The sequence below is a fragment of the Vigna unguiculata genome, chromosome 6 (assembly GCF_037176805.1).
Source record: "Vigna unguiculata cultivar grain cowpea cultivar isolate G323 ecotype 2 chromosome 6, ASM3717680v1, whole genome shotgun sequence".
Classification (NCBI taxonomy): domain Eukaryota; kingdom Viridiplantae; phylum Streptophyta; class Magnoliopsida; order Fabales; family Fabaceae; genus Vigna; species Vigna unguiculata.
In genome coordinates, this window is record NC_140797.1 from 30,005,496 (window position 1) to 30,077,584 (window position 72,089).

Genomic DNA, 72,089 nt, shown 5'->3' on the forward strand with positions numbered 1-72,089 from the left:
TTTAAACTCTATAAATAATAATAATGTTTATTCTTTATTCTTAGGGTATATTTCATTTAAAATATTAATTTATATACAAGTATTAACGTTTTAAATAGAATAGTTAAGAAAATTATAACATTCTAATACAGAATATTACAAATAATTATATATAAAATATCAACATTTTAAGGTTGTAGAATATTTAAGAATATTATAACATTCTAATGTAAAATATTACAAATAATATGAAAGATTATCAATAATAATTACGTATTCTGTCACATCCACTAAAACATCATCATAAAGAAAATTATCCCTCATTGTATTTCATTCAAATGTTTAACAACCTTGATAAATAACCGCAAAATGAAAAACTTAAAAGAAAATGATAAAGAATCAACACAAATTTTTTTTATACTATTTCAATTCTACTTGAATGTATATCTAATTAATCAAACAACTTTACTTGGATTTTCTACTATAATCTTGAATTATTCAATTACAAGAAACACATGTAACTAGAACAAGATATGCAAATCACTCCTTAAAACACCCTCAAGAAGATTTACAAAGGAACACTTAATTACCTACATTAACACATCACACACGTGCACGAAATTCAAATCAAATTAGAAGAAAAAACAAAAGAAAGATATAATATCTTGAAACTGGTTATACAATGAAAAACCTATAGCATTGTCACCTCCTCTTTGATGAATCTTAAACAATATTTCTTTCAAAAAAAGGAAATATGTAAAAATGTTCTTCAAAAATATTTAAATCATAATAAAGTTCTCTAAATTTGAAAGATATAAAAATTGTATTTTTGAAATAGTAAAATCTTTCCTTTTAAAGAGGTTTTGAAGTAATTAGCTGATATAATTGATTATGTTTAAATACAATTGATTAATACATTCTTCGTGTTATTCAAAAATTAATTTAAATCAACATAACTAGTTATCACTAGACTTAATCAATTGTTTACAAATTGAGATCTTTTTTATAAATATCTAACATAATCAATTATTATATGAAATAATCGATTATTTGATACATAATGGCATGCATAAGTTAAAGATTAGAGGCAACCAAATCAGTATCTAAAAAGTTACCCATTATATGTTGAACTTTTCGTTCTATGATGAAGAGTTTGAAATTGTTAGAACATATAATGTTCTTTGGCTTGAATTCTAATTTAGTCTCTATTTTTGTTGAGCTTTTTTAATTTAGTTTTAATTTTTTCTTGTTTAATTAAGTCTACTTTTTTCGTCAATTTAATTATTTGTTGTAACGATGTTTAAATAGTAGATGCTTAAATAGTTATACAGTGAACAACATGGCACAATTCGTCTAACATGGTCTGTTTTATCTAACATGAATGGGAGCTTCATTTGCTTCAACTTCCATATCCTCAAAAAAGCTTCCACTATTTTTCCAACTATCAAAATCATATAACCAAAACACAAACTAAAATTAGAATTAAGGAAACAAACCGGTATTTTCATTTATCTGGTTGTTATATTCACTTCCTTCTTCATTTTCTTTTGCACCTAAAAATCAAAATTCCCCTTTTCCAACCCAATTTTCTCCATAAACCCTAGATTCAATGAACCCATCAACAAAAGGAACCCAACGACTCAAAACATAGTTTTCCTGAGCCTAATCATATAAGGCACTGACACCACTCTCAACTCAAAACCTCTTCCCCTCCAGCGGAAGCATTCCCAACCACGAGTACCCCTTCTCGTATCGCCGTTCATCTTAACGGGACACGCTTACCTGACCCACACTGTCAAGAAGACTTTCGATACTAGGACCATACTGCACCCGTCTGAGCCGGTTTTAACCATCAGCTCTAATACCACTTGTTAGGTTTTTACAAGGAGGGAATTTCACTGGGGAGAACAACACCAATGAGATCTGAGCCTAACCATATAAGACACTGACACCACTCTCAACCCAAAACCTTAAGGCAATGGGTTTATGGGTCTTTATTCTTATATAGTGCTCCACTTTCTCATTTCTAGCCAATGTGGGACTTAGAATCACACTTGGATTCCTAACACCATGTGTTTCCTTTGAGGAAATTGATGATTTTGCATAACATGGGGTCTTGTTTCGTTTATGGGAGCGTGAAAGAGGGAAAGTAACAAGTTTTTGTGGTTGAATCATTGTGGGTGTGTCGAGTATGCAAAACATCACCTTTCTATTCCACTATCACAAACAACCTATGTCCTCTTCTCCCCTCCACGCCCTCCATCAAGCAACCTTTTCCAAAACCCATCACTGACTTCCATACTCATTCTTTTAACTATCAAAAATACAAAAACCATTTTTATAGACAGATAGAAAAATCAAAGAACCACTGAAATTGATCTCTATGTTTTTCTATCGCCATACATTCACAATTACATCTGAAAACAAAGTGGGAGGAGGGATGTGCGTGGGTAACAACACCAGTGATTCGTCTGCAACCTTAGTGACTCACCAGTGAAGTCGGTAGTATTTCCAGTTGAAGATGCCTATAAGACTCAAGGAATTTAAATAATTAAATAAATCATTATTTAATAAATGCGGGTCGTGGAGCCTTTATGGCATTAAATGTTAACTTTTATGATGTGAAAAAGTACTAGTTTAAGTGGGTAAGAGTACTTAGTTGTGTCGAAAGGACTTGGGTTCAAGTCCTATGCATGCCAAATTGTGTGAAGGTTTTAATTGTATTATTTTTAGGATATGCTTGAGCGTGATAAGAGATTATAAATTTTTAGATTTATAGAAATTATCACAAAACACGAATTGGTTGTGCATTTACTTTGTAATTGGAGGGTTGTGTGTTTGAACCTTGATTTGTGCAAAATAACTTTTTTTTTGCTAAAATCATTTTTTGCATGAATGTGAAGAGCCAAAAACCCTAAATATTTGGGAGGCAAATAGGAGGGCTGGAAAATCATGATTGAATGGTCATTGAATATTCCTAAACTCTCTTTAATGGAATTTTCGTTTTGCTACCATTAAGCCAAATTAAAGCATAGTTAAAGGCTCCATTAAGGGTGAGAGAAAGTGTTAGTGAGGCTGCCATTGATGCATAGAGTGAGGAGAGAACTTTCAAAATATTCACGGGCTGTAGAGACTGAGAGGAAGTGTTAAAAGGTGGAAGAACAAAGGAGGCTTTGGGAATCAAAAAGGCTAGCTAAGTTTTGCAAGTGGAAGCAAGGAATACCAGGTTAGGGGAGTTCCACTTCGTGTTTTGATTTTAATCGTACGAATATATATTCTATGGAATGCTTGAAGTGTATGTCCTTTCCATTCTCGAGTTCTTTTCGTGTTTCTGGATTTTTCCAGAAATCGTCTAGCGGCACATGAACTGCCGCCAGGCGATGCATGTGTCTGAACCCAATTTTTTGGTTTTTGGTGATTTCTGCTACATTTGAGATGCTCAAGTTGAATTATTACATATGCGTGTGTGAATTTGACTACGGATAATTGACTACAAGTAAAGTTCTCATTGATATGATATGTATTTTTGTATGAGTGGGAATTAGGGTTCACGTTGGGATTGAGGATGATGTGATATGTATCTGATATATATGATTGGTGTTATGTGGTACGCAAAGAATACGAATTTTTATTAAAATGGAACTGAATAAGTTGATTGTTGTTAAAAATATGTTAAAACGTCTGCCTATTATTGGGAAGTGGGGGATTCAGAGTGATCGTGAATGCTAAAAAATTTGGGAAGAACCCAAAATCTATATGAACCGCTTGGCGGTATGTTATCTGCCGCTAGGCGACACATCAGAGCTGAGAGGCTCTCAGTTTTTGTTCGAGTGGAGTGTTTCAGGGGTTTTATGTAATCTTACATGATTAAAATTACGATTTAACTAAGTAAATGAGCATAATGTATGAAAAGGTAAGATAATCGAGGAGAGGGGTGGGGTGTTAGAAACTGGAATTATATGCATGTAAAAGTCATGTTTTGCCTTAGTTGTGAGGTGGTTTATTGCTTGTTTTTTATTGTTATGTAGTGCCTGTTGTGGATGTTGGTAGCAAATTTTAGTGAAGTATGCTTTATTTTGGTAAGAGAACAAGTTTATGGTGAATACATAATGAATTGAGAAAATGCACTTTTCTAATGGTGAAATGTTGGTAATTTAATGTATGAATTGTGATTCAACCATATGATTATGACTGGATGAGTTGTTTGATAATAGGAATTGTGTGATGCATGTTTGAGGTTCATTATAACCAGTTCCAAAGTGCCCAAATCCAGTAGCATTGTGCTACTGGTATGGCACCTAGCAATGTGGGGCAAGTCGCCAAGTGGTAGGGACTTAAAACAATGGCAGAAGCCATTGGACTTACGTGGCGGCTGGCGGCAAGGGTGGTTCCTTCAGGCATAAAATATTGACAAAAGCACTGTAAGGCGCTTGGCGCCTGATGGCGTGGGATGGTCGCCAGGCGGCCTGGAGCGTGAGTGCGCCTGACAACGTGGTGCGTGGCGCCAAGCGGTTTTGGATGTAGAGTTGCAATGCGAGAAGGATTTCTACACAGCTTTGGATGGAGGTCATGATGTGAAGCTTGGCTAGGGGCCTAGTTACGAGTGTAACTTGTATTGGGGAAACACGTGGCCACTCGAGGTTGTAGCATGGTGGTTTTGGAAGTCCAGTGGAGTGTGCGAGATCGTGGCTCGTACAGATGGGTCCGGGAGATTACCCTCTTTAGTGTAATTGATTGAGTTTGGTAGTCTTGGGACAAATACGGACTGTGGTTCGTATTGGGGAACTTCACTTGGTGTCGCGGATCGTGGTCGTGGTAATTTATTCCTGCATGCAGAATATTAGGTGGTGACCTGTAATTGGAGGGGCAAGTAGACACTCGAGGCAGCAAAGATCGATCCGTGTACTCATCAAAGGGTGTAGAATCAAGAGGTGTCCAATAGAAGGTTTGGAAGTTGAGGATTTAGGATTGGGGTGTTAACACGGGTCATGGTTTTGAAATGTTTATTATTTCATGTTGTAATTGTTATTTGTATTTGAGCTTACCCTATTTGTGTGTGTTTGGCGATGATCATGTAACTTGTTACATGAGAGCAGAGGTTGATGCAAGTGAGCGTGTGGATGCTCAGACACAGAGTGGGGTTAGCTATGGGAGTTTTTATGCTAATTTCCTTCACGAATTTTATAGATTATTTTGTAATGGATATTATGAACAGTTTATGATTGTAATATTTGAATACCACTTAGGATTTGGATTTTATATTTTGGCGCGTTGAAATAAAGTTTTAAATTTTTCCGCGTTTTGGGAAAAGGATTTCCCCAATAAATGCAGTTATTGATGTTTTATATTATTTTAAATTTTAAATATGTAATTTTCATCTAGGACGTTATAATGCCCTTGGTCGAAAGCGCAACAATAATGGGGAGTGATTTGAGCCTGACATAGGAAGTAGAGGAAAGTATTGGAGAAGAGAAAGTCATTGATGGATATGCCAGTCGAAGCTACAGAGGTGAGAGGAAGAAGATGGAGCGAGGATGCCGGCAAGACCACCAATGGTGATTAGTGTTGTCGTCGACGACCTCAACTAAGCAAAGAAGGGGCAACTATGGGTGTAGGATGTTCTATCATGGCCTCAGGAAACCTTATTTCCCTCTATTTTGATTTAAAACTAAAAATTCATATCACATATTAAATAAATGAAACATGTTATGGATGGGTTAGGCTAAACACAAAATTACTAGTTTTCCAAGAGATACATTTTTGGTAATATACATTGTTGGAGGGTTTATTTAAAAAAAAAATATTTAATATACTATTGTATATGATAAGTTGGAGTATTTATAGGAAGATGAATCGATGTGTATTTAGAGAATATATATATATATATATATATATATATATATATATATATATTGGATATTAAGGACGCAGTACAACAAGTTAAAATCTTGTTAGACTTGTATTAAAAAAATAAATGCCCTAAATTCCCACTCATTTATATAACGATGCTATTGTCCAAAGTTATGCATGTCATGAACAAACTCAACACCATATATGTGAATGGAACTTAAGAATTACTAAAAGAAATATATATTTTTTACTAATCAAGGGTTTTGTTTAATGATAGAAGAGGGAATGGTGCACAAGAATAGAATTGTTAGCATTGTATTATTTTGGTTGGAGAACAATGTTAAAAGGGAAAAACATACAACAAAAAAAAAGTTATTGATTGTAATGACAAAGATTTGAATAGTGCCAACAAAGGTCAAATATATATAACAACATAAAAGGAAAGTAACAATAAATATAGTTACCAAAAATAACATATACTAAGAGTTATATAGTAGTTGTTCTATTATCTTAAGGATTGTTATCTAATACTTATGTATTAAGTACACTAATACAACATAATCAATGTATGTGTTTGTTATATTATTGATAAAAAATGATATTATAAAGACCTAAAATTTGCCCACAAGTGATGTGACATCCTATTTAATAGAATAATTATAATAAATAAAACATCACATATCATAATAAAATAGAGCAAATAGTAGAAAGTATATCAGAATTTAACCATTATAGTCATCTCAAAATATACTTAAAACAGAAGTACCATGGACACAGAATAATGCCATAAACATGTCTTCAAACATAAAACAGATTGGCAAAAGATTGTTCAACAGAGCATGGAATTACATAAGACCAATTTTTCAAAAAACGCTCAAAAGAGCAATAACCAACATGCCTAAACTACACAACAACATTTTCATCGTCTGTATGATCACTAGGGGTCTTCACATCTGCTCACAGCAACATTTGGTGATCATTGCAAAAAGGAAAACAAAACAAGAAAACAAAAACAGAAAGAAAGAAGGGTAAGCTAGTGTATTTAAGCATTCATACGTAAATATAGTTACATAAGTACATCACCCAAGAAACACATACATGGAGAAAAAAAACATTAACTCACAAATTTTTCACTCAATTAAACACCCAATTGACCCTTCACTCGATATTCGGATTATACGCTTGATATAGAATTCTAAGGAAGTATGCACATGCGTTGATTTCTAAACTCTACAGAGTCTAGCCACAAAGGGTTATTATCCAATCAATCACAAGATAAATCACAATATGTCTCAGGCTCAAACACCTCCCAAGACTAGGATCTCCTGTCACTATCATCACATAATCACTCTACTCTACGTGAGTGTAAGTGGTTATTAGAGTTCATAATACCTTCCTTATCTATACATCTCATATATCAAGGCATACACTAACCACACCATCACCAAGAATTTTCCTTGAAACTCTTTTATCATCAGCATTCCACATGTTATCTCAAAATAATTATCATCCCAAGCTAAACACATCAAGTACAGGTAAAAAAACATGACACATCATTCATGCATAGCTTCATACATCATATTTTTAACATTAACTCAGTCAATCACAAATTAAAATAAGGAATTAAAATTCTGTAGCAATTCCTCGCTTAAGCTAAACTGATCTCGCTTAAGCTAAAAAATTTTGCTTAAGCTAGAATAATAGGTTTTCACTGATTTCAGCATGCAAAAACCAAAAATCCCAAACAACAACAAAAAAACACAACCACAAACATCAAACCAGTATTTTAAGCACGATTCAAGACCTAAAACATGCAAGACACTAAAAAAAGTTTTAAAGCCCTGACTTCCCTTATTTCGAAACTGAAGCGAACCTGTAGGGAGAGAGCCCTAATGGAAGGAGCATCACAACTCCAAAAATAAACTAAAGAGTTGAAAACATGATTCACATGGACGAAAATGAGGCTCTAAAGAAAGAACTCAAGACATAACCAACATAATCGAATTGGAAAAGAAGGAAAAGACGAAGGTTTAATGTTCAACTTACTTGGAGGAATGAACTGTTCAGTTTAATATGTGGAGTACGAAGCAGGGACTCCATATTCAACCTCTATTTCACGAAAGGTTTTCAACTGAGTTAAAAGGAAAGGAACAATGACTGTGAATGGAGGAGAGAGTTGAGAGAAAACAGAAGAGTAGGAAACAAGTGGCTGACTTAGACCATTTACTAAAGTTGGGCCCAAAATTTTAAAATAGAGAGTGGACTTTACAAGTGCATCACTTTAGTCTAAATATAATAAATATAAATGTTTTAATTAATTCAATTAATTAGAGCTCAATGGGTAGTACAATTTATGAAACCAAAATAAAAATAATCCCTTTTGGCGTACAATTCTACATGTATTGCATGATCGGGTGTGGCTTAGGGAAAATTAAACCAAGTATACGATAAAATGTTCAATACAAACTAAATTTCAATTTAAGTTTAATTTAATAGAACATTTTACCATCAAATAGTGTAAAATATATGATATCTAATATTTTAGCAATGCTTCAAAATAATTCTTCTTAGCTTAATTAATGTGTTTATTAAAGAATTGTTTCAAAAGCTTTAAAAAGAAAAGAAAAATCACAACTTTAGTGTAGGATATCTAATTTACAAACGAAACAAATTAAAAACTTAATTTAGTAAAGATTAAGCTATTCAACTCCATCTCCAAACAAAAACTTACATACAACCAAAACAATAAAAAAAGAACTTGAAATTTGAAAAAAGAAGTAGTAAAAAATTTACTTTAAATAAAATTGTGATTCATTAAAACCAATTTTCCCTCTCTTGTCGTTTCACTAACACTATCTCTAGCAAAAAAAAAAAAAAAGAACTTATCATAAGAAATTAGAAAAAAAAAGTGAAAATGTTTAAAAAATGATAAAAATTATGAATAAATAAATAGTTAATATTCTAAATTATATATTCAATATAACCAACTATTGTTATGTTTATTATTTAAAAAAAAAAAATCTTCCAAACGTATTATCGGGTCTTTTAAGAAATAAAGCCTAAAACGTGTACTTGGGGACAATTAATTTATGTTCATCCATCATCACTAGATACATAGTTGTAGAATTTCTCGTGATCACGTGAAGAAATTTCCATCTCACGAACTTCAATAAAATTAAACTTCCAATCTATAAAGGGTTCGGATTATTGAGAATCAAAATATATATATATATATATATATATATATATATATATATATATATATATATATATATATATATATATATATAAAGGTTGACTTGAATTCTAATAAGTTGCGTAGTCTTATAGAAGTTTGCAAATTGATAATGAAGGCTCACCTATTTTTGTGTTGAATTTGAATTTACTAATTTTGATTTTGCTAGAGTATTGAGATAACAATTTGTTGGTCCCATATCTAGAGTTGGTCATTAATAATTTTTCAACTCATTTTCAAAACGAGGAAAATAATAATAATAATAATAATAATAATAATAATAATAATAATAATAATAATAATAATAATAATAATGTTTTAAGAAGAATGTATGGAATATGACGTAAATAGTACGTGTATATTTTGTTTCTATCTTATTCAAAAATTTAATTGGATAATTTATTTAAATTTAAGCTCCATCTATTTAAAATTGAAATAAATGAATTAATGGGTCATATGGAATTTATAATACAATATATCATTCATTAAAATTTATTAAAAAACACTAATTTTAATTTCTTAACTCTTAAATTACGAGAGAGAATATAATTAAATTTGAAGTGAAAATTATTATTTTTAATAAATTTTAATTAATAATAACAAATTTGAGATCTTGTGCGAAGAATAAATTGAAGTGTAAATAAAGTTAATCTTTTTTGTAAATTGTAACACCCTACTTATGGTGGTGTGACATTACTTCTATTACACACATAGCTAAACGTCTATTAAACAACATTCAACATATCATCTAAAGATACGTAATTAAGTATTTTTAAAATGATTATTGAAACAAATGTTAAAGATAAGAGTAAGTTCATGAATATTTCTTGATATTTTTGTATTGATCTTTTGTTTTAAGTATTATTCGTTGCATATTTTAATATGATTTTGCATTTATTTGAATATATTTTGATTTAAAGTTTTGAATGGTATGATTTGAGTTTTTGATTTGATTAATATGGGTGTAGTAAAATAAAACACATTCCTTCAAAATATAATTTAAATATACACTAATTGTAAATATTTAAATATAAATATTTTGCAAAAATAAAATCATAAATTAAATTATAATCTTCTTTACATATTACTTTTAAATCTCTTTAAAATAAAAATTTTCACAAGAGAAAAATAAATAAAATAACACTTTTATATTACGTAAAAATATTATTTTCTTTTAATTGAAAACTAATTCTCTTGAGAAAAATGTTCTTTGAGAAAAATGTTCTTCGCTTAAGTGAAAATATTACTGTACCATAAGTTTTGTTACAATACTATTTTCGTTTGAGTGCAAAAATAAAAAAAAAAATCATTTGAGAAAAAATAGAATTGAAATACAAGTTGGGTTTTGAATTCTATTTTTACTTGAATGAAAATAAGATTGATAGTAAGGTATGAACTTATGTCTTATTTTCATTTGAATGAAACTATCAAAAAATCAAACTCATGTATCATACCACATTAGTTTTCAAATGATTTATCCAAATTCACTTTATCAAATATGACTTCCAAACATTTCAAAATGATTCACTCATTTCAATTAAATTGTAGTCATTCAAACTTTACATATGTTTCTTTTCATATAATGCTCATAATCTAATAATAAATATTTTGCTTCAAATAACAACAATGTGAATTAATTTATATAAATGAAATAATCTAATTAAAAAATGATAACATGTAACATATTTCATTTATTCAAACTATATAAATTCAAACATTAAAAATAAGTTTAAACAACACATAATCTTGTATGAAATTCAAAATAATATGAAAACGACATCTTCATATTCATATTATCCATCCTAAGAATCTATAAAAAAATATAAACAACTTTACTTGCCTATTATTTTTTTTCTTCTTCAAATCAATTTTATTCGAAATTTAGGTATATAAAGTAAAGTATCAAAATATAATAAAATTTTGGCTATTTTTAGTATTTTTTATCAATAAGATTCAAATTAAAAATATTATTTAAATTTAGGTTCATTTTGATCCCAAGAGCTATGTTGATATTATTTGATACATTAAAATTGTTTATACATGCACATTAATGTACTATGTTTTAAAATAAATTTATGAGAAATGAGTATTGAAAAGAATTTAATGTTATAACAAACCTAATTCATTTCAACAACTAAAGATGACTATCTTTTTTCAATGAAATCAAATGCAAAAACTTTAGAAACATCTTTAAATCTTCAAAATTATTTGACTGTATTTTAATTTAAATAAGAAAATGTTACTCCATTTTTAAAATATTATTTATTAGATATCTCTCTTCTCTCTCTTCTCTTCTATCTCGGATTCCACATTTGGTCGTGTCATGGGACAGCAACACATTAGGTTCACAAACTCTGACCAACGACCACACACTCTTCCTAACTTCCAACATTGCTCACAAAATTCCATTTTTCCACTTTGACTTTTGTACTTCCAGTCCATGTGGATAAGACATGTACATATCTAATAAGATTTTTGTTATTAAAAATATTATTCTAATTCAAATATTTCTCTTAAGAACATGTTCTATAAATTATTATCAGAGAATCATAGTCCAATTCATGTGTGAAAGATGTTATATATTCTAACACATTTTATATGATTTTAATACTTTTCATTCTTGACTCAATGTGATTCAAAAGTGGTCTTAATCTGAAGAAGGGTTGATTTTTGTAAAAGTATCCTTAAAACAGGGTGCCATCAACTTTTGTAATAAAGTAATATTTTGTAAATTTATTTGAAATATATTACAATATAACAATTAACTGAAATGTATTCCAAATTTATTTTTGTTAGTTTCTTCAAATTTTTTTTTAAAATAAGACATTTTAAATTCTTATAAACGTATAACTGTTTGGTTTTATTTTATTTCTTTAATTTTTTTTTTAAAAATCTTACATTGTTAATCTTTATTATTAAATACAGTTAGTTTAATAATAAAGTAAAATCTTTAATTAAGATAATCAAAATATTTACATTAAATTTAATAAATAATTTAACATAATTTCATATATTTTTCTCAGTTTTCTATTCACTAAGTAAACAATCATTTAATATCAAATTTTGTTTGATAACCAGTCCCCACATAATTTAAAGTTATTAACTTTTGTTTCTCTATTATTTGTTGCATTATTTATGTGGAGTCTGTGAAAGATAAAATTTTCTTCGTAACATGTTCCATACGTAAAGTATTAAATATGTGACATGGGTCTGCACCATCGCACCATACAATTAATGAAAAAACATACCCATGAAGTAGGAAACTGAGAGGAAAATACCCTGCAAGAGGAACACCACCTATTATATATACTCTCATTTAAAATTCATTTTCGTTATGTGTACCTTGAAATTGATGACTTTATTTATCTATGCTATGCTAATCAAACCGCGTTTTTGGTGTTTCACACTTGTTCTTGACAGAGTCACCCCAATACAAGCCTAAATTGCCCTCTTCTTCTTTCCTTCTTCTCTTTTCTCTCTCACTCTTTTCGCCTTCAAAGCTTCCATCTTTTTGCCATTATCATTTCCCTTAGAATTTTATTCTTTCATTCTTCTCTTTTGTAAGCTCAGAGATTGTTGTAAAGTGTTGTTCTTTTTCTGGGTTTTGAAGTTTGTCACTTCCACTCTGAAATTCCACAAGGTGTTTGATGTTGGTACTACCATCATAGGACTTCACAAATATGGTTTTGAGGGTTTCTCTCATTCTGGTTCTCCTTGTGTTACACAGCTCCTGCACTGTGGAATCCATTTTTGAGCATCTCAATCAGAATGATCTCAATGGATCTTCTCTTGCAGCAGTGAAGTTTCCTGATCATGCACACTTCAATGCTGATTCTTCATCCTCGGAAACTGGGTGTAGTTTCTCCAAGTCAGAGAAATTTGAGTCTTCTGTGGGAACCATGACATCCAAAGAAGGCACTGATGGTGAAAACGGAGAAGCTTCTTTGGCAGCAGGACACCACAAGCAATCTGTGAAACTCAATTTGAGACACCACTCAGAGAGCAAAGATGCTGAGCCTAAAAAGTCTGTGGTTGATTCTACAGTCAGAGACTTGAAGAGAATTCAGACCCTTTGCAGAAGGGTCATAGAGAAGAAGAACCAAAACACAATTTCAAGGCTGGAGAAAGCACAGGAGCAGACAAAGAAGTTCTACAAGCCGGAGGCGGCTGCTCCAGCGGCGCCGCCGGAGTATTTCTCCGGTCAGCTTGTAGCAACCTTGGAGTCAGGGGTGAGTCTTGGCTCTGGTGAGTATTTCATGGATGTGTTTGTTGGCACACCTCCTAAGCATTTTTCTCTGATACTTGATACCGGTAGTGATCTTAATTGGATTCAATGTGTTCCTTGTTATGCTTGTTTTGAGCAAAATGGACCGTATTACGATCCTAAGGATTCTAGTTCTTTTAAGAATATAACTTGTCATGATCCAAGGTGCCAATTGGTGTCATCACCAGACCCTCCTCAGCCCTGCAAGGCTGAGACTCAAAGCTGTCCATACTTCTATTGGTATGGGGATAGTTCCAACACAACTGGGGATTTGGCAATTGAAACTTTCACTGTGAATCTCACCACCCCAAAGGGAAAGTCTGAACTGAAGCTTGTTGAGAATGTGATGTTTGGTTGTGGCCATTGGAATAGAGGACTTTTCCATGGTGCTGCAGGATTACTAGGGTTAGGGAGAGGGCCATTGTCATTTGCTACTCAGCTACAATCACTTTATGGCCATTCCTTTTCTTATTGCCTTGTGGATAGAAACAGCAATTCAAGTGTTAGTAGCAAGTTGATATTTGGTGAGGACAAGGAGCTTCTCAGCCACCCCAATTTGAATTTCACTTCTTTTGTTGGTGGCAAAGAGAACCCTGTTGACACCTTTTACTATGTCCAGATAAAGTCTATCATGGTTGGTAGTGAGGTGCTGAAGATTCCAGAGGACACTTGGCATCTGTCAGCACAAGGTGGTGGAGGTACAATTATTGATTCTGGCACCACTTTGACTTACTTTGCTGAACCTGCTTACGAAACAATCAAGGAGGCATTCATGAGGAAAATCAAGGGCTATCAACTCGTTGAAACGTTCCCCCCTCTAAAGCCATGCTACAATGTTTCTGGAGTTGAGAAAATTGAGCTGCCAGAATTTTCAATCTTGTTTGCTGATGGAGCTGTCTGGGATTTCCCTGTGGAGAATTACTTCATCCAGATTGAACCTGAAGATGTTGTTTGCTTGGCTATTTTGGGGACTCCCAGGTCTGCACTTTCCATAATCGGAAACTATCAGCAGCAGAATTTTCACATTCTGTATGATGTGCAGAAATCAAGACTCGGATATGCACCAATGAACTGTGCTGATGTTTGACATCTTTTTTTAGTGGTAAACAAAAATATGTATAGGATGAACATGGCAATTCTTGGGGTTGATTTTTTTTTTTACCTTGGGGTTTTCCCATTGATGAACACTAGAAAGTGATATACACAGAAGACAGAAAAGAAAATCAGGTTTTGTTTCTTCAGGTGGTATAAAAACTAGTCCTAGGTAATTTACAGGAACAAGGTCATTATTACAAACACCAAAGCTTCATTGTTTTGTACACATTTAACTGCATCAATTTTGAGTTCCTTGTCCCTTTCAATTCAATATGATATTGTATCTCTGACTGCCAAGTTTTGTTTACCCATTCTCTGAAGGAAAATTGCTCCTTAACTCAGTTTACAAGAAACATTGTCTCATAATATTAATTTCACTAACTGGCAATACCAACAATTTCTATTTTATGTCTAGATTCTACATTTCAAGCAATGATTTGCTGCAATATTTTCTAGTATTCTACTCTCTTTTCTCTATAATCTGTTTTTTTTTCTTCTTGAATAACTGGTCAAAGGGAATATGGTTGTTTCCAATATCAGCCAGCAATACCATATATTATTCAATGGCTACTCTGTTAGGTATGTGCCACAATTGTTTAACAAAAACAAAGAAAATGAGCATGCAAACAAAGACTTGGTCAGCTTTGTTGGTAGGTATCTCTTTATCACACATTGTGCCATCTTCCTTTATTTATTGCGTTTGGGAATTTCAGGGTACCCTAAAAAAATAACACATGCCTATCTATTTTAAATTTTATAAATGTAATTTTCTCTGCCTATCTATTTTAAAATTTATTAATGTAATTTTTTTCTCTTCCTATCCAATTTAAGTTTTAGTGATGTTACTTCTTCATAGAATACTAATATTGCATAGAAAAGTGCTCCATCTATATAAAGTTTGAATGGGAACCTCAATTTGTATGACTAGTAAAAAGCAAGTTCAATTTATATTTCAAACACCAAAAAAAAAAAAATTCAAATTTATAAAAAAATTATATATATAGTAGTTAGGTGGGTTAGTATCTTTTTTTTTTCCTCTTCTAATAGTTTTATCTACTTTCCTTTTGCTATTAAATTTCTACCCTCACAGCAAAGACTTGTATTATTTGTTCCAAGTTAGTGCAGAAAAGTATCCACACGAAAACCCTATTTTAAAAGGGTTGCGATAATGAGGTGTGAAAAGTGATTGTTCACTAGTGACCTAAATAATTGTGAGTGCATTCAATTGGTCGTGTATTATATGGAGAATAATAATCTTCTTTGACTAGGAAGCATAGTTTTCTCCTTCAAGCAACACTGTTAGAAGCATGTAAGCAAATAGTATAGTTATAGTATTTTTTATTTTATTTTTTTAACTTTTGAGACACGTTTATCAATGAGTTGAGTGAGTCATGAATCAAATCAATTCGTGAACCATGTTTAATGTAAATATGAATAATAGTTAGAATACCCTTTCATTGTGGGATACACGTGAATTGGGAACACACCAAGGACACATCACATGCATCAATAAAAAGGAAACCACCAATTTTAGGGATGAGAAAGGGTCTTTGCATAGTATAGTAGCTATCTACACATAAAATTATTAGTATTTTTTTTTATATTATGAATAACTGTTGAAATATTTATTAATACTGAAAAATAGTGAGCTTCAAATAAAATTATTTTTTTGAATATAAACTTGAGTTAAATTACAATATTAATATTTAAATCCAAATAAAATTTCGCTTTAAAATGTTGGAATAAGTAAAATCTGTCTTTCTAACATTTCGCTTTTTTTAACACGAAAAATACAAATAGGTAAAAAGTAGGGAAATTAAAAAAAATGTAAAAATAAAGAATAAAACACGAATGAATATTAAAAACATTGTCATATTCTTGTGTTTAACTTAAAGTACATATAATTAATTAAGAAACTATAATTATATGTATAAAATATTTATAGCCTAGTTTGTTGATATGTTATAAATATTTTATTATATATATAATCAATTATAATAAACTTTTCCATTATTTTTAAAATAATTTATTACTTTTGGTATTGTATTAATATTAAATTTTAAATATAATAGAATAAATAATTAAAAAAAATATTATAATAATAAGAAAATAAAGTAATTTAATGTTTCATATTTTGTAAGGTAATTTATTTTAATTTGTCTTTCTAAATGTAATTATTTATTTATTAAGATTTTATAATTATTTTTTATTTTAATTTGAAATTATTTAAAATCTAAGTTATATTTTAAAAAATCAATTTTTATATCAAATTTTGTTACAAAATTATGGACAACGAGAGATATCAAATAATTAATTATTATTTTATACGTAAATACTCGACTCACAATAATAATTTAAGACGAATGATATGTATTTAAATATTTTTTAATATTTTATTATATTTTATTTTTAATAGTTAATCTTTTTTCACGTACTCACTTCTCCATTATAGTATGTTTGTTTCAATAGTTTGACCATCTAAAATTCTTTTAACAATTATATTAACTACCAAATATCTTAACATCATCACATAAAACATAATATATATATATATATATATATATATATATATATATATATATATATATATATCTCGAGATTATTCTCCTAAATTATTTTTTTTTTCTCGTACAATGCATGATATCGATAAACAATACAATCACATAAAAACACGGTAAGTGAAAATTTTAAAAATTTGCATATATGCATATATTTACCATACACACTTATTACATTCATATCTCATTATATTTATTAGAAATCAAGGGTATATCTATAAGGAAAAAGAGTACATCTTAATTTTACTTTCGAAAAGCTCATACATTACATTATATCAAAAGATCTGTATTTGTCATACTAGTTTCATTGGTAAACAATAGAAACTCAATTCACTCATGTGACAAAGTAAATTCTTATGACCTACTAAACAATCCTTTTTCATACTACATACCAAGTTATAAAAATTTCCTTCAACTCTTCACCTAATTTGTTTTCATTACCTCCTTCAAAATTCCAAATTTAACACATTACCGAAATATCTCAACATAGTATTTCTTCCCTAGAACTATGTTCACGACACACCATATATTATATCACAACCATATTTCATTCACATATATGCATCTAACTCAATTTTTAAATGTCAATAAATTGCAATCAGTAGCGGATCTTGGCAAAAAATTTTGAGGGAGCCAAAATAATATACTCAAATTATATATTTAATATTTTTGTCACTAATTCAGTGAAAATTAATACATAATTTAATATAGCTATAATTATAACAGAAAATACATATATTTAAATGATATTGTCATTCGTTTTTTCATATTCTTGAACTTATCAAATAATTTAATCATAACTACATTTTTAGCTATTTTTTGTTCAATGTAAATAATCATATTATCTGCAAAATATTCATTTTTCATTTTACTAATATGCACATATCGATTCAAAAGTCATCACAAGCTTTCATTTCATCATTGTTATGTTTATGCGATGAGTAACCTTATTGTCTTGTTCTCATCTTCACTTTTTTTTATCAATTTTAAAAAATAATTTTATTTTTTTATTTTTTTATTATTAATATACCTATTTATAAAACAAGTTTAAGAGTAAAAAGTAATTTATTATAATATAATAAAAAATTGAGAGACATAATTACTAAAAAAAATTATGATAATCAAGTTACAATTAAAAATCCTCTATAAAAAATCACATAATACATTATTTGCTCTTCTATATTCATAAAAAATGAATATACAAAAGGGTAATGAGATAAAAAAAATAGGACTAAATATTAAACAAGTATTGCACTACCAAGTGAGACAAGAGAAATTTTTTTTCCTTTAAGAATAAGAGAAGATATGAAAAAGATGAGGACAAAAATAATGAGTTTCTGTTTAACTTTTTTTTTTCAATAACAAAAGAAATCAAGTAAGAGTAAGAGATAAGTACAACACGTGAAAAAACACAAAAAACAATGTGATGAAAAATAAAAATTATCTTAACAATTTTTTTCTTCATTATATTTAATTTTAGGGTTAAATATGTTTTTAGTCCCTCAAGTTTTAGTGAATTTTGGAATTAATATTTGAGTTAACATTGAAGTAAAAATGTTTCAAACGGTGTAAATAATTCAAATACTATCATGAAATGGGCTTAAAACGTCAGATAAACTTAATAAAATTTGGTTAAAAGGACTAAATTCACGCATTTTTAAAGATGAAGGACTAAATTGGTCAAAAGTTTTGATGAGGGACTAATTCCAAAATTCGCTAAAAATTGAGGGACCAAAAACATATTTAACCCTTAATTTTATCTTGTACTATTTATTAAAATTAAATGTTGTACTTTATAAAAGAAATAAAAAAATACCTAATTTGATTTTTTATTAATTTTCACTGTATTATTATCTAATTTAAAATGATACACATAATTTAAAAAATTTATAAATTAAAAAATTTTTAAAAATTTAAATGCATAAAACTTAAAAAAAAGTTAAAAAAGTTGAGGGGCCGTAGCCCCCGCCCGCTACTTCGTGGCTCCACCACTGATTGCAATTAATCATCAATTACATTAATATTCAAATACAATATATTAGTCAAGTATAATAATTAAAGCGCTTGAGTTTTCAATTAAATTATTTTTTCCAACTAGAGTTGGCTCGCCTAACAACCAATCCTTTACAGTTTTCAATTAATTAAATTTTGTCCAAATAAAGTATATCTCACCCAACAACTCTACATAATTCATAAATTTTGCAAAATATAGAAAGTGATCGAACAAGTTCAAACTAAATGTTTTTTTTTTTCATTTATTATGTTGATCATGGATTGTTTTGTTCTAAAATTACAATAACTTGAATTAATTTGACTCCATTGAAATATTCTAACTTTTCACTACTAAAAAAAACTCTCATTTTGAATTCATTTATTTAAATCAAACAAACTCATGTCAAAGCTCAAACATTTGAACTATATTCAAAAAATACACAATCTATGCATAAAATCAATTATTGTGATTACGTCACCTTTACATATGGATCATTTACCCTAGGGTACTATAAAACCTTAACAAGTTTTTTGTATGTGTTAAGGTTTGTTTACTCAAGCTTAAGCTCACAACTTCTCTATTTTCATAGGGACGTTAAACATTACTTAAAAGACTTTGATCAACATAAGACTTTTGCCTACCCTGAAAAGTCGACAGTCTCTCCTGCATTTGTCGAACCTTCTCTGTGGTTTACTGAAGCAACTCTAGTCCCACTATCAAAGTATCTCTATCCTTATATCAACATAAGGGATTCCTACACGTTGTCTCGTATAAAGTGTCGTAAGGCACCATCCTAATGTTGCCATGAAAACTAATTGAATGTGAATTTCATTAAAGGATGTATCTCATGCCAACTTTCCAAGTGATTCAATAAACATGTTCTCAAAATATCTTCTAAAGATTGAATTTTTCTCTATTGGTTGTTTGTTTGAGATGGTACACATAACTAATCCTTAACCTAGGCCCCAAGGCATCATGTAATGTTTTCCAAAAGTTGAATGAAAACCTTAGATGGTTATATAACACAATGCTAGAAGGTACTCCATGCAATCTCACTGCCTCTGTGATATACAACTAAGCTAGCTTTGACTTGTAGATCTTTAAACTCACTAGTAAGAGATCAACATTCTTCATTAGTTGATCAACAATCACCCAACAATATCATGACCTCTCACTTACTATGATAAATGGGTGTTGAGAATGCAAGGGTGAGTAAGTCCTACATTGGGTAGAAATGAGAAAGTTGAACACCTTATATAAGAAGGAAGACCCGTAACTCATTGCTTTAAGGTTTAGGGTTACAAGTGATGTCAATCCCTTATGTGAGTTGAACTCAGATCTCATTGGTATTGTCTTCCCAATGAATTCTCCCTTCGATAAACCTATCAACAGTATTAGAGACGATGATTAGTCTTGGTGATTAGCTCATACAACTACAATATGGTCAATGTATCGAAAGTATTATTGATAAAAAGTTTAGGTAAGAGTGTCCCATTAAGATGAACAATGATACGAAAAGGGTATTGTGGTTAGGAATGTTTCCACTCGAAGGGGACTGTACCAATGTGGAAGAGACTCACCCTTGAGGGGGGAGACTGCTGAGAATGCAAATGTGAATCTAAGTTCCACATTGGGTAAAGATGAGAAAGTTGAGAATCTTATAAGAAAGAGGACCCATAAACTTATTGCCTTAAGGTTTTGGGTTGGAAGTGATGTCAATCCCTTATGTGGGTTGGACTCGGGTCTCATTGGTGGTGTTGTCTCCTAATGAATTCTCTCTTCGATAGACCCATCAATGATATTAGAGACGATAATTATTCTTGGTGACCGACTCATACAAGTACAATATAGTCCTTGTATCGAAAGTTTTCCTAATAAAAGATTTAAGTGAGTGTGTCCTATCAAGATGAACGACGGTACGTAAGGGGTATTCATGGTTGAGAATGCTTCCGGTCGAGGGGAAATATACCAATGTAGAAGGGACTCATCCTTGATGGGAAGATTGTTGGAAATCCAAGTGTGAGTCTAAGTCCCACATTTGATAGAAATGAGAAAACTGAGCAACATATGAGTTACAATACCCATAAATCCATTGCCTTAATATTTTAGGGTTGAAATGATGTCAATTTGTTATGTCGATTGGACTCATATCTCATTGGTGTGGTGTCTCTCCCAATGAATTCTCCCCTCGAAAAACTCATCAATGGGTAACAAAACTGATAACAATATGTTATCTTTCTTCCCCTAAGACGAGCTTGTATATGGATAATTGTCTCACTTATATATTGTAAATGGGTCTTATCTTGTCTCTATTCAATGTGGGATCTACAACACATCCTCTCACGCTAAGACATGTACATCTAATGCACATAATTAAATATCAGTAGGTGGTTCAATAACGACTTAATAATGGATGACACGATAGGTCCAAAAGTTTGTTAAGATAACTCCTGATACCATATTAAGAAGTGAATTTTAAGTCCAATTCTACCCTGAAAGCATTTTCTTTGATAAAAATTATCCCACTTACATACTTTAAATTAATTTTATTAATAATTGATATGAAATTTTCAACACAGTTATGAACATCCAATAATATTTTTTTGCATATTGATATAACACTTACTTATCGTATCTCCTTTATAGATGCCACTTCTTTTTCTTATGTTTGTTTTTTTAGTTGTATTATTCCAATCTATAAAAGTTTGGTCTGACTTTTTAATGCAGTATGCATATTTTGTAAAGACTTGCACGTTATTTAATACATATTTTTTTTTCATTAAAAAAAAGAGTAAAAAAGAACATAAATTTCATACGCATATTATGATGTATCAAGGTAGAATGCAAATGTATCCATATAGAGGTTGTGACCATCGAAACCTTTTTAAATTCCAAGTTTTATAGTTTATTCTCAAATTCTTTTATAGAAAAAGCATACTTAAATTCCTTATAATATATTTCCCTGATCATGACCCTCCAATACAAAATTCTTCTATTTTATCCGTTACCTTATACAATCCAAATGAGGGTTGCATCATATTACATAATACAACAAACGGTTGGTGGAAACCCCAATTCTATTTAACAACTAAGGAGAGAAAGAGATTGAAGAACCATAAATATAAATATAATAAGTGATACATAATATTATAGAAAAAAGAGACATAGAAATAATAATAAGAAATTTATAATCAGCGTGTGTTTACAAATCATTGGCGTAGATAACCATATTGTCAAATTCCAGGCATATAGTTGACATTTTCCATTTATTTTTATTACCTTCTAAATCTTTGGTAATGTACGTGGTAATATTGTTATGACCAACACAACTTTGTGTAGTATTCTATATTTGTTATTCTCACACATTATATATATATATATATATATATATATATATATATATATATATATATATATAATATTTCACACATTAGAAAAAAAATTCTGAAAAATAATAATATTATGTTTTTTTTCACTATTAAAAATTATATATTTTCTGTCAATTTTCTTTTGAAATTCTTTTCTTAGAAAACATTTACATATTTTGTAATGAATAATGGTTTTCAAAAAATTTACTAATAACTTTTTTGCAAAATACTTTTTACAAAATGTTTTTTTAGAAAATTTTGTAAGAAATACTTACAAATTTTATAATTTTGTAGGAAATTATTATCCACGAAAGAATTAACTACCAATTAAAATTCGTAAGAAAAATAGTATAAAGAAATCTTTTCTTACAAAATTTTATAACAAATTTGCAAAAAAAAAAATATTACAAAATATGAAAAATTCTAGTAATGTTTCACTACTTATTTTACTTATTTTTGTGATGTCAAATTACTTTAAATAAATTTTTTACCAAAAATGGTATTTTTAGTTTTTTCCCAACATACAGTAATAGTAACAACATAATTTTAATATTTTATTTCTATCTTCCAAATGGAGTGAATAATTTATTTGAGATTTTAATCAGCAAATATTACGGGGCTTACATATTTTAGGTCAAGATAACAACTTATGCTAGTTGGGCCAAAAATCCAATGATATGTGTTCTTTTAACAAAAGCAAAATGTATTATTTTTCACATTTTTTAAATAACCAAATATAACAAAATTGGCATTATATTGTTCTATATCATTGTAATCAATCTACCAAACACCATAAACAATGTCTCACACCTTTAAAATATACTCTAATTTCAGTCGTTGTGATATATGTAAAAACACACCCCGAAATTAGTAAAAAGTATTCAATAACTTCAAGGGGTGCAGGAAGAAAAAACATGAAGAAACAGGGCCGTACAAAATTACTCACGAATTGGAGCCCAAAATGCACATCTTGGGTTTTTGTTTTCCTTTCACAACGTTGACCAAAAACGCAGCTAAACTCACCCTTCGGTTTAGGGTTTTGCAGTTTATGTTTATGCACAGAAAAAATACCTGCAACTGAGACAACACTAAGCAGTTGCAACCATGGTCACCTTCAGGGTAATCTTGTCATGGATTTTCCACCATTTTCCTATTTTCTAACTTTGCAACCGTTCTATATATTCTTTCAATTCCTTGCAAAATGGGACTTTTTCTGATTTTTTACTAAAAGAATTTATATTTTGAATTAGTTTTTGTTTTCTAGTTGATTTCGTTTTTCTGGTGCTTTGAAGAGTTTATAATGGGTGACACTTTATTTTGTTTTTCTTTGTTTGGGTTTTATTGAATCAGTTTCACCAGTACCAAGTTGTGGGGAGAGCTCTTCCCACTGAAACTGATGTGCATCCAAAGATCTACAGAATGAAACTCTGGGCCACCAATGAGGTCCGTGCCAAATCTAAGTTCTGGTATGTGACAACCTTAACTTCTGTATCTGTTTGATGATGGAATTGTGTGAAAATGCTGAAAAAACATGGGAATTTTCAACCTTAGACTTTATCTGTGTTTATGGCTGGAAGGGTTGCACCATTGATAGACACGGATAGTGCATTTTGGTTTGTTGAAAAGATATGCATAGATGCTTTTAATGAAGTTTTCTGATTGGCATAATTCACATGGAATGTTATTGTGGTGTGGACTTCATAGGTCTTGTAATTAATTCCTTTTAATTCCTCACCCTTCACATCAAAGAATAATTTTATTCCAAATTCCACCCACACAGTTGTAGCTTGTAATCGCTGTTTCATTTTCTGGATAGTAATCAATGCAGCATACATAAAAACTGTGAAACTGTTTGTGAAAGGCATGACCAGTGACCATATCTCTTTTTTCCTTTTAATTTTTGCAGGTATTTCTTGAGAAAGCTAAAGAAGGTCAAGAAAAGCAACGGGCAAATGCTAGCCATCAATGAGGTAATTCTGAATTGACCCAATATATTCCTTATCACATAACACTGGTTATGGCAGCAGGTTGCAAACAAGCTTTATTTCTACTTGAAGCTTGTACCTTCTTTCAGTGCTTTTGTTAATTTTTTCTCTATAAAAAAATCACTTGGTGCATATAACTTCAGCTTGGAAACCTGTCATCCCAAGGACAAATTAGGATGATACAAAGACTATACGTTGTAAGACTGGTAAAATTACTTTGGCTTAGGCAAAGTAATTTTTGCTTGACTATCTTCTTATGTTGAACGCATTGCACGACTCTTCTCTCTCATTCAATGAAGAACTCTAATGAATTGGAAGTTCTTAGAGTTCTTGGGGATCTGTTTACTTTGTTATTAAGTTACTAGGCATCTTTTAAGTCCTTATGTTTCTTTACCGATATTTAATTTTAGATACCAGTCTCTGTAGTGGTTGGAAAATCGTGTGAAATTATAAAAATTGTAAAACCTGTGTGAAGAGAGGATGTTTTTAAGCCTGAAACTTGTGAAATATTTGTTAAATCAAGATTGTAACTGACTTTTTTTTTTCATAGTCCCCCTGCCTCAGTTGTTTGATATACATATAGAGGATATGGTCAGATACTAGGAAATCTTGGTAGGGAAAAAATATTGAAGTTTGGACACAGGTTGATCACAGTATTGTGTGCTTCATGTAACATGTACTGTAGGATTTACCTTAACTTTGCTATGCAAAAGAGTACTTGTAGATGATTTGTTTTCCTGTTTTTAGCTTTTGTATTCTAGGCTCCAAAAGCAGACAGCGATGTATATTTTTCCTTATGCCAATTGCAGATTTTTGAGAAAAATCCTACCAAGATCAAGAACTATGGAATTTGGCTGCGATATCAGAGCCGAACCGGTTATCACAACATGTACAAGGAATACCGAGATACTACTCTGAACGGTGCTGTTGAACAAATGTACAACGAAATGGCATCTCGTCATAGAGTGAGGAGTCCATGCATCCAGATTATTAAGACTGCCACCATTCCAGCCAAACTTTGCAAAAGGGAGAGCACCAAGCAATTCCTCAACTCCAAAATCAAGTTCCCTTTGGTGTTCAAGAAGGTTAGGCCCCCAACTAGGAAGCTCAAAACAACGTACAAGGCATCCAAGCCGAACCTGTTCATGTAATTCTCAGTCTGTCACATTTTCTACTTTTCATCTTGAGGCTGCTTGATTCATTAGAAACATAAGAGAGCATAGAGAAGGTAATCACATAGCAACAACTTCATTTCCTGCTACCACAGATTGCTTGTGTTCTTATTTTTGAATATTTTTTCTGAGCCCTTGTTTTGCTCATCTCCATGAATCTGATCAGGATTGGTTCAAATCAAGTGTTTCAATTCTATTATGAATGCTGGTTTTTCATTTCTTATTTAATTTTTCCCTTCTAGTGACTGAGGAGTATTTTCGAACATATGATGAGCAAATTACAAGAGAAAAGTTTCACTCAAATCACAAGGAACTTCGGTTGTTCTCCAATAATAATGCCTATTTTTTTCCCCTTATTATCAAATAATATCCTTTAGATGATTTTTCAGAATGTTTAAAAATCATCCACAATGTGTAAAAGCTGTTTGATCTTTTTATAAGCTTTATCTTCTGTTTTTATACTACCTGATTTTCAAGCCACATGAGATATTGGTATAAAACATATAGTGAATAACTTACCTGTTGCGGCCATGAAATGAATAATTTTGGTTAACTCTTAATTGGAGTTGTCTAAATAAGCTTGAGTCGAGTTGGAGGCTAATAGGATGATGACTTCAATGTTAATTATAAGTTTTTAGAAAACTATTTGATTAAAAAACACTTTTGTATTATAATTTATATAATAACTTTATCAATATGACTTAAATTTTAAAAAGGAATGTTTTATTTTTAATTTTTTTAAGAGCGTGCAAAATGATTTGGTTTGGTGGTCTGTTAGTCTATCAGATAAAGTTAAAAAATTGTAAATTATTTACATTGAACTAAAACAAATTTATTACGTGATATATATAAGTCGACAAAAAGCAAAAATGTTTTATTTAAAATACGAATTGGGTTGGTTAGCAACATTTATTTGGCACACCCCACTGCAATCTAAATACAAAATTAATGATAGGGATTAGAATATAACATGGAAAATAAAATTCATCTTAACTAAACTTATCAATAAAGTATTATGTACAGGTGTATTTTCTTTTAACTTATTTCAATTGTATTAATTTACTGGTGAATACAATTTTAAAGGTTTAAATTTTTTGGACTTAGTTTGTTCATGGTTTCTTAGATTGAAAATCAATCTAACTGCAAATTTTTTAAAAATATTTTAGTTCCATAACGATGTTGCACAGATTGACCGGAATGTTTTACTTTTAAATTATAAGGACTGAAACATTAATTTAAAAATTAAAACTAGTTTGAGACCCGTGCGTACGCACGGGTCGGTCTTTTTTTTAATTACCATATTATATTTTTATTACTAAAAGTTTGTTATTAGAATAATGATTTGGTTTAAAAAAATTGTATCATAATTGTTAAAATAATAGTAATTATGTAAAAAACAGTAGTTAAAAAATAGTAAATATGTACAAAATTAATTTATGAATCCGTTAGTTATTTAAAATTTCGTTGATACATAATTATATGAATTGAGCAGGTTTTTTATTTCATAATTACATCTTGAATTCTCTTAGAAATGGAGTTACTATAAATAAAATTACGTATAATTTGTCTTAGACTATCGAGTATTATAATGTTTTGGGATTTAGATTGAATACTAAATGAAACTTACCGAAATAATAATCTTTTATATATAATTGATATTAAAAGATTCTAAGTTTTGTTGTGATTGTTTGTACTCTTTAAAGAAATAATAATAGTTAGATTATCCAGTTTTATATTTTGGATATAGTAGTTATACAAACCAAATACATTGTAATCAAAATGAATTCGTTTAAAACATAATATTCATATTAAAGGGTAGTGCATAAAAATTGGAGGGGTGAACTTATAAAAGTCTATACGGTTGTGTTGGATAGTAGGGTGCACATTAATGGTTTAACTTAAATGTTTCTTGGTTTCTATACATTCGTTAGGTTAGCCGCTGTTTGTGAAAACATGTGGATTCCATGACACAATTTGGCATACTCTGTGAAGAAGAGTTGTGGCAGGTAATTTTCATATTTACTTCAATAATTGATATGTTTAGTTTGTTTCACAACTCACAATTGCTGTTTTTGCTGTTTTTCAATAAATCTAATAATTGCTCATTCTGTTTTTTGTTTTTTTTTATTGTTGAGTAGATCTGCAGATGTTTATAACCATTTTCTAAATGATATTAGCAAAATTGTTGTATTACATATTAATTATAATTATTCTGAGCAAAGATAGTTATGTACTGGTTAAGATAAATAGTTATGATATGTAAGACATTATAAATTTCATTAATTTTAATCGAAGATTTATATTTAATAGATTTAAAAAAGTAATGATTAGTGTTTGAAGTTATCCTAAGTGTGTACAAAAAGATTTAATGTGTTGTTGGTTTGAGATGAAGCTAAGATGGATTTTCGGTGGCAATTGCATTCTGAAACAAAAGAAATATATATATATATATATATATATATATATATATATATATTAGTCATACTGAGAGAAAATATTGCAGATGAGGATGTGTGGAAATGTAAAACTGATGATGTAATTGGTGATTTACGAATATGTAGCAAGTACAAAATATTAATAACATTAACCAAATAAGGTTTCAAATGACATATTACAGTTTATAAGTAGTTAAGACCTTAGTTACTACAAATTCTGAAAAACCTCTTTAAAAACTACATTAGTTGTAAAATTGAGAGGTCTTTTCTCTTTGTCGTGAATTAGTATTTTCAACCCAGATTTGCTTTGAACTCTAGACACAGCCACATATAGTTGACCGTGGCTGAAAACTGGTGACGGTAGGTACAGTCCTACTGATGCTAGAGATTGACCTTGTGATTTGTTTATTGTCATGGCATAGGATAATATTACTGGAAATTGTCTTCTAATAAGCTTGAAAGGCCATGGTGATTGTGATGGTGACATAGACATTCGAGGAATATATACTTCATTACCTGATTTACTTCCTGTGATAATTTTTGCTCCAATAACATGATTTGCTAGTCTGGTTACAACCAATGTGCTTCCATTACACAAACCTTCAGATTGATCCAAATTCCTCAAAAGCATGATGGGTGCCCCAATCTTCAATTTGATACTATGGTTTGGCAAACCTGATGTATTCAATGAGTTCAGAAATTCTGGTGTAATATGCTCATATGCATCAAATTCTGTTTGGTCTGAGTTGTCAATGCTATCAGAGCTAACATATTCTTTTTCTTCACCTATAAAGGTTCATACAATTTACGTCATATAATAAAAGTGTTGATATATTTATATAAAGTATATGCAATACTTAATTAATGTACATATCATACCTGGAATCAAAGACAAAACATAATCATTAATTTCATTAACAGTCTCAATTCTACTGGCTAAGATAGCTCTCGATTGTAGAAACTTATCATTTGAGTAGTTTTGTGCTAGCAATGGGTATGTGCTCTTCACTATAGCTTCAATAGGGTCATTGAACTCTAATATCAAGAATTCTGATGGTATGTGTATCTCTACTACACCATCATTTGGTTCAGATAAATTGCCATCTCCTAGTTTTATTATCCAATCTGAAAACTCTTTAATTGTAGTATCATTCAGACTTTGTGATTCCCCTTGTGCTAAACACATGTTTTTTGTCAAAGTTAATATCTGACAATGATCCCATAGGTAAGAAGAATTAATTGTCGCATGAACAATATCAGATCTGCTCCCTCTTGGAATCACTGGGAGAATCTGCCTGAAGTCTCCTCCAAAAACAATTACTTTGCCACCAAAGATCGTGTTAGATTTATTTTCTGTCCTCATTATGTCGCACATAGTTTTGTCCAATGCTTCAAAACAATATTTGTGCGCCATTGGTGCTTCATCCCAAATTATCAAATCAGCTTTCTTTAACAATTGTGAGAGATCTGATCCTTGTAAAACATTACAAACTGAGTTCTCTAGTGTAGGGACTGGAATTTTAAATTTTGAATGTGCTGTTCTTCCTCCAAGAAGCAATAATGAAGCTATTCCACTTGATGCCACAGCTAAAACTATCTTGCGTTCAGCACGTAAGGCAGCTGATAATGTTTTCCACATGAAAGTTTTTCCTGTTCCTCCGTATCCATACAGAAAGAACATTCCGCCTTTATTATTCTTGACAACCAACATTATTGTATCAAATATTTTTCTTTGTTCATCTAGGAAAATAAAAATATAGTATATGAGCTACGATGAATTTAATATTCTGACCTTAAAGACGAAATTTGACATTTTTAAGATATAGAAGAAATTACCTGTCAAACATTTGTAGTTTGATTGAAACAATTGTTGTTGCTCAATTACATTATAATCAAGTTCTGCATATATCAATCTGTTTCCTGACAGAGTTTGAACAAAGTTATTTGGGTACGGCATACATGGGTAGTCCTTTAAGCTCTTTCTATTTGTTTGCAACAACTTCTCTATTTCCACCAAAGTTAAATTTTGTAACTGGTCACTGCTTAAATTCAGTTCTGAAAAAAAGAATGTATTTCAATAGTCATGCAATACTTTATAAGATGACTTATATGCTATATGAATATATTGTACCTGGTATTCCAGCCATTTTCCTTTCATTGTATAGAATTCCATCAGCAAGATATTCCCAGGTTTTGTTACACACATCTTCTGGTTTATTAACACTATTAGATAAAAGAATTGTCACAAACAACTTTCTTAAGAAATGTCCAGAACCCCAATCCTTGGCCTCCTTAATAGCTTGTATGTATTCTAAGTCATCTGCTAAAAATCCTGATGCAAAGCAGGCTTCCTTGAATGTTGGGTATATTACATTGTCGATCGTTCTTATGTCTGCGTAGCAGCAAGGGCCTTTTACAACTGTTAACATCCTCCTCAAATAAAAAAGCTCTCCTGTACTTGGTGGTACCCATATCAATCTCCCAATTGTGTTTCCTTGCTTCCTCGGTTTCCAACGTCTATCTTTCTTTACATAAACAAATTTAGAAACAAATTGAGCATATGTTAATTTTTTAGCCTCTGGAAATGTCTTGTTACATTCCATCCAACTTGTGAACATTGATTCTGTAATACTTGGTTGACCCACTATTTCTTCAATATCATCATCATCTTTGAAATATATGGACTGCTCTCCAAGTAGATGGAAAAATAACCTTTCTACAGCTGGGTTTCTTCCATGAATCGGAAATGAAAATATTCTCCAACATGCTTCACATGGGGAGATATATCTGCAGTCAAGATATTGTTTGACTTCATCTCTATCTTCAACTGTTTGAGACATATCATGATGATTAGGAACTATAGCCGCTGTTATCCTGTCATATCCTTTGTTGATGTATTTAAATAAGTACTTTATTGAAGTACTTCTGTTTCACCATTCAACATTGATATGTGCTTGATACTTTAATAATAACTTCGGATTGTAAGGAACGACATAACGATTATCCAATGAAATATCATTCTTAGTAACACTAACACCATTGTCCCTTCTTTTGTAATGTGCAAACCCATCTTCATCTATAACAGTCATGGGTTGAAATTTTTTTGGATAGAATCGTGAGCATACTCCGTTCTTCATGCATGGAGATGATTTTTTGGCTATTCCACATGGTCCATGAATCATGTGATCCTTGACACAATTGTACAACAATGTGTTCATTACAGGACATGGTATCTCAGCTGAGATAACTTTGTCTATATCAGTCGCAGTAGGATATTTGCTTGTTGGATGTAGGAAAAGTAATAAATGTGCATGAGGTAGTCCGCGCTTTTGGAACTCAATAGTGTACATATCTGCAAAAGAAAAAAAATAATATTTATTGTTATCATAGTCAATTATAAATTGTAACAACAATTCTATGAACACACAATCATGATACCTACATCCAACTGCCCTCCCTAACAAATCTTTTTTGGTTAAGTCCTCCAATAGTTGTTCAAATTTAATCCTAAAAATTCTTGAAACTATATCTGGTCTATCTGATGCTGCGAGACTTAAATCACTCAATAATCTTGTTATTTCTGGCCATTTAGGATTACATGTAAAGGTAACAAAAAAATCCGGAAAACCTAGATAACTGCAAATGGCCATTCCATCAAAGTACAATTGATCCATAAATCGTCTACCACCAACAAAACTTGAAGGCAACACTATTCTTTTTCCTTTGCTTGCCCCTTCCTTTTCTGAATTCGAACTTCGGTCAGAGAGATTGTTGTATTTGTCAACTCTTAACTTTGATTGATTGTTCCTTATAAAAGATAGTCGTTTTGACTCTATCATGGTATAACCGTCTACCACAAATTGTTGAAACAACCTTCTAGATCTCAATATAGTACTGGCTTCTATTTGTCTTGTTTGGATACGAAAACAAAACCATTCTCTTATTGTTAGTCGATTCCTTTTGCTAGCTCTTGAAGGTAATGTTTCCCGATGAATCACATCTTGCCTATATCCATCCTCACCATAAGGAAATAGTAATGGATATTGAAATCCTAAGTAACTTGTATGCAATTCATTTATTCTTTGCAATTTACCACTTCTATTTTCCATAATAATATCTCTTGGAGAAGCGGAGTCAACATCACCTACAATTAGTGCTGCTACCTCTGCTACTGTAGGGATATTATAAATACGTCCATCTTTAGTCCTATCTGCAATCAATCTCAGCTTAAGATCATCAAAAGGTTTGTGTTTGTATCTATCTCTTGCCATTCTAAAAGATTTAGCATGTACATTGTGTGTATCCAACATCTCTGTTAGTTTTGTGACAATTTCAACATCAACATTGTTCTGATTCCTACAATCGTAAAAAAAGTATAGATGAGTAACTATAAATTGTGTAATTATAATAATGAATGATAGTTATGTATATTTCAACATATGTGCTAAAACTAAATCTGACCTGGAAGATTGAATTCTGTTATGTATTTCATTGTCAGTGTCATAAATATAAAGTTGTGCAAATTTAGGTACTGCACCAATTGGTGGTAGAAGGCTTCCAATTCTATGACATGATTGTCCTTGTATTCTAAGATTTGGTGGCCCCTGACCATTGTTTATTGACCTATCTATCTTTGCTCCAGGAGAAGTAAATGCGAATATCATGTTGTATGTTCTAATATTTTGCTGGTATCTTTTGCTCTGTGTTGAAGTCATATCAGTCAGAAGCTCATGTAGTATAGGTGGAGCTTCTTTTAGCAGTGGTAATTCAACTTTTCCATCCCCACAACAAAGTTGAAACCTTGGATTATTTGTATTTATATTTTTTCTTATTCTTTCAGGATACCACATCTTCGCTTTACAATGCTGACACTGGTACAGAGGATCACCTATATCTTCATAACCCTTATAAAGGTAAAAGTGTAATCAGTATATGAAGTTATATAAATGTAATTTGGGAGAAATAAGGATGCCATCTTGTCTTACATACGAATCCAGTCCTGTTTGTAGATCTTCATCTCCAAGTAGTTCATCATTATCAGGCATGAAATTTGAATGTTGTGGTACATCTTCATATAAAAAACATAAACATATTCAAAATTGGTTAACTATAAAGAGATGACATCAATTTATTGTTGTAATTAAGTAAGAAATTGAATAAACCTTGTGGATTGGTATGTGATGTATTATAATATTCTTGAGGCGGTTTGGTATATGATTGATGAACTGCTTCAAACTTATCCATCAGATTTTGCCTATGTGAAAGGTTTTGGGAAATTGTTGAACATTGGATTGCATTTGCTGACTGACATGTATTTTTAGTATGACATGGATCCATTGAGTTAGTTTCTCCCATGTACTGATTTAACACGCGAAATGTAACATCTAACAGTGGTGTGTACTGTCTTCTTTTGTCTACAGGGTGAACTTCTTCATCCTCAGGTACGATGTTTCTAACTCTTGTTCTTTTCTGAGCAATGATATTTTTTCGTTTCAATCTTGCTGTTACAAATTTTTCATTGCTTTTTCTACTTTCTTCTTCCATATGTACATAAGAGGGTGGATACAAACTGAAATGATAAACATATAATATGTGAGTATGTCATCAAAGCTTTACTACGTCGAATGAATCTCTAAATAACTCCTACAATAATCTCAACATGTCAAATATGAAGCTTATTGTAAATTCTCTATTAAACTGCATTCCCAAATATTGAAAAAGATAGAATCGAAAATACTAAACTAAAGATCAAAACAAAACTTTTCATATACTTTGCCAGTATATTCTCCAATTTTTTTCATAATTATGAGTAAAAAGTTTTGTTGGCTTAAAGGCAAAAACAATGATAGCATAAATTCCGAATGAATTTTCGATACATTATCCAAAAATTTTGAAAAGTTCAAATGTTTTATACATGAAAGAAAATATCTTGAATGGAAACATGTATATTTCAAAAAAGTATTCAGGTTAACCTCTTATTTTATGATCTTGTAGTAGTGCACCGATGATGTTGTAGTAGTGCACTGGAGAACTCTATTCAGCCCTTTTCCTCAAAGCTCCGTTCAATCTTTCTATCATTCGTAACACGAAGCTGATAATTTTTTTTACAGATAACAGTTCATATTATTTGGCTGGTATTTTAAGTGGTAACTCAACCTTTTTCATAGAAAGATAACTTAATAGAGATATTTTTTCTGGCATGAGGAAATATTTTCAAAAGCGCGGCAATCTAAAATGAGATAATTTCTTGGATATTCGAGAATTTCATTACAGAATTTAATTGTGATTGTATTGATGTTACTTTTATGACTTACTGATGTTACTACAACTTGTCATAATTATTACAATTGAAGAAAATAATTAACTAAATTTGCATTAATACATACCTAATATATATATATATATATATATATATATATATATATATATATATATTGTTGAAGTATGCCACATTTGTCATTCATTGATCACACTTTAACGTTTTAATTGTTCTTATAAGAGAGAATTATATATTATTAGTTTTCTCCTTTTTGTAAAGGATTCCTAGACATAAAATAAAACATTAATCAATTAATACAATGAGTACACGGCATCAATTAATACAATAAGTACACGGCGTTAAAATTAATAAGACTCAGGTTTATAATTAGATCTTATTTCTTTTTGACAATAAAAGCTCAAAAAGTCTAAAATATGAAAATAAGATTAAAAAAATCACTGAAATAACATATAGAACATTAAAATTTTTTCATACTTTTACAAAGACTCATAAAAGAAAATATGGAAATATAATAAAATATGAAGTCAATATATATTACTATTATTTCTCTTCGTATGTAATTCTTACAAATCTAAAATGAGTATTGATTTGGACAAATTATATTCACTTGGACAAATTATATTGTTCTACTCATGGAGTTGGGTCATTCCTAATCACTAATTATAGTAATACAGATGAGAAGATTCCAAAATACATTATAAGTTGGTAAAGCTCGGGACAATATTACATCATCCTTTCACCTATCCTTCTCTATTTTAATAGCCATGGAAATTTTGCTTGTACATAATTGGGTTGAGTGAACTTCCTCTGATATTTGGTCATCATTTCTAACCTCAGTACACAATCTTTTAGTCCGTGTTAAACAGAGAACCTCTGGATCATGATTTGTTGTTACTGATAAACTATGCTGCAATATATAATACAATAGCAATATAAGTATAACTGACCAATTTCTCAAAGTTACCCTGTTGGGAAAGTATATTTATATAACTATACTTATAATACAACTATCTGTGTGTGCTCCTAAATCAATAATAGCTATTGCACTGCATTCAACATTCTATCCACACCAAAAATATGAGTTCATAAAATTTGTTATTTCTTGATTGTATTCTGACCTTAAATATAATAGTACAATCTAACAACACATTCAAGTCATCCGGAAAACATATCGATCATCTTCTCCATCCTAAATACGAAACCGGCCATTGTCCTAAAATATTAAATATATTAGACAATCCATTCATAACCAAAGAAATATAAATCATCCATTACCTGAAGGAGGTTTGATTTTTGCTTCAGTCAAAATAATGGCCATTGCTTCAGGTTTTGTTTTACAGTTCCAATTACTCAAAAAGTTTGTGGCAAAGTTATCCCACAACGCATAAGAAAAAAAAATTATAAGTAAGAAAAAAAGTTTGGATGTTGTTGTGGTGGTGTCTTACAATATTGGAAGAAACAAAGACGCAAAGACTAACATGCAATAAAAACATTGACCCAACAAATTTGAACCGTCACCATTCCTTATATAAACCCAGAACAACGGAAAATTAAATGAAAATTTCAGTAACCTAACATTTTTACCTTTGCACTTGAGGGTGGTGGACAGAAATAAGAACCTATGTACTGGGAAGGAAACCAAATACAGAAACTCAAATGAAAAGCATCAAATAAATGCACACAGGGACTGAAAGCAGCGACTTAACGTCAATCACATACATCATATACATACACAGTACTCCCGCCAAACAAAACAAAATAAAAAGACATTAAAACCATCACAGACAAAAACTGCAAAGAAGAAACTATGGGTTGTTTGGAAATTTCAATGTTGTGTCAGATTGAAAAAAATTAAAAAGGTAAAATAAAAGAAAGTATAAAAGATATCACAAACCACATCAAAATGACAAAATAACCATCGAAATGGACAGCTGTCAACGAAATAATAATGGGTATTCCGGTCTTTTCAATTGTACATTGTTTTCTTATAGTTATAGTAGATTAACTTATTTCAAAGACAAATTATGTTATCTTTTTAGTATGAGCACAAAATGATCAAAGTAGTGGTAGATCTCTTGATGTTAGTAAGATAATTTAACTCGGGTGCTTCTTTCTTGATGTACTTCTATTTTTTCTTCCTGCACCATTATAAAGTATTATATTTCCATTTTACCTTTCATTAAAAATATATCAAAACTCTTAATCGTTTTTATCTGCGATTTGAGCCCCTCCTCCATGCCAATGTCAACACCGAAGAGAAGAAGGAAAATAACAAAATAGTAGGGATGACTCCTTCGCTACAATTATCATATCTTCTCTCCTCTACACTTTTCCTGAAGTTATTTATAAATTTAGAAATATTTTTGGAATATCTCTTTCGAAAAAATATTTTTAAATTTTGGATTGAGAGTTCCCAAAGTTATTTTTAGATTCAAAAATAATTTTGAAAACACAAAATTCAGAAAATATAAAAAAAAAATCAGAACACTCGTTTTTGAAGTTTTTATTTTCTTTCAAAATACATGTTTTGAAAGGTATTTCAAGATTTGAAAATATCTTCTACAATCTAAAACTGAAACAGTCATTTTGAAATATAAAATAAATTCTGGAATGAGTGTTTAGGAAAGTATTTCGAGAATGAGTGTTTCAAAAGATATTTCTAGATATGAAAATACCTTATAAAACATTTTGAAGTTTTTTTTTCTTCTTTTAAATACATCAAACAGATTATTTCACCATGGTTTTTCTCTAAATTTCCCTTCTCTTCGATCCTTCACCACCCATGGTTACCATCCATCTTCATTTTCACGTCTCTTCTCTTTATATGGTTGGGTGGTTAAGGATCAAGGAATAGAAAGAGTGGTTTGTAGTAAGAGAAGAGAAGACATAGGTTAGTATGCAACGCTGAGGAAGAAAGGATAAAATAAATTTAGATAAAAATATATTAATATCTTTTTAATGAAGGGTCAAATAAGAGTATTATAATTTATGGGGGTCTAGGAAGAAAAAAAGAAAATGATATTTTGACTCTTTTTTTTACAACAATTTTACTCTCTAAAATGGTAATTGACGTGAATTTTAATTTTAATTTTATTTTATTTTTTTTCAAAAAGACATTGTGGCAGCTAATAGTGAGAAGTGAAGAGGGGGAAATGTGGTTTTTCAATTATTTCTCTCTTCGCAGACCACTACTAATGGTGATGGAGAAGATGAAATTAAATAGTGTCTCTTTCCAACCTTTGTCGTTCCAATCACTGAAGTTGAGTGTCTCTATTGTCTTCAACATGGTTTTCAAATCAAATTCTTCTTGAAACCTTCTGCAAGTGTTGTATTTGTTGAACCCTAACGGAAACCCATTCAGTGCAAGGATTTTTGTTGTCGTTGGAGTTGTGTTAGGTTTGTGTCTCCCTTCCGTTAGTTCAAAGGAGCCTTAATGGTTGTGCTTGGTGGAAGGTTTAATTTTGTGTGTGTGTTATTTTTGTATCACAAGTTATAGTTTTTTTTTTTCGTTTTTGTAAAAGTCAAACACTTCGTGGGTTTGTAGTTTGAAATGATTATTTTAGAGGTTAGGGTTATAGTAGTCAATTTATTTTTGGTTCTTGTTGGCCCCAAAATTATTGCATTGAGATTTGTTGTTGGGGTTAAATTTGTTTATGGTTTTTGGTACTTGTTGGCCCTTTTATGTATGCGTGTGATTATGCCATTCAGTCTGAAATTTGGCTGGTTGATTTGTTGGTGTGAGATTGTGGTTAATTTCATCATGCACGAAAGGTGTACCTTGCTCTAATTCAGAGACAAGAATGTATATAAATGGCGACTTAGGGTATACCATATAAATTTGTAGATTGAAGGTGTTTACAATCCACATACTAGAGTGTTGAATTCATATTATTTAGAACTGACCCACTAGGTGACTTAGGCTATGTTGAATATTTTTGCTAACTTAGGGTACCTGTAACTTTGATTTCTAGTGTGATGATTGAATTATACATTGTTGCATGATACTGATTTCTACAAGAGAAAATGTGAACACATGATACTATTTTGAATCCTCGTGGTAGGCATGGTTGTTATTAGTTAACTTTATTTGTCATAACATTTGTTGGGTCATGAAGTTTTGACAGATAGTTATGTGATGATTGTAGGCAAAGAATGACATTTAACTAGATTTTGTTTATAGAAGTTTGACCTTAAGAAATAAAAGTAATTAGGTAGAAAAGTGTATAGTCATATATTGAGTTGGTTCATTAGTATTACTTACAGAAGAATTGTAGTGGTAGGTGGTGTTGTTGTTGTGGTGTTACCCACATAATATATGGTGTTTTTTATGTTTATTTAGCTATGTTTTTTAGCGTAAAAGTGATATTTTTAAGTTGTCCTTTGTGTTTGTGGTCACATCAGTTGTCCTATGTATTAGAGGAATGGTATCAAATTTGTTTCAATAAACACAAGTACCCTTTTTATGCATAACATTGTATTGGAAATGCATATGTTAGAAGTAGAAATTGCTTTCTTTATTTATGTGGATGTGAGTTTAACTAACTGTTGACCTATCTCATTATTTTTATATGGTTGGTATGCAATATGTTTCAATGCCTTGGTCAAACTAAATAACACTTAATTCATTTTTTTTTTGTCAAGTATAATGTTACTATAATATAATATATGCTTGATATTTTTATAATGTGATTTACAAAGATTAGTTTGTGGTTGTTTTACGCTGACCTGAGTTACATTAAGTGATGATGTCATATTTGTGTTTTGTGCATGGGTGAAATTTTTGAAAGAGAGAACAATTGCATTCATGTAACTCCAAGTTATGAATTTGTGCTAACCTCAATTATGTATTCAGGTTACAAATATGAAGGAAGTGATTTTATAGTGTTGTCCGCCAAAGATGTGATATTTTCAACTGAAATTATTTTGAAATTGTCTTTAATTAAAAATGACAACTTTATTTATTTGTTGGATGTTCCAGATTTGTTTTAGGCATTCATGCTGGACCAAATTTATTTGTAGTTTGAATAAGAAGTTAACAGAGGAACAAAATTCGTTCGTTCAAGTAGCACTATTTGGATGGTTGGCTGAGTAGAAAGAATCTATGAAGATATCAAGGAAACTTTTTAGTCTGTTAATTAGTAGGTGGGTCGAATGGCGGGGGATTTTGACATGAGCATAAAAGTTGTTGGATCTAACTTATTAGATGTATGTCTTGGACTGAGTTTGAGAGTGGTTGGTGAGAACATTGATTTAAACCAAGAAGAGGTAGATAATGATTGTAAGAAGTGTTTTGGTCTTGACAGGGTTGTTGATATTGAAATTTTTTATGACTACATATTAAAACATATTAAAGAGCTTTCTTTAGATGATTTATGTGAGCTTTATCTTTTGTTAGCAATTTCTGAGTTTTTGTTGCCCAATCGTAATGGAAGAGTTTTTTGTTATTTTGTTCAACATTGTTAATGACCTTGATAGTATTGGGAAATATAATTAGAGTGGTGTGGTGTATGAGTATTTGGTTGGGAGCATTTGTGAAGCTAAAATATTCTTGAGGGACAAACTAAGTAGCATATATTTCTATGTTGTTGGATGTGTCTATTTGTTACAAGTATTCCATGTTTAATTCATTTGGTTTTTCATTTGATGAGTTCAAAGTATGTGGTCATGCTTTCTTGACTAATTTTCCTTACAATTGTTTCAGTTATGGTCTTTAGAACATTTTCTCATTTTGAACTCAAAGGAATAATGTTTGATCACCAAATTCTCTAGAATCTTGCATTTGATGGAAGTGAAAGTAAGGGACCATGTAATTAACTGAAGTCTGAAAATGAACATGGTAGGCTTTGTATTTTGAGATTATGTTATTTATTTTGGTAAGATATTAAAATTTTTTAATTGTGTGATTTGTATTTATTAAAGCTTGTTATGAGAATCATGTAGGTTGTTAAAGATGTTGTTGCCTCTGTAGAAGAGCTTACCCAATCCTCTGTCAAAGAAGGTTTGAAAAATATGGATGTTGAACTTAGGGTGGGAGAAAACATGACTTAAGTTGTTCAACATAAAAAAAACGTTCTTGGGGAACTTCAAAAAGAACTTTTTGACTTGAAAGCAATGATGAGTGAGAGGAAGAAACAACGCCAGAAGTATGAGGGTGAAGAAAATTTTGGTCAGTTGATGATGTCAATACACCTCATTCCACCTAGACCAAGATCAGCCGAGGGCTGATCTTGGGGAGAGGGCTGGTTTTGTTGACAATATCTATGATCAAGGTGCCAAACATGAAGTTGCTCAAAATGAGGAATCGAGCAATCCCAACAAAGCAATATGTATGTACGATGTAAGGATGAACCACATAAGTGTTTCAAGAGTTGTGCAATACGAAATCCTTTTGCAATGTATAGCAAGAGGGAGCGCCATAAATAGTTCATTTAGAAAAATTATGTTTTTTGAAGTTAGGATTTAAATTATTAAGTTTGGAAATTGGTAACTGTACATTTAGATATTCTAAGTTTAAAACAATTTTATTGATTACTACTTTTATGAAATTGTAAGTGATTTATGGGAAGTTGTTGTTTTCCTTATTTATTCTTTCTTTGACATCTGGAAGTGTATTGTGGTGGATCTTGCAGAATGTTGTTCATAAATGATCGCCCTGATTTGGATTGAGTACCTATTGATTTTTTTAATTATTGTACCATTTGTAATAAAGTGAAAAAAGTTTATAGTTGGTCCACACATAATATTTGTGTGGTGAGAAATTATTATGTTCAAGGTTGTGAAGTGTTATGTGGTTACTTAGTAAAAAGTGGGTTATATGTAGAACAAATTTGATCACGTTAGATATGTTGCATATATCTTATTAAGGTGGTTTGATTCACTAAAAGTGGGTTATATGTACAAACCATTTTCACACATACTATGCCAAAATCTTCAACAAACAACGCTTTTTTTTACTAATAGATAATGCTTTTTAAGCGCTGTCTATTGGAGTGATATCTATTAATAGAGAGTAGTTGTAAAAAAGCGCTATCTAATGACATATTATAGACAACGCTTCTCAAATAAATGTTGTCTTTATAATCCGAAAAAAGACAGTGATTTCTACAAAAAGTGCTCTCTATCTATCCTATTATATACAACATTTTCTAAAACAAACTTACATCAATAGATAGCGTTTTCTCAAACAAACACTCTATCTATATTTTTCACTAAGATAGCGCTTTTATAAAAAAGTGTTCTCTATTTGTCCTCTAATAGTAACATTTTCTAAATCAAATTTAAATAATTCACTACATTTTCACAATTTTTAATTGTTTTAACAATTTTATAATTATATAGTTTTATAATTTTGTAATTTTATAAACACGTTATTTGAATAGTTTAGATCAACAATAAAAGAAAAGTGTAAGCCTTTCGCAAATAATCTTGAAAATAATCCACTTGAATAACTAGCATAAATTATGTTTCCTCTTAATACATATTTTAAGAAACCCTTCATCAAAATTTTAAGCAAGATAAAAATAAAATATAATAAAAAAATACACAAAAATCATCTCCAAAGTAGCCATCCAACAATTCACGTGCATGCTTGTATACTTTTCCTTCTCTTTAGGACTCATAGACTTTCATGCATTTGAAGAAGCCTTTGTTGCCTATCAAAAGAAAAAGAGTTACTAAAATTAATAAATGACGAACAACTACAAACATAACAACTACAATTCTAAGAGTTAAAAAGGATACTCAAAACTTTAAGGCATAGTGACTCACAGTGGGAAGCACTGTAGTCTTTGATGAATTTCTTACCATAACAATTGATTTAAGAATTGGTGGCTAAGCGATTTTCTTCTGAAAGAAGGAAATAATCCTCCCATTATCTCCACCATTGATGCACCAACATTCACAAGAAAGTTCCTAAAGGATTCAAAGAAGCTTCCAACTTGTCAGGTTCATATTCAGATGCTGGAATTAAAGGAGGTCTGATAGATTTCAATGGCTTTTGATATGGACCTGAAGGGACTTAAGATGTTACCATTAACGGAACCTGAGCCTACAATAAACATGAGATGGATTATAGAGCATGCATATGTAGTATCATGATGCTATATCAGCATGCAAGTAATGCAAAGTTCAAATGAAAATTAATAACTTGAAACTATAGATAGTTCTTCTACTATGCAACTTTGTGGAAGCAACATGATGCCTTTTACAACATAGTTTAAGAACCACAGTCCTCAAACAATACTGTAATTCCTTCACGAAGTTCTATAACTACGAGTTTGGTAAGAGAAAATGGATATTTTGATAGGAAAGAAATTGAAGAATTAAAAAAAATGTTTGAGACCCACAAATTTATTCTCCAAAAAATAGTGAAGAAAAACACAAAAATGAAAATTTAAAATACAAAACAATAAATTATGTTGTGTAACCAAGTTTAACTTACAAAATACTCCTATAATGAATTATGGGAGGTTTGAGTTTTCTTCTTTTATTCAAACCTCTACTCTAGCTATCAAAAGAAGTATTTTAAGAAAAACATGGAAGAAAAGAATACAAAGGGTTCCTTTTACTAATTTTCTTCTCTTGTCTCTTTATGAAATTAATGTATGTAGTTAGAGTGGAAAACAAGAAATAAGAGTAAATTGAAGTTTACCTTATGAACTCCAACTCTTGAGAAAGTTAAAAGTATATATAACAATCAATGAACATGTCCAGTTAACCAAGATTACTAACCAACAATCTGACTATAGGATTAGTTATTTTGCTTACCAAGATCAATTGTAATGAAAATATTTAAAAAGCTCCTCAAGATGCTGCAAAAAAGAACAAGTATTTGTGGAGTCAAAGTATCTAAAAAAAAGTGAACAAAAGAACTAATCCAAAGAGTTAATTAGCTAACCCAAGAGCAATATAAGGAGAAAGAGAAAGAAAGTTGAATTTTTATAGCACTTAACATCCAACCAATAAAATGTCAATTGGCACTCCTCTAAAAGTATGCATCTCCCTCCTCTGCCGCCACTCCTCCGTCTCGATTGGCAGCGAATACGTTATCATCAACACAATGTCATTTTCTCGTTTCCCAATTTACTTCCATTAAAATTTTTTCGAAAGCATTAGCAATAAGGTGAAGGACACACATTTCACACATCTAACCCAACCTCTTTGATCAAAGGAAAGCATACTAGAGTTTGCGCCCACTGAGATCAACGCACAAATAAAAAAAAATGAAAAACCTAGTATCAAGAAAAAGCCACTTGTTCACAGTAAAAGTAAGATTAAAAGGGTTTAGCTGGAAAAAAAAACTAAGAAAAAACGAGAAATTGAAAAGTTTGGGTTTCAGAAGTACCATATATATATATATATATATATATATATATATATATATATATATATATATATATATATATATATATATATATATATAATAGGAGTGTGAATAGCAAAAAGAAGGCCGCAATGGGGAGAATGCTAGTGAACGGAACAGATAGTCGTGCGACCAGAGAGATTTCTTTCTTAGGTGAATAGGAGAATACTGAGTGGTAGAGCAACAATTTGAACCATTTTTTTTCTAGAGATTTTTCTTACTCGTTATCTATTCATATCAAAATACATAACACACTATCTATTCATATCACAAACATAACACTTAAATAACTTGACGCTTTCTATTAATCTACATAAAATTATTATTATTATTATTTTAAAAAATAAATCAGCTATAAACAACGCCTTAATGATAAAGCACTATTTATAAGTGGTTACTTTTATAGCGTGTATTATATAAAGCATTGTCTTTTGATGTTTTGATTTGATATATAGCGCTTATTTAATTAAACGCTTTCTAAAAGGTGCTATATATTGCTCATTTTGGTGTAGTGACACCACAGATTGTAGAGGTGTGCAAAATGTTTATCGCAAGTCAATAGTTAATAGTATACTAGTTAACATTTAATTTGTCCAGTCTTGTCATGTTTGTCGTGTGGGACTTGTGGACCAATTATACCACAACATATTTGATAATGTTAAATATGTTGCATGTACCTTATTAAGGTGGTTTGATTCTCTAAAAGTGGATATATGTACAAACCTTTTTATAGACCACAGATAATGAGTTGTGCAAAATGTTCATGGTAGGTCACACTTTATAGTATACTGGTTAGCATTTTAATTTGTCTAGACTTGCCATGTCTATCATGTGAAACTTATGGACCAATTATACCACAACATATTTGATGACGTTAAACTTATGTACAAACCATTTTCACATACCATAAATTGTGAATATTTTTTAGCATAGTTAAACACTTCATAGTATATTGGTTACCATTTAATATTTTCATAGTTCAAATGTCTATCAAGTGTGACATGTGGATTTACTTGATCCATGTGTGTCATTTGACTAATAGTGGGTTACATGTACAAATTTGGGTTAAATGGTGAATAAAGTGCACAAAATAACTTGAATGCCATAAATGTAGGACATTCTTACAAACATATACAGTCATAAAATTGTAAGTAGAAATGACCAAATTAAACCCTAAAGTTAAATATAAATAGTATAAACATTAAGGACATTAAACAATTATTAGTTTCATAAGTGATAAATTATCCATAATAGAGGATCTAACCTTAGAGATCTCCCCAACCTCAAAACATGGAACATTGGTACGTGGAGGAACTATCCTCTTCAGCATATCCTCCACATTGACTACCACACTTGGCTGCACATTGGGGTCCATATTGGGTTGCTCATTGGGTTCCATATTTGTGTTTTCATTTGTGTTTTGATTAGGCTGCATTTTGGCCTCCACATTGGGTTTCACAGGATGGTTAAGTCGCATTATAAGCATAGAAGTCTTAACTTGTTCTTTAGTTTGAGGAGTTATGTCAAAATTGAAAACCTAGTCATGACAAAAAATAACATACAATGTGAGTTTAACCTAATCATTGAAATGAATAAAAGACAAATTTGTTTATAGTTTATTTATTTGCCTTAACAATGTTCCTAAGTGTGATGTTGAGGTAGGCAGTCCATTGATTGAGTTTGAAGATGGAAACCTAATCAATAAAAATGCATCCACTTTTAAGAGAAATAGTATGTGAAGACGATAGACAACACACACACACACACACACACACACACACACACACACACACACACACACACACACACACATATATATATATATATATATATATATTGGATTTTGTACTTCTTTTAATAGTAGGACAAATCCAACAATATGTAGAGCTCTTTATTGTGGATGCTACCCATGGTTGTATCAAATGGGTCCTGACACAACTACGCAAAATAAACAACACAGTTCACCACTTCATTAAACAAAACTCATCACTTAAATCAACAAAATTCATGTTTCCAAAACTGAAGTAAAAATTCATGTCAACCAAAACTTTTGCATAAATTGCTTTCAAAGTGCTTTCTTCATTCGATCAATGACAACAAATAAAAACCATGACTACATAACACACACATAACATTCAATTTAATCAAGGATCAAACAACAATTTCAAGTCCATCAAACTTAGCCAAAATTCAAATTTGAAATCTCAACCAATTTAGAAGTCCACAAGATGCATTTCAATGTATCCAATTTCACACCCAACAAAAACCTAACCAATCCCATCATACTCAGAAATAAATCGGTCACAAAGACAGTCACAACCAACCAAGAATATTGAAACCCTACTATCAACAACCAACATATAACATTCCAAAAAGTTAAACTTTCCATTTTTGACACAATAAAACAAAGCAAAGGGCAAATAAAACTAACAAACAATAAACCAATGCTCCAAACTTGGTATTACACACAACCATCCTGTTTCTTCCAAATCCAGGCTTGAAGAAGACTACCACCAAAGCCAATGAAGGATGACCACCATGCACAAAACCACTTTCGCCATAACAACAGTCATAGATGCCCAATTGAAACACCGTCACCAGGGCTGTTCAATATCACCAACACATAAACAACGATAGGGCGACGACATAAAGACGAAGCAAAAAATAGTATCGCGTCTGCTACACCAACACAAATGTAAACAACGATAGGGCGACGACATAAAGACGAAGCAAAAAATAGTATCGCGTCTGCTACACCAACACAAATGTAAGAAACCTTCACAACATTGATAAAAAAACAAAACATTTAGGAAGGGGAAAACAACTTACTTTAATGGAAGAAAACCACTACCTTCATAAAGCCTTTTCACACTTTAAAGAGAGGGGAGACGAGTTTCAAATAAAACCAAACATTGCACAATGTTTTCCAAAACGTGAGAAGCCAAAGGTCTATGCAAGAGAGAAACACCAAAATATTTGAAAACGTGAGAAACCGCCTTTCTCCCTCTTCACTTCCCACCATTAGTTGCCATAATATCTTTTTGCAAAAAATAAAATTAAAAATCCACGTCAACTACCATGTTAAGGAGTAAAATTGTTTTAAAAAAAATGAGAGCCAGAATATTATTTTCCAAGAAAAAAATAGAATTTTGTGAAGAAAAAGTCTTTAACTCAATTGGCTTTCTCCACGACATATATTAGAAAGATAAATTTATTGAAAAGTAATATATCTTGTGAAGGTTTTTTTTTTCAATGGTATTTGAAAGTTAAAATCAACTTCGACTAGTTTGAAATGATAATTTTGTTTTTTGGTGTTGTGTAGAAGTAATGGGAAATTACTTCAATTATATGCAACTTTATATAAAGGTTGGAAATTTGAAAAAAAAAATACCACGTCAACCTTGATCTTGATGTTATGTAGTCCTCCCTCTTTGGTTTTGTTTGGGTTAGAATTGAATGAATAAAAGACAATTATAGGAATGATGTAAGTGTTTTAAGTTTAACCGTGTACGTCAAAAGTTTTATTCCAAATTAACTCTTCAGCAGAAAATTTTACTTAGCTTTAGTAAAACTTCAGTCACAAAAAAAAATTGTTTGACTTATTGAAAACTTTAATTTAAATAAAAATGTTCACACAAGAACTTTTACTTAATTTAGACTAAAATATTTTATTTGTGCAAAATATTTATTTGACTTGATGAAATTTAACTTAACAATTTAGTTATCTAAGTTAATAATTTTAATTTAAAGATTTATCCAAAAGTACCATTGAATTTTAATTTAAAAATTCAACCAAAAATAAAACATTGTACTTAATTTAGTTAAATGTGTTTATCAATTTAGTTAAAAGTATTTATCTGACTTAATGAATTTTAACTTAATATTTTAGTATAAAAAGTCAATGCTATTAGTAGCATAGACACTTTTTATATATTTTATTCTCTCATTATCCTTGTACCATAGTCTATTTATTATTTATTAACAAAATATCTTTAATTAGAATAAAAATAGGACAAAAATTAAGGTTTGAGGTTATATTTTACTTTTACTTAAATGAAAATTCTTTGCGTAAGTAAAAAATATTAAAAAATTTAGTCTCAACAACAAAATCAAACAAGATTTCAAGAATAATTTCAAAATCATTTTAATAATACAACTCTTTAACAATTTAAATGATTAATCCAAACTAAAATTTGCTCAAATATCATCCTTTTGTTCATTTCAATTTAACATCAGTCCCTTAACTCAAAATATGCAAATTTATGCTCATATCAAATTCATAATCTCTCATAAGAAAGATTATATAAATTTACTCTACTTATCTACATTATATTAAAAACTTCATTCAAGAAATTGTTATACTTAACATGTCTAATTACTAGGTCAACTCATTAGATCTTCATAAAATCAATATTTAATGGCAATATCACTACTACTAGTAGTAGTAAAACAGGTCAGGTCGGTCCGTTTTAGCTTGTACAACCCTTGGTCCACTAAAAATGAATCGGGTTAGGTTGACCCACCATTGTAAAAAAGACTAAGAATTGTAACCCACCTTGCCAAATGGCGGGTTAGCATGCGAGGCTGCCACTTTTTTTTTTAATATTTTAAAATTTTTATTTATAAAATTTATTTGTATATACTTATAAATTAATATTTAAATCATATTTAATCATGTAAATATTTTCTAAGCTTTTAATTGACTAATTAATATTTTTAATTGGATAAATTAAAATAATTATTATATTTACATGTTAAATTACTCTATTATAACTAATCATCAGAACTTAGTTTGTAGATGTTAATATTTAAATTATAATAGTATTATATATTTATATCTTTACAAAAATATAATATAAAAAATATAATATTTTTAATTATTATTAAAAAAAATGGGTCATGGGCAAGGATGGACTGGCAGGCCAGGCCAAAATGGGTTGGCGGGTTGAAAAAGCCAACCTGACCTGTTCCGTTTTTTAAGGTTGGTGGACTGGCCTCTCAAGGCCGACTCAATTTGCCACCCATAATTACTACAATAAGATAATCTATCATGGAATACTAATTAATCCATATTCTCTCACCTGACATGTTTATTTTCAAAGGTATTTCGAAAACTCCATGCAATACAATTATTCTAAAGTCTAAGGATTTATATTAAAGTATCCATGTTGGGTTATGTTTCATATGTTTTGGTTATAGTCATTGAGAGATTGTGGTTCTATATATATGACATTGGTCTTATATATATAAGACACTATTTTAACTCAAAACCTTATAAACAATGGTGTTATGAGTCTTTATTCTTATATAGTGTTTAATTTTATCTATTTTATATAATGTGAGACTTTTGACCAAACATGACAAAAAATTCATATATGATAAATCAAGTTGAGAAAATTACTTTTATCATCTTATCCACAAAGATTGATTACAACAATATATAAAAAAGAACAAAAAATACTTAAAATAAACACGAAAATACTCTCTTTAAAAATATGATAGGTTAGAATGAATCCTTAAATCCTTAAAACCTGTAATAAGTATTTAAAAACAAGTTATATTCTAAAAGAATTTTGTTGTAAAGAAAAAATTAATCAAGTTCGCTTCGTTAACAGTAGGTTTTTCATGTTTCAAATTCCAAATTCAATCTATATTAACAATGCATACATGTTAACACATATTCTATTATTTAATAAATTTCATATGAATAAAGCTTATTATTTGCATTTTTTATTTGCAAAATAGCTTGTGTGTAAAAGAAGTGTGAAATTTAGAGTTTGGAGTAGTTTGGTTGGTGAAAGCCACGAGGAATCAAACGTAGTAGGTGGGATTCGATATTACTTTTGATAAGGGGTAGGTGCACTCCAATTTTGCTGCAATTAATTATTATATTATTAAACAAGCCTTACTAAAATACTTAATAGCTCATCCACTTAACTAATATTGGATGAATTTATTTGAGGATTTCTTAGATCACTTTTCTTAATATACAAAGTATTTATTATATTTTTTATACTTATTTAAACTTTTTCTTAAAAATAAAAAGTATAGTTTAAAATAATATATTTCGATAAACTATATTAACAACTTCGAGAAAGAATATTATACTATTAGTCGTTTCACTAAGAATTTTGTAATTAATTTATAACTATACTTATTTCTTTGAATAAATTATTGGGGAAATATGCTCAATACCAATTTTCTTTTATCTTATTAATATCAATTTGTTAACAAAAGTAACAAAAGTTACATTATATATTATTATTATTATTATTATTATTGCAATCAGTGAAAAAACATACTGTGTTTATTTTATGATAAAAAAATTATAATTATTATAAAAGTGAATATAAATAATTTTTATAATTTTATTAATTATATTTTTTATTTATTTTGTGGATAATTTTTGTATTATAAATGATTATTTTAATTTAAAAATAGTTAAATTAAAAAGTGGTTAAATTTAAAAAATGATTAAATTTAAAAAAAAGTACCGCTTAAAAAATAAAGTTAGAAAAATAATTATTTTAATTTTAAAAAGGCATTAGTTAAAGGATAAATTAAAAATAAAATGCGTTCATATAATAGGATAAATGAACATTTAGTAGTTGGTATGTCTTAAATGTGTTGAGGGACATGACATGTGTACGCTGATTACATTAAGTTACTTTCTGCCTAATTTCTTGAAAGGCATTTGCTAAAGCAACTCAGATAGAGAGAAAATAATTATTTAAATAAAGAAACAAACAAAAATATGTTACTTAAATCATTAGAATTAAAAAAAAGAGTACAATTTTTTCTTCATTTGTTTATTTTCATGAAGGAAAAAAAATAAAAATAATTTTATTTTTACTTATTTAAAAATAAAATACAATTTCCCCTAATTTATTATAAGAATTAAACATTCAAATTTGGCGTCTACATAACCCAGTAGCAACTAGTTATATCCTATAGTTCATTCTGCTCCTTTCATTCACGTCTATTCAATCTAACTTTCCTTCCTCATACCAACCCTTAACACAGCTAAACTTCAACTTGTTAGTCTTAGATTCACTCACTTTATTTTCTTTTACTATATTATAATTTAATGTCTTCAAATTTGTGTATAAAATTTGTTCACTTGATTAAACATGTCATTTCTGGTTTGATTGTGCAGTATTCACCTCAATGGCACCAAATTCTGCAATGCCAGATGAACAGGTAAGCCCAGAATCATGCCTCCAATCTTTGCTTTTGATGGATCAGTTTCATTCTCTTCTGGCATGCTCGTCCTTTCTTGGTAGAAAAGAAAGATTGTGTTTGTAATTGCTACCTAACATCAAAAATGGGTTTCTGCAACTTTTGTCCAAATAATACATAGTTGTTGTTGTTGGTTTTGATGTTAAGGTTGTCGTTGGAGAGGAGATAGATCATGTAAGAGTGGTCACATTGAACAGGCCGAAACAGTTGAATGCCATCTCACCAGAACTGGTAGATCCAGTTACCTCAACTTTCAAAATTTTCCCTTCATTTATTTCTGCAACAATATTATTAGCTTGTGAAAAAAGATGAAAATTGCTGAAATGGTTTCAGGTTTCTCTGCTAGCAACGTATTTGGAAAAGTGGGAGAAAGATGAAAATGCAGAGCTAGTTATCATAAAGGGAACTGGTCGTGCTTTTTGTGCTGGAGGGGATCTGAGAGTGTTCTATGATGGCAGAAAAACAAGTTAATGAATCTTTCTCAGTAGTATTTTAGAGAAAACAAGTTCACATAGAGATTTCATTCTTTTTTTCTATAGGAAAATACCTTGCAATATACTGTGAAACACACTCTATTTAAGAAGTTATTATTCAGTGAAAATCATAGTAGATGATATCTAGGAGAATTCACCCAATTTTCTCACTTCAAGAGTGATTCATTTCTTCTTCACAGAGGATGCTTGTCTTGAAGTTGTCTACAGATATTACTGGCTATGCTACCACATTAGTACCTACAAGAAAACCCAGGTTTGATTTAGAACATGATTCCACACTCTCCTGAAAATTTTGAGGCAAAATGTACTTGTGAAAATTAGTGAAATCTCATGTTTTCTTGAATGGATTTATTATGTTATAACAGGTTGCTCTTGTTCATGGAATTTCAATGGGTGGAGGTGCAGCTTTGATGGTCCCTTTGAAGTTTTCAGTAGTAACAGAAAAGACTGTGAGTATTTATAATAACTACTTTAAATTGTCATATTTAAAGTGATTTTTGATTGTGGACAGAGTAAAAATCATTGTGCTCACTAAACATCAAAATTAAACTCATTTTCTAAATCCTTAACTTTTTTGTGGTGTGTTCTAACAATGCCTGGACAGGTTTTTGCCACTCCTGAGGCAAGTTTTGGTTTTCATACTGATTGTGGCTTCTCATACTACCACTCTCGTTTACCAGGGCATTTGGGTAACCACAATCTCTCAAAGAATTCCTTTTACTGTTTTCAAAATTTTCCCTCTTACACTTCTATGTTCCTAGCAGTTTGTTCTTCAATAACAGTAGAAGTGTCCTTAAAAGTTTACTGACTTGGCATAAATGATTATAAAAATGAAGAAAAAATCATCAGAGAAATTACACAGAAAAGTGAGGAGATGTAATCATGCATGTAATATCACAGGTGAATACTTGGCACTTACTGGAGGAAGGTTGAGTGGGAAGGAAATAGTTGCAGCTGGACTGGCAACTCATTTTGTTCTTTCTGAGGTTTGATTGATTATCTTTAGTCTCTGTAATAAATGACTCTGTCTTTTCATAAAGTTTCATCCCAAAAAAAAAAATTCAATAAAATGAGTTTCAATTATAACAAATATGCTTATCAGTTTAAAAAGAAAACTTCACCTTGTTTACATTTTCTGTTCTCTGCTCTTAGGACATTGGTCCACTGAAATAATGTCTTGTCAAATTTGTATGAAAAAGAAGAAAAACTAGTAAAAGAAGCACCAGAATGTTTCTCTTAAAAGTGCTTCTCAGCATTCAAGTCACAGGGTGTTTGTTATATATAATTGGGGTTTTAAGTGTTACTTTGAAAGATGATGCTTACATTTTTGGTGTACCAGAAAATTGGTGAGTTGGAGAAGCGCTTGATTAGCTTGAATTCTGGTGATGAGAATGCCATAAGATCAGTGCTTGAAGAATTTTCTTCAGAAGTTATTCTTGATGAAGAGAGTATCTTAAACAAGTAATCACTTTTTCATGAATGATCTGTTATTTATTTTCTACCTGGTTTTACTCTCGCTGTTACCAGCAAATTGCACTATGCTGAAGACAGTAGTAACCTTTGGAGATTTTTAGGCAGTCAACAATTAATGAGTGCTTCTCAAAGGATTCTGTGGAAGAAATTATAAAATCATTGGTAAGTTTCTTAGTATTTCCACAGGAACATTATTTTCTGATTGCATGTTGAGTCCTTTCTAGGCTGTTATATATGACTATGATATTCAATCTGAAGGAAGTTGAAGCAAACAAAGAAGGAAATCGATGGATCGGTGCAGTTGTGAAAGGAATGAAAAGATCATCACCAACTGCATTGAAAATAACATTAAAATCGGTAAGGATTTCTTAATATGAATTTTGTAAGATCTTAGACTGGATTCTAGATATTGAGTTTTTCAAATCATTGAATGGTAGATAAACTTGAGGTAAAAGGAACCAAACATTATTTATTTTTTCCTAAACTTCTGAGATTATTTTCTTCTGACTTGATAAAATGAAAAATGATGAAAACATCCTAATCAGCATTATAATGGTGAATTGACCATGAAAATACACATATTCATGCATTCATACTGTGCAATTGTGCTTAAATGCAACTAAGGCAACAATTTTCCCTTCTGAGTTTTGAAAACTACTCTCTTTGAAATCTATAAGAAACTATATCAAGACACAGAACAGAAATGGTAAATACATAATCAAGTTTTCCTTGTAAAGAAATGATGATATGTTGGATATGTACAGGTTCGTGAAGGGAGGAGTCAAACACTAGCTCAATGCTTAAAAAAGGATTTCAGATTAACAATGAACATACTTCGAACTACAATATCTGAGGATATGTATGAGGTAACTGGTGTTGTTTCTTTGGTAGAACAAATTTTGACAGAAGAGTGTTCGATTTTGTTGAAGTATTTTGAACTTGTTCCCTACTAAATTCTGAAGCAAATTTTTTCTGCATTTTGATGAGAAGGGTATTAGAGCTCTTACCATTGACAAGGATAATTCTCCTAAGGTATTCTCTCTCTGGTTTCTCTTCTCTTCCAAAACATACATGCATTCTCCTTTTATATTTAATAGGATTGCCTATTTTTCCATGTTAAAGAGGGAGTAAAAGTGATTCATTAATAAATTTAGTAAACATGCATTATCAATATCATTCATAAATCACTTCTAGTATAACTTTTAAAATACTATTGAAATTAACAAATTCATCATGCATAGTAGTTTGATTCACAACCGTGTAAAAAATATTTACTCTGTCAGTACATGTACTATTTATTCTTCATTAATTTCTACATTCTTTCTTTTTCTATTGTGGTTGATCTTAGTAATGAAAAGATAGAACTATATGGATGTTGCACCTTTCCATAGTTGAAAGCTATAACTTGAGTATTTAGAGAAGGCCAGTTAGTAGTTTACACGGTAATTCTTAGAAAAAGTTTACAATAATAAAAATGAATTACACATACGAAAAGGAAAGTTAAGTTACTTGTTTTAAGTTTTTCAAATTCATAGATGGAAATCCTTGTTTGAGTACATAGATCCAAAACCTTGAAATAATGAGTTTATGTACATTAATAAATTAAAGTCCGTCACGGAAACACACCACCAGCTTTGATGTGTGCTTTTTTTTTTTTTTTCTACGAGCAAGAATTCATCAATGTTGGCGCAACGATCAAAAACCTTAAAAGAGTATAGGTCTATAAGTCTTATTTTTTATATAATATTCAACTTTTCTATTTTATCTTACGTGGAACATAAACCAATACTTGAATTCCTAGCATTTTTTTCATACATTACTCAAAATTTTCATTTTTATTTAAATGTGAAACTTTCAACTCATACTTAAACTTTTACAATAAACTTTTACAATACTAGTTATATGCCGGAGAGAAATGTAAGCTTTAAACTCAAAATCTAATGAGTACTAGCAAAATCAGTCCAAAATTGCTTTTTATTTTGACAAAAAAAGGATTATTCTTTCTGTTTGTGTTTTATAATACTAAAATATAACCTTGTTCAGTGGGAACCTCCATCGCTTGACAAAGTAGAAGATGAAAAGTTGGAGTTGATCTTTCAGCCATTTGAGCAGAATTTGGAGTTGCATATTCCAGAAAGTGAGGAAAGCAGGTTAGTTGGTGTTTGAGTTTTTATTCAATAATTATCATTTCTTAACCTAAATTCATCTGTTGTATAACAAAAGTTTCTCTCTGACTTCAAACAGGTGGGATGGTAAATACGAGAATTCAGCTTATGCTGTTCCAAATTGAGAAAAATTCCTATCACTTATTAAATGCTGCTTCTTTTAGAGTTCCTCCAACATTATGTCATGAATCAATAAATTTCTAGAGATGAAAAAAGTTCATGCAAAGTTTGCTGTCACTATTTTGAGGAAAGAAATATGAACATTGAGATGGTACAAGTATAGATGAATTGTGATGTGAGAGTATAATGCTATGCGTATTTATTTCAACAAAGTTTACCTTCCAGTTTATGAATGGTTAATGTGCTTAGTTATTTATTTTTAAATAAATGCATAATTTAGTTATTTAACCTAATGTCATCTGAATGAAAAATTTTGAGATGCAAAGAGCATGGTAATTATTTTTTGGACTCTAAACATGCATCACTCTTAGAATTGTCAACCCAGAAATGTTTGAAAACAATTGACAAACTTTGGTGGCAGGAAGAAAAAGTAACACAAAAAACTTGTACTGTAACATCTCTCTCATTGTTTGAAAGAGTAAATAAGGCAATGACGGTTTTTGCAAGGGAAAATTATTATATTTTTAATTAGAATAAAAAAATCCGTAACAGAAACAAAAATATTTTACTATTTAATGTTCCTATATTTTGGTTTATAGAATAGAGAGGCTTTTTCCGTCTTTAAATTTCAAATTTTATTATTTTATTATTTTAATATCTTTGGTCAGACCTTTATAAAACTTTTTGTGACGTGACTAAGTAAAAGCTACGTTGTCCATCATGAAGAATCATAAGTGTGGTGATGACTATTTTTTATTTTTGTTAGTGACATAAGTAAAAATTGACTAAAGTCTAATGAAAAGAATTAAAATCATAAAATTTAATGAATAAAAATTAATAGACCGAAACAGACAAGAATTGTATTATTGGAACTGAACATATTTAAACTTAATACTTTAATTGAAATATTTTTGAAAGTATCAAATACTGATAGAAATACTATTTAAGTGTGGCTGGAATACTCAATTAATATTTCATTTATTTAAGTAGCTATATTAGAGAATAAGAAAAAAAATAGCTCGTATTTTTAGCTTTTACTGAATTTGGAAAAGAAAGTATTCCTTTAGTCCACAATTCAAAAATTTGTGATTTTAATTTTTAAACACTAAATTTGAAAGACTCAAACGCCCTTTTAAAACAACTTATAATTTCTTGAATTTAATATTTGGAGACTAAAATTATATTTTATACAAAGTCTGATTAAGTTTGAAGTTTTTGATATTTTTAATTGAATATTTATTAAAAATTTTGGTATAATTAGTATTATTTTTTTGTACTCTTTAGTTGAGTCTCTACTATTTAGTTTTTTCTGTTGACTAAATAGAGTGGCTATTATCTTGTTTATCATTTTCTTTAGTTGTCTTCACATATCATATATTTTAATATTAACAATATAGTTTGATCGTTTACATAATTGGATAATGGTAAAAAAAAAACGAAAAGGAAAGCAAAATAAAAACTTAAATTTAGTGTTTGGAAATAGTGAAACAAGTGCGGGTTGAATAAAAAACAAACATGATATGAAATCTAAAAAGAAGTAAAAATGAAAACATATGAGATGAGGATAAATGAAAATAAAGAAAACAAAATCCTAAATATGGTAGCATTTCATGAAGAAATTGCGAACTTAATCTAACAAAAACAAAACACGATAATCATGAAGAAGAGTTATGCATGTCGATTCATTAAGCACCAAACTATTCGTAGACAATGACGGAACAACGTTGGGACTAAGGGGATCATGACCCCCAATTTGTTTTTTTTTTTACATTTATATAATTTAATATATGATTTTAAATAAAGTTTTTCAAATTTAATATTTTAATAAATATTTACACATTTATATATATATATATATATATATATATATATAAAGTTTTTTTTCCACATTTATTTTTCAATTTAATCTTTTAAACATTTTTTAAATAAAAATAATTATTTTATTAATATTATTTTTTAAATGGTTATTTATTTAATTTAATCATTTTTTTTATTTTTAAAATTTGAACCATTATAAATGAAAATTAATTATACTAAAATTATAAAAATTATTTATATCAAATTTTATAATTATAATAATAATAATAATTGTAATTTTATTATTTTTTATTATCATACAAAAAGTAAATACAATGTTTTGACTAGTTTATATAAAAATTGTAGGATTACTCTTTTGGTTCCTGTTTTTGTAAGGCCCACTTTTTCTGCCCTAATTTAAAAAGGGCTGCCCCATGTGAGTTGGGCCTAAGGGCTGGCCCAAAGGAAAAAACAGACCCTAAGTCTGCCCTAACCCTAACCCTCTTACTCACTTTCAGAATCTGCCCCTTTGTTCTAAGAGGTGTAGTCGTTACTCTGCTAGGGTTTGCTTTCTCGTCTCGGACCAGTTCGCTCGAAACTCGTTTCTACTCAACGTAAGTTGCCCCTCAACTCATATTCTCCCTTTCTTAGTGTAATCTCGAGTGTTATCAGTTGGAGTTTTCGTAGTGGACCCAATCTTAAGATTTGTTCCACTGTTTTCCAGTTCTAAGCCTTTTCCTAGAGCTGCTGTGTTTCGTGGTTGGTGTCGGATTACTATGCTAGCTTATTCCAGGTAAGGGAAGCTAGAACCCTTTTCTGTTTCATGTGCTTGTCTGTTGTCTGGTTGGTGTTTCGTGATTCTTGAACTGGTATGCTAATGTGAATGCGAGGAAGGGTTGGCAATATTGCATATGCGTAAAATATAACTGATGCAGGTGCGGACAGTGGCGAAGTCTGATAATCTTGCCCAACCGAGCTTGTCTCGCCTAGGCGAGACTAGCATAGGTTTCGCTCAGGATTCCTACGCGAGGGGTCGCTTAAGCGAAGAGTCCCCGTTTTAAGCGAGATGCATTCTCGCTTAAGCGAGGAGGGCTCGCCTAAGCGAGACCCCGCAGGGAGCCACTGTTCCCACTCCTCGAATTCTCGCCTGAGCGAGGGGAGTCCGCCTGAGCGAGGGAAACCTCTCGTCTGAGTGAGAGTTGGGCGAGGATTGTGACACCCCGACTACTACACTAAATAATTATTATTTGATAAAAAGATATGGAATTAATTTTTTTTTTCATAAGATTATCCTTGAGAGAACATTAATAATAACATAACTTCATATTCATATATATATAGTATACATCTCTATAATTGTTCATGAAATGTTACAAAAATATGTATTTGTAAAATATTAAGAGTTCTACATCAGAATAAAAGATTATCTATATTTTTAATATCTCCTAAATATATTAATAGAAATTATCCATGAGTCAATCTTCAGAAGATCCACCAATAATATCCCGAACAACTCTCATTGAGCAGGTTCCTCTTCTGCTCATGCAACGGGTACATATGAAAGAAAAATATGAAAGGAGTGAGGTCTTTATAAGCCTTAAATATCAATCTTAATAAACTCAACAAACAATGCAGACACCGGGGGCCTAGATTTGGACCTACAACCACAAAACTTGATCTTGTTTTACCAGACATATGGATCCATATTCCACTTCTGATGATCCAATCTGAACATCAAAAGTTGCTTTGGGAAGTGATTAGGTAGTTGAGTATTTCTCATAAAATATTGGTACAATCATAATTATTTCTTTCTCGAGAATACTAGTCATTCATCGGCTCACAAAAGAGATATATACTCACTACCTAACCTTGGCGATGCCGAGCAGGTATCGGATAGTCCCAAGTTTGGCCTATGAATATCCTAGTCCAGGGCGCTATTCTGAACTATCCAGATATTCACCTACTTGGTAAAACTTCCTTAGACCCCACCATGGTCCCTGCCTTTCATCCCGCAGTGTACCAAACTGTGACTTCCCAAATACAAACACTTTGACACGGGTTTAATCTCAACTTATTGAAACCAGACTTAACTCTTACTTAACCGACATACTCTTGGATATTTTCAAAGGTCATTAAATGTGATGACTATCAATTTAGGTCATTGTATAAACTATACACAAAGAACATAAAATAAAATAAAATGTACATGTAATTTTCTTATATTCAAGCTCACTGAATAAAATAATATTTACTTTCACTTCACATTTTTTTTTAATCATAAGATAATGATAAAATAAGAATCAAAGCAAGAACTTTAAATAAATAATTAGGTAAGAATTATAACATTATAAATAAATAAAATAACAAAAATATAAATTAAACGGGACCAGTGAGTAACTGGAGATATATTAATTGAAATAAATAAATGGGACCAGTGCATAACTGGAGATAAAATAAAATAAATAAACAGATCAGTGCGTAACTAGAGATAAATAAAATAAAATAAATAAATAGGACCAGTGCGTAACTGGAGATAAATAAAATAAAATAAATAAATAGGACCAGTGCGTAACTGGAGATAAATAAAAAATAAAATAAATAAATAGGACCAGTGCGTAACTGGAGATAAAAATAAAATAAAATAAATAAATAGGATCAGTGCGTAACTGGAGATAAATAAAATAAAATAAATAAATAGGACCAGTGCGTAACTGGAGATAAATAAAATAAAATAAATAAATAGGATCAATGCGTAACTAAAGATTAAATAAAATAAATAAACAGGATCAATACATATTTGGAGATTAAATAAAATAAATAAATAAACAGGATCAGTATATAATTGGACATTAAATAAAATAAATATAAGAGGATAATAAATGAAAATAAGTTAAATGAAAGTAAATAGAATAATATATGAGTCAAAATAAATAAAAGATTAATATAAAACCCATGAGCTTATCAAGATTAATGTATAAGAGCTTAACCTCACTCCCCCTTACCTTATTGATTGAAAAGAGCACACTAATAATATTTGTAGAGGACTAGGATCTCTTTGAATCTTTGCTTTATAGGGTCGTGCTTTAGTGGTCGGGACGTAATCCCATGGCCCCTGTTAGTGGGTGTCCATGGTGGTGCCCCATCTGTATAACTAGGTAAGGATTCAAGGTAAGGTTGCATCCTGACACTTTAAGGAGTCAATTAGTCTCACCTAGAGCAGACTGACTCCTATGGTGAGAGTAGCAGGAGGCCTGAAATTCATCAAGGGCTAACCTTGTGGTGAGGGAAAATTGATTCATTGTAACAATTGTAACACATAGCTCGGGGGTGAGCAGCTTGGGGGTGAGCAGAGGTATCCACCACAAGTGCAAGCATCCGCTGAATCCTACCAAGTTATATGTATCTGGATGAGTCGAGTCGAGTCGAGTCTTAGTGTATTATTTTGAAAAGTCATAACATGCTTGGGTGGTGTATGTATAATTGACTGTGAAAATATATCTGACTGCATGATAAAACCATTTTCGGCTCTAGCTTACCCTTCTATTATTGTTGTGTGTTCTGCTATGTGGTACTCTCTTTTGCGATGATCATCAACTTGTTGATGTGAGCAGATGCGAGGAACACCCGTGGTCAACAAAAGGTGATGGTCCCGCTGCTTAGCCTTGGGATTGACTTCTGCTTTTGGGCTTTTCTTTAGGGCTATGGCCCATGTACGCTTTGCTCTTTAGTATTCTATTAAATTTCGTTAAGTTCTTAGATTCTTGGTTGTATCTGGCATCATGGTGTGCCTTAGTTTCTCCTAGCTTTTTTGGATATTGTAAGGAGTAACGTTCATACTTCAGGACCTGTCTCTAAATTTCTATCTGTGTGGCATTTCATTTAAATTAAAGTTATTATTTAAATGGGGTGTCACATTTTCGTTCAAAAATATTAAGTTGGTCATCTAGTTTTTTTTAATCTTAATTTGGTCTGAATTTTAAAAAATTATATAATTTTTTCCTTTTTCGTTAAATTTATTGAATCAAATCAAGAATTTTTCATCAAAATTGAAATTGTGAATGATTTGCTTTGTTCGTGTAATTGACATAATCGTGGTATCAATTTTGATGAAAAAGTCTTGTTCCGCTTCAAGAAATTTAACAAAAAAGATAAAATTGCATTAATTTTTATAAAATTGAAAGCAAATTCAAATTAAAAAACACTAGAGGACCAACATGATATTTTTAGACAAAAAAATGAACCAAAGAATAATTTAACCAAAATTTTAACACTCCCAAAATATTGCATGAAATTTTGTCACTGTTCGTAGAGTCAAATATTTATGTTCATTATTATTTTAATCTAAGAATAATTGGTCTAAAAGAATAAAAATTAAATAAAAAATGTTGAATTAGCGTTGAGTGGAGGAGTTGTGAGTGAAGTATTGTTTTTCTCAAAAAATATTTACTATTTTGATTTCTCAAAATTTAAATTTTACTGTTGTACTTTCTACTATTAAATTTATATCAGTTTTTGTTGAATTAACATTTCATTAACCACGAACAAAATATTAACATTTGTTTAGCGAGAGAAATTAAAGAAATAAAATTTAAATTTTAAAACGAAAGACCGAAAAAAGTTTAGGAATGAAAGAGTAAAACGTATATATTTGAGATTACTTATATATTGTAGTTATACTTTTAATGGATGATGTAATTAATTAGTTAAGAATATATAAATATTGAGTAATGTATCTATTATGTTGTGTAAACTAATTTTCTAAAAAAATTTAATGATTTTATAAGTATTTTTATATTGAAATGGATTCAAGATATTGATTTCAATTTATGTTGTAGATATTGATTTGTATTAATCAGAAATGATTGTAGATATAAATAATATTTATTTTTTAAAATAGATATCGAATGAGAATGATAATTGCATATTTATTCCATCTTCATTCTAATATTTGTCCTCAAACTTATCTCGGTTCTAAAATATTAAAATATCTTTAATTTACTCATAATCTACTGTCACTAATTAAATCAAGCTGCACAAGTTGAAAACTTTAACAGGATAAAAAATATTAATTAACCTTATGAGAAAGCTATGTAATTTTATTGGAAAGCATAAAGACAGTTACATTGGTAAAACTAATTATAGCCACTGCACAAAATTGCACAAAATTGTGGACCATTCAATTAGAGTCATAAGTTGAAAGGATATTTAGTGACAATTTCTTCTTGAGTGGGTTGTCTAAAAAATTAATATTATAATATTTTGTAAAGCCTATGAATGGCTAATCTTGTACCAAGAGTAATGTATCAATTTTAGATTGAAATATATTGAACAGAAACTCTCTCTTCCTCTCTTGTTTCCACTGTACGTGTATGAGTGTTATTTGATCAAATTATATCCCACTGGTATCATCTACAACACTTATATTAACATTTCTTATTCATAACTTATTTTTAAAGCATATATTTAATTAATTTTACTTTTTGATAATTATTTGACATTTATTTAATTTCTATTTGATACTTATTTAGTATTTATATAATTATAAATTTTTTTGTTGATATTTTACATTGGAAAAACTAATGTGTGTATCCTAAATTAATATTTGGGATACTGAGCTTGGATCCGGTATAAGTATACTCAACGAAAACATAAACGAGACAAATTTCATAATATTAGACAAATTTCATAATATTGAACATAAAGATGTTAATAAATTTTAACTTCGGGACGTAATCAAATCCGAACTCATTATCATTCCGACCATCTAATTTTAGTGCAAAAATTTGTAATTTGAGTATGAGTATTACTTATATTTGTACCTAGATTATATGGATTTTTTTTTTTTAAATTAGATTGAATAATATTTGATTTGTTGAAATTGGATATAAGGATGTAAATTACTATGTACTTATTCATCTAATCTTATTATCATTTTAAATTATTAAAATATTATTAGTTTATGTTAGGTAATATGAAAAAAAAAATATTTTCACCCTTCGGTCACAATTCTGTTCCATTTCATTTCAAAAATATTTTTTTCTACAAAATTTTTCATTTTTTTCTCTCAATTGTTTATTTCTATCTAAAATCTTCACACATATATTTAAGATAATTTTCTCTTAAACGCAATTTCAATTACACTTTTTTGCATAAAAAAGTAATCTCAATTTTATTAAATTAAATCATTTGATTATTTTTATTTGTTTATTTTTTATAATAGTGTAATGATTATTTTGTATTTCATAATATCATATTTTTTCTTATTAATGTTTATAATTTTTTCTTTATTGGAATTATTATTTTTAATTAATGTTAAGAAAAATACAAGAGTGGGTGGGCACATGCACGAGGATAAGAATAGACCTTAAATTTCATACCCAACAAAAATAAGAACAATAATTAATATAATTTTTTACTTAAACAAAAAGTAGTCAAGTTTTCAAGCATTTGTGATGTAATTCTTATATATGACATGAAATATAAATACTAGACCCATTGAGGATATGAAAATTTCTAAGAGCATAAATGTTCCGGTCATTTAATTTTTTTTTTTTTTAAATTTATTTGGTATAACATGGATTGTTGGGATGACACCATTACTTTTCATTTAGTTTTCAGTTAAAATTAAATGGATAAATTATTTAAAAAATATAAAAAAGCAGAGAAAATAATAAAGCAAAATATATAAGAATTTCTTTATTATCGCTATAAATTATAGAATTTCAAATTTAAGAAAATCAAAATTTTGCATACTCATTTCCAATTCTAAGTTTCTTATCTTATAATAAAACTTTAATTTAAAAGATATATTTATTTATTCATCCTTAAATAGTAAAAAACAAATTATTGTATCCTATTTAAAACATAAGAAATTTAAATGCATTTATTCAAAAAACACCATTTGAGAGGGGTAAAACAGTTTCCGATTACTACTAGTAAATATTTACATGATGAGTTTTGGAGAACTACCAATTGTGTCAACAGTCACACCAACAAAATAAATTAAAAAAGAATCTGGCAATGGTTAGTACAAATCACAAACTCAGCTGTGGTCACTACTCAATCGCAAATTGTACTATTTATTATACAGGAATAATAGAAGATAAACCAAGCAAACTACAAGACACGAAAAAAAGAAAAGAAAAAAAACTAAAGACAAACATCTGAGCACATTTACCTCTCACATTAGCATATAAGATACACTATATTTTTTTCACAATATACACAATAAATATTCGAAAAGGACAAGAATAAGCGAGGAACAGAATAGAATAAAGAAGGAAGGTCTGAAAAAGTTAAGCACCTTGGAAAGACAAACGATCTCGAAGAGTATCAAATATTGATGAAGCTGCAGCATTTTGTGCAAAAGTCAATTTCAGCCGACCAAGTAATTCACCATCTTTAGCCTGTGATGCAGCATCCGCAGCTTCCTTCGCCATACCAATTCGAGCGTATGACTGTCCAAGATAAACAAAAGTTATCACAACAATTAAACTAAAAGGGGAAACCTCCTTTTATGGGTGATTTTTTCTATAAACACTTCTAGAATATGAAAATAAGAAAAAGGTGAAATAAGTTTTTCCACAAACTAATACTAAAGTATTCATAAGTTAAGAATATGATTTTAAAAAATAACTAATATGAGAAACATTTTACAAATAAATTCAAATAAAAATTCAATCTATAGTATAATCAAAATAAAAGTGCAGAAGAAAGTTTAATAAAAAAAAAAAGTTTAATTTCATAAGTCTAAATAAAAAACAATAATCTATAAAATTAAATTTTAACAGTTCTTTCACGAGGGTCTGCAATTTTTGGAATTATTATTATTTGTTAAGCTGAAAAATAAAAAGTTATGTCGATTGAGACAAGCACAAAATACCTCAGCTCTTTCACGAGGGTCTGCAAGTTTTGGGATATATTTAATGGCTTCTGCCTTTTCGTCTGCTTCAATGCATGCCTCCACAAATGGCCTGAAACCTATCGATACCATAACATTGAATGTTAGAGTAGTGATGTGTTAGCACTAGTAGCCAGCATAGCTGAAATAAAGAAAAAGTTCATTTCCTTTGCACTGAAATATAAAACAAGGAGTCAATAAGATTGATTTGCACCATTCTAACATTTCATTAACATCCAAACCTGTAAAGTATAATGCTGAACTCTTCGTAGTAATGATAAACATCTGTATCTCACCCATTCATTGCAGAATTGCAGTCTAAACTTACCAATTCCCTACAAATTATAAAATCAAAATGAGTCGAAAAACTTACCAATTGGAGGTTTCTTCTCCTTTGAAAATTTTTCTAGGGCAACCCAATCCTTGATTGTAGCCAAAGCAAAAACCTTAAGCCAATACCACCTCTTCTCAGACACCTGAAGAGAGCAACGAAAATTGTGACTCAAGAACTAATTTACAGAGATAGAAGGCGTATTACAAGAGTTCCTATTTTAATATTTTTGGATTTTGTGCCAACAAATTATTAATGTAAATAGGCACTAATTAATGTAATTTACCAACCTTAAATTCTGTTTTAACTTTCATTGCAGCTCGATGATTTCCCAAGACAATACAAGTACGGATTGTATCATTTATACTAGAATCCACAAATATGGCCTGCTTTGTAGTAACTTCAAGTTCATGCTGAATTCTGCAGTAGCAACAGTGTTATAATATTCGTCTTGATCGCATGAAATGAATATTTACTCAACCTATACCGGAGTCTAAACTTTTTTTCCAGAAATATGGGAACAGGAAAAAATATGGGAACAGCCTCTTTGTTTGTGTGTGTGTGTGTGTGTGTGTGTGTGTTCATATATATTCATTTACTATCACAACAAGCCTAACAAATAAAATGCTAGATTATTTTATAGTCCTAGTGATTTGAAAAAAATAGTCACACCTTAACAGTTTTGCATGCTCCTCAGCTGCCTTAGATTCGAAGATATGCTCCTTGGTTTCAGCAAAAAGACTTTGTGCCTTCTCAATAAGTTTTATTCGAGGACCATGAAGTGGAGATCCTTTGCTTGCCATCGGATTTTTCCCGAGTTCCCATGATTCTTTCCACAAAAGAAATGCCACATCCTACATAGATTGACTTTAGACTAAATCCCAGAATTCAAATGAAAAGCATGTTGAGCATACAAGGATATGATATGGCAGACTTAATCAAATCCAAAATTACAGGCATATCAAGTATGATTATAAAGTTTCAGACTGATACAATTACTAAATCATGCAAAAATTGCAAGGCAGAATCAATGGCACGCTCAATATAAAAGGCATATTTGGAGAGAAAAGGAAAAAGAAAATAATTAAGTGCTGGGTAGCCAGTATATGTTGATAGACAAATAGTCAATTCCACACAAAAAGTCAGACAGAAATCGCAATAACCATATCACCCATATGTTGTTCATGGTATATATTAGGGTGTGAAGCTATAGGGGGAACAGGAAAGGATTAAAACATAATTTCTAATAAACCTTCTCCATTTTGATATTATGTTTTGCAATATAATAAAAGAATTTTACCTTAAACCTAATATCCTCATCTTTTATTTACTTTTATAACATTATATAATTCTTAATTTAAAAATAAAAAAGTTGTCTTCTCCCTCCTCTTTCCCTTCAAAACTACACTCCTAAACTACACATGACAAATACCAGATGTTCTCTCTCATGTACAGATTCAAAATTAGAAACTACACATGCAAATCATTGCAAAGAATGAAAACATACTTGAAGCTGCCCAGTTGATAAGAAAAAGTCCTTCAAAAATTCATCTTTATAGAACCTGAAATTGAGATGTGGTCATTATTCCAGGATGGCATCCCCTTTTAACATTAATAATTCAAATAAGAACACATGAAAACAAGTATGCCAAAACAAAAAACACGAACAATGATATAGCAAATGCTGTTCATCTTCTATTTTAAGCACTGCTTTTCCCCCTTCTCTGCCTTTCTTCTTTACTAAATGTGTACCTCCCAACTATACCCTTTTAAGACGTAGTTATTAATGAATGGTGATATGTTTTAGGCGACTGAGTGCGTAAAAACTAGGATAGTAGCAAGAGATTAAAAATTAGGAAATTGTAGAATTACAATAGAGAAATATGTATCTTTTGTTGATCAATATTAATAATAAAAGAAGGATGCTTCTTCACAGCAGTTAACAAGGATAGTCGTAGCAAGAAGAGATTAAAGATCAGGAAATTAGAGAATTACAATAGAGAAATATTTATACGTTGTTGATTAATATTAATAAGAAAAGGAGGATGCTCCTTCACAGCAGTTACTCCTTCTCAACTGAGTCGACAAATCCAACTCATTTTGAGAATATTTTAGCATCAATACATCTTCCTATTTAACTCCAATTCTAACTGGCTAGCGACTGGATTCCTAACTACCGCAAAACATTTTGAGAATTTTTCGTGTAACATGTAGGCAAACTTGGACAGCAAGTACACAGGTTACACTGTAAATAAACAATGTGACAAGATTGTCATCATTAACAGTTAACAGAATTTCCAAGAGTCTGTTGGTCGAATTCAACTTAAAATGTAGTATTCAATTACTATGTTCCACATTGGCTAGAAATTTCATAAGATTATTCCTTATAAAACTTGGGCAATCCCTCTCCCTTGAGCAAGTTTTTCAAAGTTTGCTAAGCCTATTTCTAATATTATATCAGGCTTTTGGAATGAGTTACGCTTGGCTTGTTATCATAATGCAATAACATGTAGTTTTCCATTACATTAAAAAAAAATTGTAAGCTTCTTATTTCTTTATTTGGTTAGGAATTAGCTATGACCTTAATATTATATAACCTGGAGGATCCACACTGTCTTGCCTTCTGGAATATGGTTCAAGGTCACATACCGTGCATAAGTTACAAATAAGTCACGTGCTAAATGTCGGGCCTGTATAGTGCCAAAGAACTCCAATGGCTGCCTCTGCATCATGTATAGGAGAATCGGGCAATGGAAATAAACTCATGTTACTTCATACTCATCACACAATAGACAACATAAAATATTAAGAATTCGTGAACCAATACCTTTTGCCAAATATGAAAAAGTACAAGATAAACAAGATCTGTATCCCCACATTCAGTCGCCTTCATCAAGGCTATATCTTCTTCTCCAATGCTTAACAGGAGAGGAACCTGAACATAAGAATTAATGAGTACAATAATAAAATAGACTTGGATAAAACATGGTAGACAGGAGATACAAGCCAACAAAATGGGTAGAAAGATGCATGGGAGGTGAGGTGTGAATTAAAAGCCAATAATTTCAACATGTATCTATAAATACAAGAGAATCAGAATAGCACCTGTTTTGACGATCGAGGCTCGTGTTCAACAAGTAAGGCAGCTAACTTTCGTCTGCCGCTTTTGTCTGCATGAGCCGCAACAGCTGCATAGGATATGCCTTTGCACAGTTTTAACTGAGTAAAAAAAAAGAAATTTCAAGCCTTATTGCAAAAAAATAAATAGAATGAACAGTGTTTGAAGTTGGGGGAGGATAACCTTATCCAGCAGAATCTCCAAAAGAGCTGCATCAGGAATTGCCAATGAAGCAGTTATCTTTGAACATGCCCAGTGCATTATCACCACCTCCTACACAAAAGCAGTCGCCAAAATATCAAACTCACGTGTATACTTAAAGGAAGATCAAAAAATACATATATGCTTAAAGAAGACTGCTAATGTGCTGATGATATTAATGGCAAGAGGGGGAGAGGAATAGAATAAAGCAATCTATTTAGTTGCTGCAGTTGTTAGATCCCATTATTATTTTCACACAAGTTCAGTTGTACTCCTATACTAAACACACGCATGTAAAGTAGAGTAGTGACTATCATACTGCTGAGAATGTTCCACCCAGCGTCCACCCATAAAATGTGGTTGAAAATGACAGCATGGTTATTTTATATGCTTTGGACAAATATAAATATGGTTAACTTTTTCTCACAAAGGTTTAGGGGAAAAAATTGTGATTATATATAAGTCAATTTGTGCTTGTGGCACTAACAGTTAAATATGTCTCATAAGAGGTTAATTGCATCATGAGGTTATTGAAGAAATGTAGTAGTTAATTTTGTTACAAGTGGTTAAGAGTAAATGAATGTAATTGAATACAATTATCAATAGTAGTGGCAGTAATGGTTAAAAATATGCCTCACGAGTGATTAATAGTGTCATGGAGTAATTGAAATGTCTAATGGTAATTAATTTAGGTCAGTTCAGTGTTCAGGTTCATTAGTTAGGTCCAGGTTCAGTTATAGGGAAATCGGGGCCTGTGTCTTCAGATGCACCCCTCCACCCAAGGTAATGGACCTCATCCTCCATCCAATTGCATATAATGTAGAAAGGACGGTCCACATCGATAGAATAGAGAACAATTTGGAAAGTGTAGTAGAGGAGGTTGTTATGAAAGAGAAAGGTGGCACTGACAGACTGGACACTTGGCAGCACAGAAGGGAATGTAAATGTGAAGAGAATGGAGGGATGTAAGGAGCTATTGGATGGATCAAAAGGAAAAGCAATGGCTGCACAGCCAACAAACAAAATGCCAAACTATACAGTAATTCGTACAATACACACAAACTTACTTGATTCATTCCAAGATATTCTGATATTTTCAGTGCAAGCAGATGTTGGTGAGCATTAATCAGGCGACCGATCAGAACAGATGGTGTAAGCAACTGATGGCAATAAGCTAATTCAGTACAGTGTCAATACAGGCAATTTCAGCACTGAGATAGACAAGTAAGCCTTAAAAACCTTGTATTGCTGAATACTAAGAGGAATGCCAATCTCAGGGCTGCGCACTGCATTCAAGACCCGCAGAATTTTACACATCTCTTGGATACGATCACGTTGAAAATTGCTGCCAAAGTCAACTGGATATCATTACCGAGAGCAAATATCAGAAAATGTGTGTCCCTCTTTAGTCTTGAGACATTCACTATCCACAACAAAACATTTTTAAATAAAGGGTTAAATATGTTTTTGGTCCCTCAAGTTTCAGTGAATTTTGGAATTAGTCCCTCATCAAAACTTTATACCAATTTAGTCCTTCATCTTTCAAAATGTGTGAATTTAGTCCTTTTAACCAAATTTTGTTAAGTTTATATGATGTTTCAAGCGCATTTCATGATAGTATTTAAGTTAACATTGAAGCAAAAATGTGTCAAACAGTTTAAATAATTTAAATACTATCATGAAATGCGTTTGAAACGTTAGATAAACTTAACAAAATTTGGTTAAAAGGACTAAATTCACGCATTTTGAAAGATGAAGGACTAAATTGGTCAAAGTTTTGATGAGGGACTAATTCCAAATTTCGCTGAAACTTGAAGGACCAAAAACATATTTAACCCTTAAATAAATATCACCAGTATATCCAGATCAAACTCACCTACAAAAGGCCTGCCCATAACTCGCTGCCCTTAAGAGAGTTCGCTGGCGTGAAACGTCAAATTCATGACCTGCAGCATCAACGCAAGCTTCAACTGCCTCAGGAAGAGACGATCTTATCAATCTCAAATTTTCATCAGCCTGGGGAATGACAATAAAATCAGAATCTCATTTATAAGAATGAACAGTTTGATGATGTTATAATTAAAATCCAAATGAAGACCTCACATATCAACTAAGATCCAAATATAGTAAGGCCTTTCTTATTGATTTTAATACCAAAAGCAAGTCATAAATCATTCACAAAATTCTTATTTATTTGATCCACCAGTTTCCTTTTGTTGTATTAAATTATAAAAAATAAATAAATGAACCAGATTCAGCTAGCCAAGTTTACCACCTTTTCCATTACTGGAAAAAGTGGGCATTCTTCTCTTCCTTCAAAATGTAGTAAAATAAGTGTATATTTTGTTGTCAATAAAAAGCAATGCTCGACATGTTCAACTCTTATACTGGGTTAGGGTAGGAAGCTGTAAAAGCCTAAAATATTAACAACAAGACATATTTGAGCATTCAATTTAGTTGTTTACTAAACAAAACTAAAATAAAATAAAAATCAGTTAGCAATTACAGACTTTCCACAAATAAAACAGCATCAGAGTGCTCAACAGAGAAGAAAGCAGTGAATCTAAAATTTAAATAAAAGGCTACACCAAACAGTTAACACAGATAGATTCTTGGTAAGAATTAGCCTACCAATCTATGGCTCAAAGCAAATCTAGTAGCTCCTAACTACAACAGACAAGCAGAGCAATCCTATTAAAAGAAGAAAAACCAGTCAGATTCATTTCTCAAGCTTCAAAATTAACTCCCTTTTCAAATTCTTCATAATATTTTACAAACAAAAACCAAAAATATTAAAACTAATTCTCATTAGCTGGCACTTAGCACTGACTAAATATCTGAATTTAATAAATGGCAGTGATTGAATTCAGTTATTTAAGATACTATCAGATAAGGCAATAGGTCAATTCTTGCAGAGATAGGGTACACTGAATTTAAGATGCACATTCAGAAAATTCAAATGAAGAATATATATTTGTGTGTGAATTATAGAATAACATACTTTTTACAAGATTAATTTTTGTAAGTGTACAACTGTCATTATTGATCAATTAAACTTTTTTTATGTTTTCTACTATATAATAAAAATATATGATACGAATATGCAATACATCAAGGTTGTCAAACTCAAGAGTTTACCTAAACTTGTGAGAGTCCGGTAAACTCGAATCGTGGACTCGAATCGTAAACTCGTAAGAGTTTACTTTAAATAAAAAAATATTAAAATATTTATAAATAATATAATAACATACTCTTATATGATATTATAAATAAATTTTTATATTGAAATATTATTAATATTATTATTAGTTAGTCATATTGTATTTTTAAATACTTTTTCTATTATTTTAACTATTTTTATAATAAATTTAATTAATTATTCATATCATATTTAATATTTAATATAATTCAAAAATGTCTCTTAACTTTCGTATGCAAACATTTGAGCCCAATGATTTTAAGGTCCAAAAGCCAGCAGAAACCCTACAAACTTTATCTTCCATGACTACTTACTAACGCAGCCAACTTATGAGCGGCAAGTGCAACAGGAAGGTCACAGACATGACTAGCCATGGTCGCGAGCACTCACGAAGGCAAGCTCCCACATGCGAAGATTGAGCGACGGCAAGCAACTGCAACGGCGAGCACCACGACAAGAAAGGGTCCAACAAATGCA

General features: G+C 30.4%; 4 protein-coding genes and 1 pseudogene across 4 annotated transcripts in view; 3 read left to right on the top strand and 2 right to left on the bottom strand.

The window, feature by feature from the left end:
- Positions 1-12,469: 12,469 nt before the first annotated feature.
- Positions 12,470-14,694, top strand: LOC114187701 (aspartyl protease family protein 2-like). The gene has a single exon (XM_028076019.2). It carries the CDS (start codon positions 12,745-12,747, stop codon positions 14,413-14,415), a length of 1,671 nt encoding a protein of 556 aa, XP_027931820.1. The 5' UTR covers positions 12,470-12,744; the 3' UTR covers positions 14,416-14,694.
- An 8,612-nt stretch (positions 14,695-23,306) lies between these two features.
- On the top strand, positions 23,307-25,727 carry LOC114187702 (large ribosomal subunit protein eL20-like). Its single transcript, XM_028076020.2, has 4 exons — positions 23,307-23,461; positions 23,693-23,808; positions 24,249-24,312; positions 25,137-25,727. Exons 1-4 carry the CDS (start codon positions 23,447-23,449, stop codon positions 25,476-25,478), a joined length of 537 nt encoding a protein of 178 aa, XP_027931821.1. The 5' UTR covers positions 23,307-23,446; the 3' UTR covers positions 25,479-25,727.
- Positions 25,728-28,142: 2,415 nt separating this feature from the next.
- On the bottom strand, positions 28,143-35,532 carry LOC114188453 (uncharacterized; annotated as a pseudogene).
- Positions 35,533-50,487: 14,955 nt separating this feature from the next.
- LOC114186829 (ATP-dependent caseinolytic (Clp) protease/crotonase family protein) lies at positions 50,488-55,299 on the top strand. Its single transcript, XM_028074871.2, has 15 exons — positions 50,488-50,612; positions 50,732-50,775; positions 50,962-51,045; positions 51,148-51,280; positions 51,488-51,561; positions 51,674-51,757; positions 51,913-51,997; positions 52,209-52,294; positions 52,648-52,769; positions 52,883-52,943; positions 53,040-53,138; positions 53,546-53,647; positions 53,772-53,813; positions 54,825-54,931; positions 55,026-55,299. The coding sequence occupies exons 2-15, from the start codon at positions 50,743-50,745 to the stop codon at positions 55,069-55,071; spliced, it is 1,158 nt and encodes a 385-aa protein (XP_027930672.1). The 5' UTR covers positions 50,488-50,612; positions 50,732-50,742; the 3' UTR covers positions 55,072-55,299.
- Positions 55,300-63,835: 8,536 nt separating this feature from the next.
- VCL1 (vacuoleless1 (VCL1)) overlaps positions 63,836-72,089 on the bottom strand; it is a 15,230-nt gene continuing 6,976 nt past the window's right edge. The window contains exons 3-15 of the mRNA XM_028076464.2: positions 70,290-70,429; positions 69,653-69,758; positions 69,481-69,573; positions 68,396-68,485; positions 68,200-68,313; positions 67,922-68,029; positions 67,744-67,817; positions 66,602-66,656; positions 65,767-65,948; positions 65,385-65,514; positions 65,137-65,239; positions 64,746-64,843; positions 63,836-64,320 (exon numbers count right to left, since the gene is read on the bottom strand). Coding sequence (XP_027932265.1) covers positions 64,159-64,320; positions 64,746-64,843; positions 65,137-65,239; positions 65,385-65,514; positions 65,767-65,948; positions 66,602-66,656; positions 67,744-67,817; positions 67,922-68,029; positions 68,200-68,313; positions 68,396-68,485; positions 69,481-69,573; positions 69,653-69,758; positions 70,290-70,429 — 1,455 coding nt within the window. The 3' untranslated portion in view covers positions 63,836-64,158. The remainder of the gene's footprint in view (positions 64,321-64,745; positions 64,844-65,136; positions 65,240-65,384; positions 65,515-65,766; positions 65,949-66,601; positions 66,657-67,743; positions 67,818-67,921; positions 68,030-68,199; positions 68,314-68,395; positions 68,486-69,480; positions 69,574-69,652; positions 69,759-70,289; positions 70,430-72,089) is intronic.

Bases quoted from the DNA above. Each gene is read 5' to 3' on its own strand.
- LOC114187702 (XM_028076020.2), top strand. The intron at 23,809-24,248 runs GTATGTGACAAC...TAATTTTTGCAG, and splicing joins CGTGCCAAATCTAAGTTCTG to GTATTTCTTGAGAAAGCTAA. The intron at 24,313-25,136 runs GTAATTCTGAAT...TGCCAATTGCAG, and splicing joins AAATGCTAGCCATCAATGAG to ATTTTTGAGAAAAATCCTAC.
- LOC114187701 (XM_028076019.2), top strand. From the start codon at position 12,745: ATGGTTTTGAGGGTTTCTCTCATTCTGGTTCTCCTTGTGTTACACAGC.
- LOC114186829 (XM_028074871.2), top strand. From the start codon at position 50,743: ATGGCACCAAATTCTGCAATGCCAGATGAACAG. The intron at 53,139-53,545 runs GTAAGGATTTCT...GGATATGTACAG, and splicing joins TGAAAATAACATTAAAATCG to GTTCGTGAAGGGAGGAGTCA. The intron at 53,648-53,771 runs GTAACTGGTGTT...TTTGATGAGAAG, and splicing joins TATCTGAGGATATGTATGAG to GGTATTAGAGCTCTTACCAT.